This window comes from Nerophis lumbriciformis, linkage group LG20 (assembly GCF_033978685.3).
Source record: "Nerophis lumbriciformis linkage group LG20, RoL_Nlum_v2.1, whole genome shotgun sequence".
In the NCBI taxonomy this organism is placed as follows: domain Eukaryota; kingdom Metazoa; phylum Chordata; class Actinopteri; order Syngnathiformes; family Syngnathidae; genus Nerophis; species Nerophis lumbriciformis.
In genome coordinates, this window is record NC_084567.2 from 3,324,659 (window position 1) to 3,396,747 (window position 72,089).

The 72,089-nt window shown below is 40.2% G+C and overlaps 3 protein-coding genes across 3 annotated transcripts; all 3 read right to left on the reverse strand.

The window, feature by feature from the left end:
* Window positions 1–5,188: 5,188 nt before the first annotated feature.
* Window positions 5,189–16,616, reverse strand: LOC140676642 (uncharacterized). Its single transcript, XM_072915326.1, has 2 exons — window positions 16,449–16,616; window positions 5,189–6,585 (listed from the first exon to the last, which is right to left on the reverse strand). The coding sequence occupies exon 2, from the start codon at window positions 6,143–6,145 to the stop codon at window positions 5,537–5,539; it is 609 nt and encodes a 202-aa protein (XP_072771427.1). The 5' UTR covers window positions 6,146–6,585; window positions 16,449–16,616; the 3' UTR covers window positions 5,189–5,536.
* Window positions 15,449–35,323, reverse strand: LOC133619175 (uncharacterized). Its single transcript, XM_061980098.2, has 4 exons — window positions 35,271–35,323; window positions 35,064–35,191; window positions 24,018–24,308; window positions 15,449–16,721 (listed from the first exon to the last, which is right to left on the reverse strand). The coding sequence occupies exons 2-4, from the start codon at window positions 35,170–35,172 to the stop codon at window positions 15,631–15,633; spliced, it is 1,491 nt and encodes a 496-aa protein (XP_061836082.2). The 5' UTR covers window positions 35,173–35,191; window positions 35,271–35,323; the 3' UTR covers window positions 15,449–15,630.
* Window positions 35,324–43,160: 7,837 nt separating this feature from the next.
* LOC133619184 (uncharacterized) lies at window positions 43,161–50,001 on the reverse strand. Its single transcript, XM_061980109.2, has 2 exons — window positions 49,710–50,001; window positions 43,161–44,916 (listed from the first exon to the last, which is right to left on the reverse strand). The coding sequence occupies exons 1-2, from the start codon at window positions 49,819–49,821 to the stop codon at window positions 43,712–43,714; spliced, it is 1,317 nt and encodes a 438-aa protein (XP_061836093.2). The 5' UTR covers window positions 49,822–50,001; the 3' UTR covers window positions 43,161–43,711.
* Window positions 50,002–72,089: the final 22,088 nt, after the last annotated feature.

The following is a 72,089-nucleotide window of genomic DNA, read 5'->3' on the forward strand; positions in this document are numbered from 1 at the left end:
TTTCACTCCAAATAAGAATAAATAACGACACGTCAAAAATAATTCACACATTCTACTTTTGAAACTCACTTCATCCAAATTTCTCCAGGATGTTTCTCAGAATTCTCCTTTTGTCATCTTCAAACATGATCGATTTAGCATTTATTTTGTTTCCTACTTATTATACACGTTTTTTTTTTATTGTAAAGAGGTTATGTTTCGTTTTTACAATGTTTTTTTAATTTTTATAAAGACTTGGAGAACATTGTTATGTCTACTAGGAAAATTCTATATTCACAAACCCAGAGTGCAAACCAAATGTTTTGTTTTATTTTGGGGTAAAAAAAACCAAAACAAAACAATAAACAGACTGGGAAAACATCCCACATTCTAAAAGACATTCTAAATGCTCTCTCCTTCTATGTCTCTCTCTCTCTTTACCCCACTGGTCGAGACAGACGGCCACCCGCCAGAGTCTAGGTTCTGTCCAAGGTTTCTTCCCACAGGGGAGTTTCTCCTCTGTTGCCAAGTTCTTGTTCATGTGGGGTTCAGCTGGCTCCTTCCTTCTTTCTCTCCATGGAACGCTGTTTACGGCACAGGCAAGCACTGCTTCTTTTCCTCTTCTTGTGGACGCTTGATGACCTGAGCACTAATGTGTGCTGGTGAAGTTTTTTTAACATGTTCCACATGAAATTGCTTGATGTTGTTCTCAACCAATCAAAATTGTGTCGCTGCTGGTCTTAGCATCACTCCAACTCATGAAGGAATCTGCTATCACACACACACACGTCTACTGCAGGTCCCACTTTGGACTGGACTCTCACACTATTATGTTAGATCCACTATGGACTGGACTCTCACTGTTATGTTAGATCCACTATGGACTGGACTCTCACACTATTATGTTAGATCCACTATGGACTGGACTCTCACTATTATGTTAGATCCACTATGGACTGGACTCTCACACTATTATGTTAGATCCACTATGGACTGGACTCTCACTATTATGTTAGATCCACTATGGACTGGACTCTCACTATTATGTTAGATCCACTATGGACTGGACTCTCACACTATTATGTTAGATCCACTATGGACTGGACTCTCACTATTATGTTAGATCCACTATGGACTGGACTCTCACTATTATGTTAGATCCACTATGGACTGGACTCTCACTATTATGTTAGATCCACTATGGACTGGACTCTCACTATTATGTTAAATCCACAATGGACTGGACTCTCACACTATTATGTTAGATCCACTATGGACTGGACTCTAACTATAATGTTAGATCCACTATAGACTGGACTCTCACACTATTATGTTAGATCCACTATAGACTGGACTCTCAGACTATTATGTTAGATCCACTATGGACTGGACTCTCACTATTATGTTAGATCCACTATGGACTGGACTCTCACTATTATGTTAGATCCACTATGGACTGGACTCTCACTATTATGTTAGATCCACTATGGACTGGACTCTCACTATTATGTTAGATCCACTATGGACTGGACTCTCACTATTATGTTAGACCCACTATGAACTGGACTCTCACACTATTATGTTAGATCCACTATGGACTGGACTCTCACTATTATGTTAGATCCACTATGGACTGGACTCTCACTATTATGTTAGATCCACTATGGACTGGTCTCTCACACTATTATGTTAGATCCACTATGGACTGGGCTCTCACTATTATGTTAGATCCACTATGGACTGGACTCTCACTATTATGTTAGATCCACTATGGACTGGACTCTCACTATTATGTTAGATCCACTATGGACTGGACTCTCACTATTATGTTAGATCCACTATGGACTGAACTCTCACTATTATGTTAGATCCACTATGGACTGGACTCTCACTATTATGTTAGATCCACTATGGACTGGACTCTCACACTATTATGTTAGATCCACTATGGACTGGACTCTCACACTATTATGTTAGATCCACTATGGACTGGACTCTCACACTATTATGTTAGATCCACTATGGACTGGACTCTCACTATTATGTTAGATCCACTATGGACTGGACTCTCACTATTATGTTAAATCCACTATGGACTGGACTCTCACACTATTATGTTAGATCCACTATGGACTGGACTCTCACACTATTATGTTAGATCCACTATGGACTGGACTCTCACTATTATGTTAGATCCACTATGGACTGGACTCTCACACTATTATGTTAGATCCACTATGGACTGGACTCTCACACTATTATGTTAGATCCACTATGGACTGGTCTCTCTCACTATTATGTTAGATCCACTATGGACTGGACTCTCACACTATTATGTTAGATCCACTATGGACTGGACTCTCACTATTATATTAGATCCCCTATGGACTGGACTCTCACACTATTATGTTAGATCCACTATGGACTGGACTCTCACTATTATGCTAGATCCACTATGGACTGGACTCTCACACTATTATGTTAGATCCACTATGGACTGGACTCTCACACTATTATGTTAGATCCACTATGGACTGGACTCTCACACTCTTATGTTAGATCCACTATGGACTGGACTCTCACAATATTATGTTAGATCCACTATGGACTGGACTCTCACTATAATGTTAGATCCACTATGGACTGGACTCTCACTATTATGTTAGATCCACTATGGACTAGACTCTCACACTATTATGTTAGATCCACTATGGACTGGACTCACTATTATGTTAAATCCACAATGGACTGGACTCTCACACTATTATGTTAGAACCACTATGGACTGGACTCTCACACTATTATGTTAGATCCACTATGGACTGGACTCTCACTATTATGTTAGATCCACTATGGACTGGACTCTCACACTATTATGTTAGATCCACTATGGACTGGACTCTCACACTACTATGTTAGATCCACTATGGACTGGACTCTCACACTATTATGTTAGAGCCACTATGGACTGGACTCTCACTATTATGTTAGATCCACTATGGACTGGACTCTCACTATTATGTTAGATCCACTATGGACTGGACTCTCACTATTATGTTAGATCCACTATGGACTGGACTCTCACTATTATGTTAGATCCATTATGGACTGGACTCTCACTATTATGTTAGATCCACTATGGACTGGACTCTCACACTATTATGTTAGATCCACTATGGACTGTACTCTCACTATTATGTTAGATCCACTATGGACCGAACTCTCACAATATTATGCTAGATCTAAACTGAGCACCTAAAGGGTTTTTCTCCTGTGTGCGTTCTATTGAGACATTCCATCGATCCCTACCAAACTGCATTGTGATACTTTTCAAAATAAAGGGGACCACAAAATAATATCATTATTGGCTTCATTTTAATGGACAATCTTACGATACATTAGAGATGTCTTCATGCATTTAAATTTGATAAGATTAAAATACAAATTCAATCAATAAATCAATCAAAGTTTACTTACCTGTATATAACCCTGGATCACAAATGTCTCAAAGGGCTGCACAAGCCAAATTAAAAGGCATTAAACACACTGGCCTTTCCTTATTGCACTCAAAGAACAATTCACAATTGCATGTGTTACATATAGTGCGACACAATCCAGGATTAGGTTTAAATAGAAAGTTTTATTGACAATATTTTAAATGCTTCAGGACTTATGGTTGCCACTCTTGGTCCGTGCTTTAGGACAAACAAAATCGTTAGTAAATACTAAAGACAATTCCATGGCTAAATGTACACAGAATCAAGCAAGTAGCAGGTGACACACACATTGTTTCAGATAAAACACCAAACTGTAGGAATGTGTCACAAAATTCGGTCATTTCACTTGCATTAGTTTACGCTAATAATTGTCAACAAGGCAACCAGCTGTGTGCGTGTCTACGTATCTAAATGTGCACACACCACCTGTCACTCTTTGCTCTTGAGCAGGTCCGACTGTTTCTTTTTTAAATGTTTACCTACCGTATTTTCCGCACCATAAGGCGCCCTGGGTTATAAGCCGCGCCTTCAATGAACGGCATATTTCAAAACTTTGTCCACCTATAAGCCGCCCCGTGTTGTAAGCCGCATCTAACTGCGCTAAAGGAATGTCAAAAAAACAGTCAAATAGGTCAGTCAAACTTTAATAATATATTAAAACCAGCGTGATGTGGGCGCGCATGGAGTCGTATATCAACATGGACGGAGCTGCGTGAAAAAAGCCACCCGGCCTCTTCGCGTAAACTTAAACTTACCTTAACCACTCGCTCATCTTTTCTTCATCCATCCCTTCGAGTTAGCTTTTATGATGACGCCGGCTGGAAAGGTCTCTTTTGGCAAGGTCTTCCTTTTGAATATCACCATGGGTGGAAGTTTCTGGCCATTAGCATGGCAAGCTAGAACCACAGTGAAGGATGACTTCTCATTCCCTGTGGTGCGAATATTCACCGTACGTGCTCCCGTTGTATCCACAGTGCGGTTCACAGGAATATCAAAAGTCAGTGGAACCTCGTCCATGTTGATAATGTTCTCTGGCCGGATCTTTTTTTCAGCTATCTTGTTTTTACAATATGCACGGAAAGTAGCCAGCTTTTCTTGAAAGTCTTTAGGCAGTTGCTGTGAAATAGTAATCCGTGTGCGGATGGAGAGATTGCGTCTTTTCATGAACCGGAAACCTGTCGCTTAGTAGGAGCCATTTTGTGGTCTTTACAGATGTAAACACACAAAGGAAATGAAACGTACGGTAATATCCGCGCGCTTTTTCTTCTTCTACGCGGGCGGGTGGTTGCTTACAGTAGAAGAAGAAGCGCTTCCTGTTCTATGGGGGCGGGTGCTTACCTTGGCGGTTGCTTGCGTAGAAGAAGAAGCACTTCCTCTTCTACGGGGAAAAAAGATGGCGGCTGTTTACCATAGTTGCGAGACCGAAACTTTATGAAAATGAATCTTAATATTAATCCATATATAAAGCGCACCGGGTTAAAAGCCGCACTGTCAGCTTTTGAGTAAATTTGTGGTTTTTAGGTGCGGCTAATAGTGCGGAAAATACGGTAAGTTTGGAGTTAAGGTGGCAATATTGTGTTGCCTCCTTTGGCGAGGGAGGTCTTAAAGCAGCAGCTTCCGTGTTTAAAGCGTCAGCTTTATCCTTCAATTTGAAGCACCAATACCTCTATTCGCACTTCACGTATCCTCTAATACCCAGTAGAATTTACGGGTTTTTTTTGGCATTCTTCCTCTCCACACAGTTTCTGCTTGTATGCGCTTTGTGTGTGCATTTTTGACACAGTCAACAACATGCACCTTGTCTCTGGACTTCACAGCCGCACGGCAGCATTCAGGTGGGAAAAAAAAAAGGTACCGGTAATTTTCAAAGACTGTATGGTACCGTTGTTGGTTCATTAGTACCCTGGTACTTTATTCGTACTTGTCACGTACTTTATCAAGCCTTTCAGAGAGAAACTTTAGCTGCAAACTGACCAACTGGAAGGTTTTTTCTGTTTCATTATGTGGTGAGTCAAATTTTCTTTTTTTATCACAAACTGAAAAATTGTTTTTTCATCTTTTCATCCTGCGTGTGTCCTAATGTGTTTGGTCAGATTGCTTTTTTGAGAAAAGCTTTTGCCACACACTGAACAATTAAATGGTTTTACTCTTGTATGTGTTGTCATGTGTTCAATCATATGGCGCTTGAGTAAAAATGTTTTATCGCAAACCGAACAATTAAAAGGTTTTACTCCTGTGTGTACTTTCATGTGTTCAGTCAAATTGCTCTTTTGCGAAAAGCTTTTACCGCAATCAAAACAATTGAATGGTTTTTCTCCTGTGTGTACTTTCATGTGTTTAGTCAAATTGCTCTTTTGCGAAAAGCTTTTACCGCAATCAAAACAATTGAACGGCTTTTCTCCTGTGTGTGTTCTGTTGTGTTGGGTCAAATTGCTCCTTTGAGAGAAACTTTTATTACAAACTAAACACTTGAAAGGTTTTTCTCCCGTGTGCGTTTTTATGTGTTCAGTCAAACCTCTCTTATTAGAAAATCTTTTACCACAAACTGAACAATGAAATATTTTTTCTCCAGTGTGTGTTGTCATGTGTTCAGGTAAATGGCTCTTTTGAGAAAAGCGTTTACCGCAAATTGAACAACTAAATGGTTTTTCCCCTTTGTGCGTTCTCATGTGTTGAGTAAAATTGCTCCTACGAGAAAAGCTTTTAGCACAAACTGAGCAGCTAAAACGTGTTTTACCTCTTACCTTTTTAGAGCTTTGAGCATGTTTGTTGTCAGTGTGAGTCCTCACGTCACCTTCACAGTCTGTATCGCTGCTCAAAGTTACTTCAACCTCGTCTTCAGCCTCACTATCTGATGGTGGAGATAAGAGGTTGTCTACTTGTGGTTTCTCTACATCATCTTCAGTCTTCACAGAGACAACAGTCAGTGGCAACTTGGTGAGATCAGCTTCATCCGGCCCGAGAAGACACTCTCCCTCCTGAGTGATGCAGAGTTCCCCCTCTTCCTCTTTAATGTGTGTGGAGCGTGGATCCTCCTGCTTCAAAGGGGAGCTGCCACTCTGCGGCTGAAGGGGAATTCCTTCTGGATGACCAATCAGCTGCTGGACGTCTGCGGGACACAAACACACTTGAGCTCTGACACGAATAAAGGGGAACATTATCACCAGACCTATGTAAGCGTCAATATATACCGTATTTTCCGCACTATTAGCCGCACCTAAAAACCACAAATTTACTCAAAAGCTGACAGTGCGGCTTTTAACCCGGTGCGCTTTATATATGGATTAATATTACGATTCATTTTCATAAAGTTTCGATCTCGCAACTTCGGTAAACAGCCGCCATCTTTTTTCCCGGTAGAACAGGAAGCGCTTCTTCTTCTACGCAAGCAACCGCCAAGGTAAGCACCCGCCCCCATAGAACAGGAAGCGCTTCTTCTTCTACTGTAAGCAACCACCCGCCCGCGTAGAAGAAGAAAAAGCGCGCGGATATCACCGTACGTTTCATTTCCTTTGTGTGTTTACATCTGTAAAGACCACAAAATGGCTCCTACTAAGCGACCGGGATCCAGTTCATGAAAAGACGCAATCTCTCCATCCGCACACGGATTATTATTTCACAGCAACTGATATTCCTGTGAACCGCACTGTGGATACAACGGGAGCACGTACGGTGAATATTCGCACCACAGGGAATGAGAAGTCATCCTTCACTGTGGTTCTAGCTTGCCATGCTAATGGCCAGAAACTTCCACCCATGGTGATATTCAAAAGGAAGACCTTGCCAAAAGAGACCTTTCCAGCCTTTCCAGCCGGCGTCATCATAAAAGCTAACTCGAAGGGATGGATGAAGAAAAGATGAGCGAGTGGTTAAGGTAAGTTTAAGTTTACGCGAAGAGGCCGGGTGGCTTTTTTCACGCAGCTCTGTCCATGTTGATATACGTATGTTTGTGATTGCACATTTGCGTACATTTTGGGAGTGAACAGAGTTGTTAGAACGCTGGTTTTTAATATATTATTAAAGTTTGACTGACCTATCTGACTGTTTTTTTGACATTCCTTTAGCGCAGTTAGATGCGGCTTATAACACGGGGCGGCTTATAGGTGGACAAAGTTTTGAAATATGCCGTTCATTGAAGGCGCGGCTTATAACCCAGGGCGCCTTATGGTGCGGAAAATACGGTACCTTGATGTTGCAGAAAAAAGACCATATATTTTTTTAACCGATTTCCGAACTCTAAATGGGTGAATTTTGGCAAATTAAACGCCTTTCTAGTATTCGCTCTCGGAGCGATGACGTCACAACGTGACGTCACATCGGGAAGCAATCCGCCATTTTCTCAAACACCGAGTCAAATCAGCTCTATTTTCCGTTTTTTCGACTGTTTTCCGTACCTTGGAGACATCATGCCTCGTCGGTGTGTTGTCGGAGGGTGTAACAACACCAACAGGGACGGATTCAAGTTGCACCAGTGGCCCAAAGATGCCAAAGTGGCAAGAAATTGGACGTTTGTTCCGCACACTTTACCGACGAAAGCTATGCTACGACAGAGATGGCAAGAATGTGTGGATATCCTGCGACACTCAAAGCAGATGCATTTCCAACCATAAAGTCAAAGAAATCTGCCGCCAGACCCCCATTGAATCTGCCGGAGTGTGTGCGCAATTCAGGGACAAAGGACCTCGGTAGCACGGCAAGCAATGGCGGCAGTTTGTTCCCGCAGACGAGCGAGCTAAACCCCCTGGATGTCTTGGCTCACACCGTCCCTTATGCCACCGAAGATGATCAAGAGAAGAATATCGACCCTAGCTTCCCTGGCCTGCTGACATCAACTCCAAAACTGGACAGATCAGCTTTCAGGAAAAGAGCGCAGATGAGGGTATGTCTACAGAAAATTGGGCTGTCTGCACTCTCAAAGTGCATGTTGTTGCCAAATGTATTTCATATGCTGTAAACCTAGTTCATAGTTGTTAGTTTCCTTTAATGCTAAACAAACACATACCAATCGTTGGTTAGAAGGCGATCGCCGAATTCGTCCTCGCTTTCTCCCGTGTCGCTGGCTGTCGTGTCGTTTTCCTCGGTTTCGCTTGCATACGGTTCAAACCGATATGGCTCAATAGCTTCAGTTTCTTCTTCAATTTGGTTTTCGCTACCTGCCTCCACACTACAACCATCCGTTTCAATACATGCGTAATCTGTTGAATCGCTTAAGCCGCTGAAATCCGAGTCTGAATCCGAGCTAATGTCGCTATAGCTTGCTGTTCTTTCCGCCATGTTTGTTTGTGTTGGCTTCACTATGTGACGTCACAGGAAAATGGACGGGTGTATATAACGATGGTTAAAATCAGGCACTTTGAAGCTTTTTTTAGGGATATTGCGTGATGGGTAAAATTTTGAAAAAAACTTCGAAAAATAAAATAAGCCACTGGGAACTGATTTTTAATGGTTTTAACCATTCTGAAATTGTGATAATGTTCCCCTTTAAGGTTGTTTCAAATTGGACAAAGTCCGGTTTTGATTCCAATTCCTCGTTTTGCTTACAGTTTCCAACAAGTCTCGACTCTTTTAAGTGGAGGAGTCAAAAATTATTTATTCAATTATATGAACTTTACAATTTTACATGGGGCTAGTTTCAACCAGAATAAAAAATATCAAACCTTTGCACTTCAACCCCTGTCAACAAAACATTATGGACACGCCAAACTTGGGAGAATGTTTACAATCTGGAATCACCCTGTACATTTTCAGTTCTAAAGCTTACACCTGCATCAGATCTCTTCATTAGTCTGTCGTTAAGAAAGGAGTGTTCACACCTTTGAGACTGTTGCACCTAGGGCTGGGCGATTTATGGAATATAGTCGATATATCGCGGGTTTGTCTCTGTGCGATATACAGGTAAAAGCCAGTAAATTAGAATATTTTGAAAAACTTGATTTATTTCAGTAATTGCATTCAAAAGGTGTAACTTGTACATTATATTTATTCATTGCACACAGACTGATGCATTCAAATGTTTATTTCATTTAATTTTGATGATTTGAAGTGGCAACAAATGAAAATCCAAAATTCCGTGTGTCACAAAATTAGAATATTACTTAAGGCTAATACAAAAAAGGGATTTTTAGAAATGTTGGCCAACTGAAAAGTATGAAAATGAAAAATATGAGCATGTACAATACTCAATACTTGGTTGGAGCTCCTTTTGCCTCAATTACTGCGTTAATGCGGCGTGGCATGGAGTCGATGAGTTTCTGGCACTGCTCAGGTGTTATGAGAGCCCAGGTTGCTCTGATAGTGGCCTTCAACTCTTCTGCGTTTTTGGGTCTGGCATTCTGCATCTTCCTTTTCACAATACCCCACAGATTTTCTATGGGGCTAAGGTCAGGGGAGTTGGCGGGCCAATTTAGAACAGAAATACCATGGTCCGTAAACCAGGCACGGGTAGATTTTGCGCTGTGTGCAGGCGCCAAGTCCTGTTGGAACTTGAAATCTCCATCTCCATAGAGCAGGTCAGCAGCAGGAAGCATGAAGTGCTCTAAAACTTGCTGGTAGACGGCTGCGTTGACCCTGGATCTCAGGAAACAGAGTGGACCGACACCAGCAGATGACATGGCACCCCAAACCATCACCCAACCATGCAAATTTTGCATTTCCTTTGGAAATCGAGGTCCCAGAGTCTGGAGGAAGACAGGAGAGGCACAGGATCCACGTTGCCTGAAGTCTAGTGTAAAGTTTCCACCATCAGTGATGGTTTGGGGTGCCATGTCATCTGCTGGTGTCGGTTCACTCTGTTTCCTGAGATCCAGGGTCAACGCAGCCGTCTACCAGCAAGTTTTAAAGCACTTCATGCTTCCTGCTGCTGACCTGCTCTATGGAGATGGAGATTTAAAGTTCCAACAGGACTTGGCGCCTGCACACAGCGCAAAATCTACCCGTGCCTGGTTTACGGACCATGGTATTTCTGTTCTAAATTGGCCTGCCAACTCCCCTGACCTTAGCCCCATAAAAAATCTGTGGGGTATTGTGAAAAGGAAGATGCAGAATGCCAGACCCAAAAACGCAGAAGAGTTGAAGGCCACTATCAGAGCAACCTGGGCTCTCATAACACCTGAGCAGTGCCAGAAACGCATCGACTCCATGCCACGCCGCATTAACGCAGTAATTGAGGCAAAAGGAGCTCCAACCAAGTACTGAGTATTGTACATGCTCATATTTTTCATTTTCATACTTTTCAGTTGGCCAACATTTCTAAAAATCCCTTTTTTGTATTAGCCTTAAGTAATATTCTAATTTTGTGACACACGGAATTTTGGATTTTCATTTGTTGCCACTTCAAATCATCAAAATTAAATGAAATAAACATTTGAATGCATCAGTCTGTGTGCAATGAATAAATATAATGTACAAGTTACACCTTTTGAATGCAATTACTGAAATAAATCAAGTTTTTCAAAATATTCTAATTTACTGGCTTTTACCTGTAGAAAATGACTATATGGTGATATTGGAGTATACGTTCTCACGCAGTTGCTTTTAGCTGCGGACATTACACTACAGGCTCTCCTCACTCTTACTTACATACGTCACATACGTATACGCCCTCGCTGAGCAGAGAGGTAGCAGCATGGCTAACGTTAGCTGTGGTGCGAATGGTAATACGATAGAAAGAAGGTGTGAATCTGGTAACAAATGAAGGAAGAAGAATTAATTCCCAAGAAAAACAGCAGGGGGTCCATTGTCTGGCGGTGGTTTGGCTTCAAGCGGGAAGATGTCGAACAGACAACCGTAATATGTCAAGTGTGGGGCAAAAGCGTTGCTACAAAAAGTAGCATTACTGCTAATATGTAGCATCATTTGAAAAGTCACCCACTAGAGCAGTGGTTCTCAAATGGGGGTACGCGTACCCCTGGGGGTACTTGAAGGTATGCCAAGGGGTACGTGAGATTTTTTTTTAAATATTCTAAAAATAGCAACAATTCAAAAATCCTTTATAAATATATTTATTGAATAATACTTCAACAAAATAAGAATGTAAGTTCATAAACTCAGTGAAGCACAAGCTCAGGTTTCTCACTAAAATGTCTGTCAAAAAGAACTGTGAAAAGAAATGCAATATTCAGTGTTGACAGCTAGATTTTTTTGTGGACATGTTCCATAAATATTGATGTTAAAGATTTATTTTTTTGTGAAGAAATGTTTAGAATTAAGTTCATGAATCCAGATGGATCTCTATTACAATCCCCAAAGAGGGCACTTTAAGTTGATGATTACTTCTATGTGTAGAAATCTTTGCCGTATTTTCCGCACTATTAGCCGCACCTAAAAACCACAAATTTACTCAAAAGCTGACAGTGCGGCTTATAACCCGGTGCGCTTTATATATGGATTAATATTAAGATTCATTTTCATAAAGTTTCGGTCTCGCAACTACGGTAAACAGCCGCCATCTTTTTTCCCCGTAGAAGAGGAAGTGCTTCTTCTTCTACGCAAGCAACCGCCAAGGTAAGCACCCGCCCCCATAGAACAGGAAGCGCTTCTTCTTCTACTGTAAGCAACCACCCGCCCGCGTAGAAGAAGAAGAAGCGCGCGGATATTACGTTTCATTTCCTTTGTGTGTTTACATCTGTAAAGACCACAAAATGGCTCCTACTAAGCGACAGGGATCCGGTTCATGAAAAGACGCAATCTCTCCATCCGCACACGGATTACTATTTCACAGCAACTGCCTAAAGACTTTCAAGAAAAGCTGGCTACTTTCCGTGCATATTGTAAAAACAAGATAGCTGAAAAAAAGATCCGGCCAGAGAACATTATCAACATGGACGAGGTTCCACTGACTTTTGATGTTCCTGTGAACCGCACTGTGGATACAACGGGAGCACGTACGGTGAATATTCGCACCACAGGGAATGAGAAGTCATCCTTCACTGTGGTTCTAGCTTGCCATGCTAATGGCCAGAAACTTCCACCCATGGTGATATTCAAAAGGAAGACCTTGCCAAAAGAGACCTTTCCAGCCGGCGTCATCATAAAAGCTAACTCGAAGGGATGGATGGATGAAGAAAAGATGAGCGAGTGGTTAAGGTAAGTTTACGCGAAGAGGCCGGGTGACTTTTTTCACGCAGCTCCGTCCATGTTGATATACGACTCCATGCGCGCCCACATCACGCTGGTTTTTAATATATTATTAAAGTTTGACTGACCTATCTGACTGTTTTTTTGACATTCCTTTAGCGCAGTTAGATGCGGCTTATAACACGGGGCGGCTTATAGGTGGACAAAGTTTTGAAATATGCCGTTCATTGAAGGCGCGGCTTATAACCCAGGGAGGCTTATGGTGCGGAAAATACGGTAGAAGAAAAGTTTTGTCATTTTATTTCATCTGAGCAACAACTTGAGGCAGTTTAATGTTGATTAACGTGGACCCCGACTTAAACAAGTTGAACAACTTATTGGGGTGTTACCATTTAGTGGTCAATTCTACGGGATATTTACTGTACTGTGCAATCTACTAATAAAAGTCTCAATCAATCAATCAAAAAAAAGCACTTTATATGTAGAAAGGTTTTGTTAAGAAACCATTCTGAGCCTTAACTTATTTAGTTTTTATTTGATATATGTTGACCACATTAACCCTGGCAATGGACCCTGTGTGTATATGTATGTTATTGTTATGCTTAGCATTCATGACTGCCTGCTGTTGCACTGATCAGCCTAGTGGTGACTCACATCCATCACACACACAGCTATTGTATTTTTCGGATTATAAATCACTCCGGAGTATAAATCGCACCGGCCGAAAATGCATAATAAAGAAGGAAAAAAACATACAGTATATAAGTCGCACTGGAGTATAAGTCGCATTTTTGGGGGAAATGTATTTGATAAAAGCCAACAGCAAGAATAGACATTTGAAAGGCAATTTAAAATAAATCAAGAATAGTGAACAACAGGCTGAATACCGTATTTTCCGCACTATAAGGCGCACCTAAAAACCACAAATTTTCTCAAAAGCTGACAGTGCGCCTTATAACCCGGTGCGCTTTATATATGGATTAATATTAAGATTAATTTTCATAAAGTTTCGGTCTCGTAACTACGGTAAACAGCCGCCATCTTTTTTCCCGGTAGAACAGGAAGCGCTTCTTCTTCTACGCAAGCAACCGCCAAGGTAAGCACCCGCCCCCATAGAACAGGAAGCGCTTCTTCTTCTACTGTAAGCAACCACCCGCCCCGGAAGAAGAAGAAGCGCGCGGATATTTCGTTTAATTTCCTTTGTGTGTTTACATCTGTAAAGACCAGACCACAAAATGGCTCCTACTAAGCGACACGCGTATAACGCAGAATTTAAACTTAAGGCAAGAAGTCATGCCGAAGAACACGGAAATAGAGCAGCAGCAAGAGAATATAACATAAATGAATCAATGGTGCGTAGGTGAAGGAAGCAAGAAGATGACCTGCGCCAGGTAAAGAAGACAAAACAGAGTTTCTGAGGGAACAAAGCAAGATGGCTACTGTTGGAGGACAAACTCGAACAGTGGGTTGTTGAGCAGAGAGCAGCAAGCAGAAGTGTCAGCACCATCACTATTCGAATGAAGGCAACAGCGCTAACAAGCGAACTTCACCTGGATGATTTTAAAGGTGGTGCTTCTTGGTGTTTCCGGTTCATGAAAAGACGCAATCTCTCCATCCGCACACGGACCACTATTTCACAGCAACTGCCTAAAGACTTTCAAGAAAAGCTGGCTACTTTCCGTGCATATTGTAAAAACAAGATAGCTGAAAAAAAGATCCGGCCAGAGAACATTATCAACATGGACGAGGTTCCACTGACTTTTGATATTCCTGTGAACTGCACTGTGGATACAACGGGAGCACGTACGGTGAATATTCGCACCACAGTGAATGAGAAGTCATCCTTCACTGTGGTTCTAGCTTGCCATGCTAATGGCCAGAAACTTCCACCCATGGTGATATTCAAAAGGAAGACCTTGCCAAAAGAGACCTTTCCAGCCGGCGTCATCATAAAAGCTAACTCGAAGGGATGGATGGATGAAGAAAAGATGAGCGAGTGGTTAAGGGAAGTTTACGCGAAGAGGCCGGGTGGCTTTTTTCACGCAGCTCCGTCCATGTTGATATACGACTCCATGCGCGCCCACATCACGCTGGTTTTTAATATATTATTAAAGTTTGACTGACCTATCTGACTGTTTTTTTGACATTCCCTTTAGCGCAGTTAGATGCGGCTTATAACACGGGGCGGCTTATAGGTGGACAAAGTTTTGAAATATGCCGTTCATTGAAGGCGCGGCTTATAACCCACGGCGGCTTATGGTGCGGAAAATACGGTATAATCCAAAAAATACAGTATTTCTATTTTTGGGCAGAATTATTAAACTGTTCCCAATGTTAAAAGGATAAAGCCATTGTTTACAAATTTTGTAAATAAATAACCAGAAAATTTATATTTTGTTGCTTTCTTACTGTACCGAAAATGAACCGAACCGTGACCTCTAAACCGAGGTACGTACCGAACCGAAATTGTTGTGTACCAGTGCACCCTTAATATCGATAGATAAAACACCTACATCGTGATGCAGGTATGAGCCATATTGCTCAGCCCTACGTTCAAGTGAGGTTCGAGCCGACTGCGTGACAAAAACATGCACATTTCCATCGTGGATGATATCGGGCCGTATGTAAACTGAGCAACTGCAACCTATTTTTTATGTGCATGTTAATGCACTCAAAAGTTGCCTTACGAGTAAAAATGTTGCCAAAAATTAAGCAACTAAAGGTTTTTTTTTGGTGTGTGTGCAATTTCATGTGTCTTCTCAGAATCAGCTTTATTGTCATTACGCAAGGTAACGAGATTGAGGAAAAAGGTGGTGCACAAAAGGAAAAAAAACATGAAGAAAAGAAGGAAGAAAGAGCACTGAAATGGAGAGCCGTAAGCCGCTGCGTCTGTTCATCTTTTCAAATAAACTGAGCAGCTAAAAAGGTTTTTACATGTGTGTGTTCTCATGGGACACTTAATCGTGCTTATCGCTAAGAAACTTCAGCTGCAAACTGAACAACTGAAAAGATTTTCTGTTTCATTATGTGTTTAACTAAAGTTAGTTTTATCACAAAATGAATAATTACATGTTTTTGTTTATCCTGTGTGTGTTCTGGTGTGTCTAGTCAAACTGCTTTTTTGAGAAAAGTTTTTATTGCAAAGCGAACATTTAAAAGGTTTGTCGCCCGTGTGTGTTCTCAAGTGGATGGTCGCGACTCTCTTTTGCGAGAATTTTTTATCACAAACTGAACAATTAAAAGTTTTTTCCCCAGTGTGTATCGTCATGTGCTCGAGCATATTTTTCTTTTTCGAAAAGCTTTTGCTGCATATTGAACAATTAAATGGTTTTTCCCCAGTGTGTCTCCTCCTGTGGTCAGTCAAATTGCTCTTTTGCGAAAAACCTTTGCCGCAATCTGAACAACTGAACGGTTTTTCTCCTGTGTGCGTTCTCATGTGTTGGGTCAAATTGCATTTTAGAGAAAAACTTTTATCACAAACTGAACATTTGAAAGGTTTGTCTTCTGTGTGTGTTCTTCTGTGTTCAGTCAAAATGCTCTTATTAGAAAATCCTTCACCACAAACTGAACAATTAAACAGTTTTTCTCTTGTATGTGTACTTATGTGTTCAGTCAATACTCTCTTGTGAGAAAAGCTTTTATCACAAACTGAACATTTAAAGGGTTTTTCTCCAGTGTGTGTTCTCATGTGTTGAGGTAAATAGCTCTTTTGAGAAAAGCTTTTATCGCAAATTGAACAATTAAATGGTTTTTCTCCTGTGTGCGTTCTCGTGTGTACAGTCAAATTGCACTTTTTGGAAAAGCTTTTAGCACAAACCGTGCAGCTAAAACGTTTTGTACCTCTTATCTTTTTAGAGATTTTGGAGTGTTTGTTGTCAGTGTGAGTCCTCATATCACCTTCATAGTCCGTATCGCTGCTCAAAGTCACTTCAACCCCGTTGTGTGGTTGTGGTTTCTCTTCATCATCTTCAGTCTTTACAGTGACAACAGTCTGCGGGATCTTGGTAATATCAGTTTCCTTCGGCCCTAGAAGACAGTCTCCCTCTTGAATGACCCCAAGTTCTTCCTCTTTAAATTGTGGGGGTTGCAGATCCTCCTGCTTTAAAGTGCAGCTCCCTCCCTGCGGCTGAAGGGGAGGTGCTTCTGGATGACCAATCAGCTGCTTGATGTCTGCAGGATTCAACACAAACACACTTTAGCGCTGACACGATTAGGGTGAGCATAACTTCCGATTTCTCATTTAGATTCCGGTTCCCAACGATTCTCGATCCTTTTAAGGCAGGGCCAAAAAGGATGTTTTTATTTATATGAACTTCACAGTTAATTTCACATGGGGCTTTTTTTCCAATCAATATAAAATTATCAAACCTAAAAAAGGAGTGTTCGCACCTGGAGAGCTGTTGCACTAGGTCAGGGGTGCTCACACTTTTTCTGCAGGCGAGCTACTTTTCAATTGATCAAGTCGTGGCGATCTACCTCATTCATATATATAATTTATATTTACTTATTTATGAAATATATGTTTTTGTTAATAAGTTAAAGGTGTTTAATGATAATGCAAGCATGTTTAACACATATAGTTAATATTGTTAATAAATTAAAGGTGTTTAATGATAATGCAATCATGTTTAACACATAGTTAATATTGTTAATAAATTAAAGGTGTTTAATGATAATACAAGAATGTTTAATACATATAGTTAATATTGTTAATAAATTAAAGGTGTTTAATGATAATACAAGAATGTTTAATACATATAGTTAATATTGTTAATAAATTAAAGGTGTTTAATGATAATACAAGTATGTTTAATACATATAGTTAATATTGTTAACAAGTTAAAGGTGTTTAATGATAATACAAGCATGTTTAATACATATAGTTAATATTATTAATACGTTAAAGGTGTTTAAAGATAATACAAGCATGTTTAACACATATAGTTAATATTGTTAACAAGTTAAGGTGTTTAAAGATAATACAGGCATGTTTAACACATATAGATTCCTTTCTTTCATGAAGACAAGAATATAAGTTGGTGTATTACCTGATTCTGATGACTTGCATTGATTGGAATCAGACAGTGGTGCTAAAAACGTCCGCATTTTCGAATGGAGAAAAAAGTCCTCCTTTCTGTCCAATACCACATGAAAGTGGTTGGTTTTTGGCATCTTATTTGTCCAGCTTCCGTACTCCTTTGTATACACTTTACAGGAAATACATTGTCGGCAAACTCCGTAGCTTGCTAGCTTGTGCACGCCAGCTTTCTGAGACTCTTTTTTTGGTAGCGCAGGCAGGATGAAGCAGAGCTTTTATTGTGCAACGGTGCAGTCAGTCTTTGGAGTTTTGACGACAGGTACAGCGCCAGAGTCTGTTGAAATAAAGTGTTTCTCGCCTTCCAGTCGGTAATTTTAATAAGCTAGCAGCAGCCAGCGTCATCTCAGAAGACCCTCGGGTGCCGTGAATGTCAATCAAGTGACAAAAGTGACGTCATAGTGAAGATTTATGATCGCTCATTTTTAGGACTATTTTTTTAATGCCTGGCTGGCGATCGACTGACACACCCTCAATGATCGACCGGTAGCTCGCGATCGACGTAATGAGCACCCCTGCACTAGGTGGATTGATATGAATCATGTCAATTGAAACAAAGGAGAGGATAACCAAACTTCTTCAAGATGTTGAAGTCACTCAATGTTGCAAAATATGTTAATTGTTCTCAGTCAGCTGTGTCTAAAATCTGGAGCAAGTAACAACAACATCGGAAGGTTGTAAAAGGCAAGCAAGCATACTGGTAGACCAAGGAAAACATAAAGCGTCAAGACAGAAAATGTCAAGCAATATGATCCCAGGGCGTTCAATCGATCGCAACTGGACTGTTTTGGTTAGTCTTAGAAGACGTTTCGCCTCTCATCAGTTCATGCTCATAGACTTTGCTTGGTCAGCTCTAGTCTAGCGGCTGGTGCCAAAACCCCAAATATTCATACTCCAAAACCAGAAGGGTGTGCCTGGGCAAAGGATGGTTTTGCCCTATCGTAGTGAGAAAAACAACAACATACACAACACAAATAAAATGAATATTGAATGAATATACTCAGGAGTAGGGATGTCCCGATCCAGGATTTTGCACTTCCGATCCGATACCGATATTGTTTTTGCACTTCCGATCCGATACCGATACTGACCGATACTGGCCTATCCGAGCATGTATTAAACTTTAAAGTTATTTAGCCTACTTAGTTGTCAGAATCATGTTGAAAAGGGTTTTAGTACTCTTGATAACAACTAGCCAGCTGAATTAGGGGAGTTTGAATAATACACAATGGTTGGTAACAAGAAACTGACCTGTTTATTCAAGGATAAACACAAAATAGACAAAATTATACATGACAAACAGAAATGGCATCATTGAACTAGGGCTGGGCGATATGGCCTTTTTTTAATATTGCGATATTTTAAGGCCATATTGCGATACACAATATATATCTCGATATTTTGCCTTAGCCTTGAACATACTTGCCAACCTTGAGACCTCCGATTTCGGGAGGTGGGGGGCGTGGGGGGCGTGGTCGGGGGTGGGACGGGGAGTGGTTGGGGGCGTGGTTAAGAGGGGAGGAGTATTATTGACAGCTAGAATTCACCAAGTCAAGTATTTCATATATATATATATATATATATATATATATATATATACACACACACATATATATATAGATATCTACATCCTGAAAATATGCAAAAAAAACTGTGTTTAGATAATTGATACTTAAAACTTGCATAAATAAATATTAAGGAATATAACATAACTTGGCTTCTGAGAGTTTTAAAATGTAATGAATAAAATGCTAAAGTTGTTGATAAACAAGCAATTGTTTTAATAATTAAATATGGTCATTTTAATTTAAAATCAATTGTTTCAAATATGTTTATTTTAATGTATAATTATATGGCTGCATGTAATAAGGAGTCAGGAAAAAATACAAATAAAAATACAATTAATTTTGATGTTTTTAGCAAAATATAGTAAACATGTATATATATATATTTTTTTTAAATTAACAAATATATTTATTTTTAGGTAAGATAAACACAATAATACAATTTATCTCTAGTCTGGATGATTTAGTTCTTGTCACCCTGTTGTCCTCCCGTCATGAAAAAAGGCTGTCCTCACTCAGGTCCGCATGGAGCTGGAGGGGGCGTGGCTTCCAGGTCCGGCTGAAAATCGGGAGATTTTCGGGAGAATATTTGTCCCGGGAGGTTTTCGGGAGAGGCGCTGAAATTCGGGAGTCTCCCGGAAAATTCGGGAGGGTTGGCAAGTATGGCCTTGAATGAACACTTGATGCATATAATCACAGCAGTATGATGATTCTATGTGTCTACATTAAAAACATTCTTCTTCATACTGCATTAATATATGCTACTTTTAAACTTTCATGCAGAGAAGGAAATCACAACTAAAAAAAATCACTATTTTTTTCATACGGTGTTGATCTGGAAATGTTTGCCTCGGCATTTTGATGGTGTGGACGTGTGGCACCGAACGGAGATAAGCGTCTCGACAGACGTTACAATATTTGAACAATGATGACGAAAACCGGTTTCTCTGTCGTGTCCGTGTGTCGAAAATTGTTATGCGCTTATTTTTTTATTTGATTTTGTGCGTGGCATAGATTTGCCGTGCGCAGAGGACGCTTGAGCAGTGCGCAATTGCACAGGCGCGCACCTTAGCGGCTGCGCTAGCATCACAGCTAACGTTAGCCATGCTGCTACCTCTCTGCTCGGGGAGGACGTATACGTATGTGACGTATGACGTGACAGTATGTGACGTATGACGTGACAGTATGTGACGTATGACGTGACAGTATGTGACGTATGACGTGACAGTATGTGACGTGTGTAAGAAGGTGCGCTTGCTGTCTGTGAGAGGGAGACACAGGAAAGAGTGAGAAGAGCCTGTCGTGTAATGCCAGCAGCTAAAAGCAACTGCGTGAGAATCCACAGACCTGTGGATGTGTTGAAGGTGTGCTGGAAAATGCGGAACGGAACTTAGGGAGCAGCAGAAAAGTGGAATGCATTATTTAAATCGGTGCGCTGGAAAACACGGACCGGAGTTTATTTTTAAAACTGGATCTGGATTGGCATTTTCCCATGCCTTGCCGATACGCATTTTTTGGCAAATATCGGCGGCCGACCCGATCCAAATATCGGATCGGGACATCCCTACTCAGGAACGACTTATGTGTGAAATTATTAACACATTAGCGTAAAATATCAAATATTATTTATCTCATTCACGTAAGAGACTAGACGTATAAGATTTCACGGGATTTAGCGATTAGGAGTGACAGATTGTTTGGTAAACGTATAGCATGTTCTATATGTTATAGTTATTTGAATGACTCTTACCATAATATGTTACGTTAACATACCAGTTGGTTATTTATGCCTCATATAACGTACACTTATTCAGCCTGTTGTTCACTATTCTTCATTTATTTTAAATTGCCTTTCAAATGTCTATTCTTGGTGTTGGGTTTATACTCCAGTGCGACTTATATATGTTTTTTTCCTTCTTTATTATGCATTTTCGGCCGGTGCGGCTTATACTCCAGAGCGACTTATAGTCCGAAAAATACGGTTGTATGTTTATTTACTTAAGTTATTTAAAAAATATGGTTAAAAGATGTGTGTGTGTAAATACTTTTTGAGCATAGTCAACAAAACTGTGATAATAATGGTAACTGTGATCATTTTGGTCACAATAACTTTATTTGGCCTATTTTATTTATTGTTTTGGTCGTGTATATTTAAGGGTCCCCCACTCCCTCCTTAACAAAAAAATAACCCATTTTATTGCTTTCGGTTGTGATTTTTATTAAAGTGCCAAATGTTGACTCTTTTTTTAATTTTTTATTATTTGTTTGTTTTATTTAAATTGGAAATTTTAAAGTTTACCTTCCAATTACAATGTTAAACTATATGAGGAATACAAGGTTATTGCATTTGAAATGGGTACACTTGCATTACATCAGTCGTTAATTTGGTCTCAAAATAATCTTGACAAAAAAATTGTTTGTCGACAATAATTTTAAGGTCAATATATCCATCCATCCATCTTCTGTTTATCCGAGGTCGGGTCGCGGGGGCAGCAGCCTAAGCAGGGAAGCCCAGACTTCCTTCTCCCCGGCTACTTCGTCCAGCTCTTCCCGGGGGATCCCGAAGCGTTCCCAGGCCAGCTGGGAAACAAAGTCTTCCCAACGTGTCCTGGGTCTTCCCCGTGGCCTCCTACCGGTCGGACGTGCCCTAAACACCTCCCAAGGGAGGCGTTCGGGTGGCATCCTGACCAGATGCCCGAACCACCTCATCTGGCTCCTCTCCATGTGGAGGAGCAGCGGCTTTACTTTGAGCTCCTCCCGGATGACAGAGCTTCTCACCCTATCTCTAAGGGAGAGACCCGCCACCCGGCGGAGGAAACTCATTTCGGCCGCTTGTACCCGTGATCGTGTCCTTTCGGTCATAACCCAAAGCTCATGATCATAGGTGAGGATGGGAACGTAGATCGACCGGTAAATTGAGAGCTTTGCCTTCCGGCTCAGCTCCTTCTTCACCACAACGGATCGATACAGCGTCCGCATTACTGAAGACGCCGCACCGATCCGCCTGTCGATCTCACCATCCACTCTTCCCTCACTCGTGAACAAGACTCCTAGGTACTTGAACTCCTCCACTTGGGGCAACATCTCCTCCCCAAGCTGAAGATGGCACTCCACCCTTTTCCGGGCGAGAACCATGGACTCGGACTTAAAGGGGAACATTATCACAATTTCAGAATTGTTAAAACCATTATAAATCAGTTCCCAGTGGCTTATTTTATTTTTCGAAGTTTTTTTCAAAATTTTACCCATCACGCAATATCCCTAAAAAAAGCTTCAAAGTGCCTGATTTTAACCATCGTTATAAACACCCGTCCATTTTCCTGTGACGTCACATAGTGATGCCAACACAAACAAACATGGCGCATAGAACAGCAAGCTATAGCGACATTAGCTCGGATTCAGACTCGGATTTCAGCGGTTTAAGCGATTCAACAGATTACACATGTATTGAAACGGATGGTTGTAGTGTGGAGGCAGGTAGCGAAAACGAAATTGAAGAAGAAACTGAAGCTATTGAGCCATATCGGTTTGAACCGTATGCAAGCGAAACCGAGGAAAACGACACGACAGCCAGCGACACGGGAGAAAGCGAGGACGAATCCGGCGATCGCCTTCTAACCAACGATTGGTATGTGTTTGTTTGGCATTAAAGGAAACTAACAACTATGAACTAGGTTTACAGCATATGAAATACATTTGGCAACAACATGCACTTTGAGAGTGCAGACAGCCCAATTTTCATCAAAATTAATATATTCTGTAGACATACCCTCATCCGCGCTCTTTTCCTGAAAGCTGATATGTCCAGTTTTGGAGTTGATGTCAGCAGGCCAGGGAAGCTAGGGTCGATAGGGGGTTTAGCTCGCTCGTCTGCGGGAACAAACTGCCGCCATTGCTTGCCGTGCTACCGAGGCCCTTTGTCCCTGAATTGCTCAGATTCAATGGGGGTCTGGCGGCAGATTTCTTTTGACTTTATCGTTGTAAATGCATCTGCTTTGAGTGTCGCAGGATATCCACACATTCTTGCCATCTCTGTCGTAGCATAGCTTTCGTCGGTAAAGTGTGCGGAACAAACGTCCAATTTCTTGCCACTTTGGCATCTTTGGGCCACTGGTGCAACTTGAATCCGTCCCTGTTGGTGTTGTTACACCCTCCGACAACACACCGACGAGGCATGATGTCTCCAAGGTACGGAAAACAGTCGAAAAAACGGAAAATAACAGAGCTGATTTGACTCGGTGTTTGAGAAAATGGCGGATTGCCCGATGTGACGCCACGTTGTGACGTCATCGCTCCGAGAGCGAATAATAGAAAGGCGTTTAATTCGCCAAAATTCACCCATTTAGAGTTCGGAAATCGGTTAAAAAAATATATGGTCTTTTTTCTGCAACATCAAGGTATATATTGACGCTTACATAGGTCTGGTGATAATGTTCCCCTTTAAAGGTGCTGATTCTCATCCCAGTCGCTTCACACTTGGCTGCGAATATATCAATATATCGTCCAGCAAAATGTGTTATCGGCCCAGGCCGAATATCACCCCTGGTATCAAAACTATTGATGTGAAAATGAGAATCATGTTTAAAAATGTGGAAGATTCCGGGAGAATCGGAATGTAGGACCTGGCTCCCAACGATGCCCAAACCCATTCATGAGCATATTTATAAGCACTGTATTGTTTGTTTTGACATACTGGGAGGTTCTAGAACACTGAATGCGTGGTTACCTCCTGGCAGCTCATACTGCCATTTCAAAAGTTGTTGAAGCACAGTGATCTTAAATACATTTAAAGTGTTGTTACATCACCTTCACAGTCTGTATCGCTGCTCCAAGGATCTTCAACCTTGTCTTCAGCCTCTCTGTCTGATAGTGGAGCTTTTAGGTTGTCTGGTTGTGGTTTCTCTTCACCATCTTCAGTCTTCACAGAGACAACAGTCAGTGGCAACTTGGTGAGATCAGTCTCCTGCGTCCCTAGAAGACACTCTAGTTCCTCCTCTTCCTCTTTAATGTGGGGGGGCTGTGGATTCTGCTTCAAAGTGGAGCTCCCCCCTGACTTAGGGGGAGGTTCTTCTGGATGACCAACCAGCTGCTGGACGTCTGCAGAACACAAACACACTTTAGTTCAGACATGATCCATGAGATGTTTCTCCTTGAACTTGCTACACACTTTCTTCTATGTACTTTCTTCACATCTCCTCCAAGAGGGCTGGTGCGTGACTTGCAATTCTCTTCTAAAACACCAAGGGGCAGTGTATGAAGGAGCAACCGCAGCCATGTGGACTAGATATTTACCAGTATGAGCAATGACAATCCCAACATCGACATCTTTGTCATACTTGCCAACCCTCCCGGATTTTCCGAGAGACTCCCGAAATTCAGCGCCTCTCCCGAAAACCTCCCGGGACAAATTTTCTCCGAAAAATCTCCCGAAATTCAGGCCGAGCTGGAGGCCACGCCCCCTCCAGCTCCATGCGGACCTGAGTGACGTCTTGACAGCCTGTTCACACGTCCGCTTTCCCACAATATAAACAGCTAATGATCGAGGGCGAGTTCTTGGTTTCTTATGTGGGTTTATTGTTAGGCAGTTTCATTAACGTCCTCCCAGCGCGGCAACAACACACAACAACAGCAGTCAAGTTTTCGTCTACCGTAAAGCAATTGGTCTGCCGTAAACAGCAATGTTGTGACACTTTTAAACAGGACAATACTGCCATCTACTGTACATGCATATGTGACCCACCCATAATGTGTCACATTTTTGTGTTGATTTATTTATTTTATTTTGTGGTTTGAATTCGTTTTTGGAGCGGTCATTACACATTTATCAGTATTCACATTGGTCAGTAGGGGGCAGTAGGGCGTTTCTTCCCAATTGAATGCTATCACCTGCAGACCGGAAGTGTCTTGTCATTCTGATGAGAGCGACCAGTCTGAGAACAATTGAAACGTCCTGTGTGCTTTTTCCTCCTGTATAACAGGTTAGTTTTGGTGAATCAACTCACTGAATAATATCCATGTGATCTTTATAAGTTTAAGTACACATTCTGATGGTGGAGCCTAACTCTAAAGTTGTAGTTTGTATTTGTGAATTAATCCAGTGCACAGCTGCAGTAATCAATACAAAAAGGCAACGTGAGTGCGCAATGTTTATATAGGAACTTCTGATCCTAATTTAGACTCCCAAATTAGAGCTCCCGTTTTCTTATTGATTTTATAATGTATATTTGTATAATGTGTGTGTTCTGAAATAATGACAGAGAATAGAACAAGGATGGACAATTCAACCCTTAACTCAACAATGAGTAGATGAGTGTTATGTGTGTGTATATGTGTAAATAAATGAACACTGAAATTCAAGTATTTCTTTTATTTATATATATATATATATATGTAATTAAAAAATAAAATAAAATATATATATATAGCTAGAATTCACTGAAAGTCAAGTATTTCTTATATATATATATATATATATACATATATATATATATATATATATCTCTTAACCACGTCCCCAACCACGCCCCCCGCCCCACCCCCGACCACGCCCCCCACCCCCCACCCCCGAAATCGGAGGTCTCAAGGTTGGCAAGTATGATCTTTGTTGGCACTGGAACTAATCATTCAGAAACATCAGTTTACTTTTAATGGACGTTATACTCATAAACCAGAGGAAAAGACGTTTGTGAGGGTGAACTGTGCAAAGCCCTAAACCAGTTGCGGCAGAGGGCGGAAGAACTTGAGAAGATGCGACCTCAGTAGAAGCATTTAAGTCCCATCTTAAAACTCATTTGTATACTCTAGCCTTTAAATGGACCCCCCTTTTAGACCAGTTGATCTGCCGTTTCTTTTCTGCTCTGCCCCCCTCTCCTTCGTGGAGGGGGGGCACAGGTTCGGTGGCCACGGATGAAGCGCTGGCTGTCCAAAGACGGGACCCGGGCTGGACCGCTCATCTGTGCATCGGTTGGGGACGTCTCTGCGCTGCTGACCCGTCTCCGCTCAGGATGGTCTCCTGCTGGCCCCACTATGGACTGGACTCTCACTATTCTGTTAGATCCACTATGGACTGGACTCTCACACTATTATGTTAGATCCACTATGGACTGGACTCTTACTATTATGTTAGATCCACTATGGACTGGACTCTCACACTATTATGTTAGATCCACTATGGACTGGACTCTCACTATTATGTTAGCTCCACTATGGACTGGACTCTCACACTTTTATGTTAGATCCACTATGGACTGGACTCTCACTATTATGTTAGATCCACTATGGACTGGACTCTCACTATTCTGTATGACCCACTATGGACTGGACTCTCACACAATTATGTTAGATCCACTATGGACTGGACTCTCACACTATTATGGTAGATCCACTATGGACTGGACTCTCACACTATTATGTTAGATCCACTATGGACTGGACTCTCACTATTATGTTAGATCCACTATGGACTGGACTCTCACTATTATGTTAGATCCACTATGGACTGGACTCTCACACTATTATGTTAGATCCACTATGGACTGGGCTCTCACTATTATGTTAGATCCACTATGGACTGGACTCTCACACTATTATGTTAGATCCACTATGGACTGGACTCTCACACTATTATGTTAGATCCACTATGGACTGGACCCTCACACTATTATGTTAGATCCACTATGGACTGGACTTTCACACTATTATGTTAGATCCACTATGGACTGGACTCTCACTATTATGTTACATCCACTATGGACTGGACTCTCACTATTATGTTAGATCCACTATGGACTGGACTCTCACACTATTATGTTAGATCCACTATGGACTGGGCTCTCACTATTATGTTAGATCCACTATGGACTGGACTCTCACACTATTATGTTAGATCCACTATGGACTGGACTCTCACACTATTATGTTAGATCCACTATGGACTGGACTCTCACACTATTATGTTAGATCCACTATGGACTGGACTTTCACACTATTATGTTAGATCCGCTATGGACTGGACTCTCACTATTATGTTACATCCAATATAAATCTGCCGCCAGACCCCCATTGAATCTGCCGGAGTGTGTGAGCAATTCAGGGACAAAGGACCTCGGTAGAACGGCAAGCAATGGCGGCAGTTTGTTCCCGCAGACGAGCGAGCTAAACCCCCTGGATGTCTTGGCTCACACCGTCCCTTATGCCCCCGAAGATGATCAAGAGAAGAATATCGACCCTAGCTTCCCTGGCCTGCTGACATCAACTCCAAAACTGGACAGATCAGCTTTCAGGAAAAGAGAGCGGATGAGGGTATGTCTACAGAATATATTAATTGATGAAAACTGGGCTGTCTGCACTCTCAAAGTGCATGTTGTTGCCAAATGTATTTCATATGCTGTAAACCTAGTTCATAGTTGTTAGTTTCCTTTAATGCCAAACAAACACATACCAATCGTTGGTTAGAAGGCGATCGCCGAATTCGTCCTCGCTTTCTCCCGTGTCGTTTTCGTCGGTTTCGCTTGCATACGGTTCAAACCGATATGGCTCAATAGCTTCAGTTTCTTCTTCAATTTGGTTTTCGCTACCTGCCTCCACACTACAACCATCCGTTTCAATACATGCGTAATCTGTTGAATCGCTTAAGCCGCTGAAATCCGAGTCTGAATCCTATGTGACGTCACAGGAAAATGGACGGGTGTTTATAACGATGGTTAAAATCAGGCACTTTGAAGCTTTTTTTAGGGATATTGCGTGATGGGTAAAATTTTGAAAAAAACTTCGAAAAATAAAATAAGCCACTGGGAACTGATTTTTAATGGTTTTAACCCTTCTGAAATTGTGATAATGTTCCCCTTTAGTGATGACTTATTAGCCAAATTATGCTCACTAGTCCGTTACATTGCGCTCATGAAGATTACATACACAGCAAGGTTTCTGCGGGAGTGAGACCAGCGCTGTAACATTGACCTGTGACCTGTTTGAATAAACGTTGTTAAATCATTTAAAAAAGAGCTGGCCTCTGACTGTTCAAATCGGAGAAGGCAGGAAGATTAAAACACTGGAAAGCAAGCGAAGATTGTGCTAATAAACTCTGGTCAAAGATCAGTTGGAGTTGAAGATTGTGCTAATAAACTCTGGTCAAAGATCAGTTGGAGTTGAAGATTGTGCTAATAAACTCTGGTCAAAGATCAGTTGGAGTTGAAGATGGTGCTAATAAACTCTGGTCAAAGATCAGTTGGAGTTGAAGATTGTGCTAATAAACTCTGGTCAAAGATCAGTTGGAGTTGAAGATGGTGCTAATAAACTCTGGTCAAAGATCAGTTGGAGTTGAAGATGGTGCTAATAAACTCTGGTCAAAGATCAGTTGGAGTTGAAGATGGTGCTAATAAACTCTGGTCAAAGATCAGTTGGAGTTGAAGATTGTGCTAATAAACTCTGGTCAAAGATCAGTTGGAGTTGAAGATGGTGCTAATAAACTCTGGTCAAAGATCAGTTGGAGTTGAAGATTGTGCTAATAAACTCTGGTCAAAGATCAGTTGGAGTTGAAGATGGTGCTAATAAACTCTGGTCAAAGATCAGTTGGAGTTGAAGATGGTGCTAATAAACTGGTCAAAGATCAGTTGGAGTTGAAGATGGTGCTAATAAACTCTGGTCAAAGATCAGTTGGAGTTGAAGATGGTGCTAATAAACTCTGGTCAAAGATCAGTTGGAGTTGAAGATGGTGCTAATAAACTCTGGTCAAAGATCAGTTGGAGTTGAAGATTGTGCTAATAAACTCTGGTCAAAGATCAGTTGGAGTTGAAGATGGTGCTAATAAACTCTGGTCAAAGATCAGTTGGAGTTGAAGATTGTGCTAACAAACTCTGGTCAAAGATCAGTTGGAGTCTGTCTAACCAGGAGAACGAACATCTTAAGAGCAGTTACACTCTTACTCTTCCCGGAAACTGGTCTTTCAAATCAATATTTTCTTGATATAACCGGTTCTTTTGTTTATCCAGTTTCTTAAATGATCATACTTGCCAACACTCCCGAATTTTCCGGGAGACTCCCGAATTTCAGTGCCTCTCCCGAAAATCTCCCGGGACAACCATTCTCCCGAAAATATCCCGATTTCCAGCCGGACAACTGTATTGGGGGCGTGCCTTAAAGGCACTGCCTTTAGCGTCGTCTCTCACCTGAAAAGGAGACTATTATATATGTCTCTGTTATCTATAGGTTTATCTATAAGCCATAAAGTAGGCAGGCACGGAGCTATTTCTCAGCGTGTGTTTATTCCAGCCGGCACGTTAATACTCTAGCGGCTGGCTGCGGGGTGTTAGCCAATGACTGTGGCTGGGGGGGCGGGACTTCCGGGAGAGATAGGGAAGTGACGTTGTTAATAGGAAGTGGGTGTTCGAGTTTTGCCGTTTTGGAGCTGTTGTGTGGTTGAATTACATCTTGTGCAATAAAGACAAGACAAACAAAGAAGTCGTATGAGCCTACATTCCTGGGATTATTACAATACACTGACACACAACATCCGGATTCCCATCATGCATTGCTTCAAAACTACAGCAAGTAGTAATGTCCAAAATTTCCAGCCGGACAAACAAAATTGGGGGTGTGCCTTAAAGGCACTGCCTTTAGCGTCCTCTCACCTGCAAAGGAGACTATTATATATGTCTCCGTTATCCATAGGTTTATCTATAAGCCATAACACGGTGGCCGATTGGATATAGTCACTCATGAACGGTCAGAGAAGCACAAGGCGGCGGCAACGCAGTATTATGGGCCACCTTGCTAAATGGAGACCCGAGGGTGTAACTTATGCCGAGACAAAGATGGCTATGCTGATAGCTGCAAGCTACATCCCCTTCTCATTTGCGGATGTTTTCAACAAATCCGTGAAGGGTATGTTCCCGGATTCAGAGATCGCTCGCTAGTACTCAAATGGCAGAACAAAGGCTACTCAAATAGTGAAAGGTAAGTGTTATTTTTTTTTTTTAGGTAAGCAGCAAGTACAGTACAGTTAGTAGAACAACTGTGTTTTCATTACTGTTTACTGTACTATATATATATATATATATATATATATATATATATATATATATATATTTAAAAAAAATATATATATTTTTCAGGAAACCAACCAAAAAAGAACAGAAAACGCAGGAAACCAACCAAAAAAGAACAGAAAACGCAGGAAACCAACCAAAAAAGAACAGAAAACGAAACAACATCATCTGGTACAACCCCCCATACAGCAAAAACGTCTCAAGTAACATTGGCCACAAATTCCTCAGTCTGATTGACAAACACTTCCCCAAAGGCAACACCCTAAGAAAAGCATTCAACAAGAACAACATTAAATTGAGCTACAGCTGTATGAACAATATACGACAAATTATCTCAAACCACAACAAAACAATTGCAAATGAGCCGTCGGCCCCCGGACAGAGCGACCCCAAAACCAACAAAGGCTGCAACTGCCGCAAGAAACCTGATTGCCCTCTCAACGGGGGGTGCTTACAAACATCAGTTGTTTACCAATCTAAGGTAACACGCAAGGACATTAACACATCCGACACATATGTAGGATTAACCGAGGGAGAGTTTAAAACCAGATGGAACAATCACAAGGCTTCTTTCAGGAACCAAAACCTGCGGAATACCACAGAACTCAGCAAACACATTTGGGACCTCAAAGACAATAATGTTGAATATTCAATAACATGGCAAATTCTTGCATCCAGCACACCTTACAATAGTGGTAATAAAAGATGCAACCTATGCTTGAAAGAGAAACTGTTTATTATTTACCGTCCAGACCTGTCATCCCTCAACAAGCGCAGCGAAATTGTATCAGCATGCCGCCACAGACGGAAACACCTCCTAGGTAACACATGAGCCAATCACCACGCCCCTACGCCAGCCTGTACCCACCCACTCTGTGCCCTATATAAACCATGGTATGTGAATGCTCCCATTAAAATCTCCTGATGATTGAGGGAACCCCTCATGAAACAGGCCTGTAGAGATGAAATAGTCTTGTGATTTTTTTTCCCACACATACATATATTGCGCTCTACTACGGTATTGAGCACTATTTTTTGGATAACCTTATTAAGACATATATATATATATATATATATATATATATATATATATATATATATATATATATATATATATATATTGTTGCGTTTGGACCAGTTGTTCCTCCCAGGGAATTCAAGTCGCAGGTCGCTCCCAAGCTCTTTACGACACTTAAAGCTGAGTAGAAAAACCACCAGAGACAGAATAGGTATTTTGTAATATATTTGCAAAGCTTTGTAAATACATTGAGACCAGTCCAGCATAGAACATTCAATCGCCCCGCCAAGATGGTCTGCTCCCCCTTGAAAAACCCTCTCCCCTCTTAAGTCTCTCTCCCTCCCACCCTCGCAGTCATGTCCCTCCAGCCCAAAACACATGCCCATTGTCCTCCGCACCTGGACATAAGGCTAGATAAGAGAAAGGAGTATCTCTCTTTCTTACATTCCTCACTCAAGGTTAAGCACACAGTATTTGCAGACAACCAAAAGACCACAATTGGAAGAAAAACACTAGCTGTTTTGTAATATGATTATGAAATTAAAGAAGTAACACTTAAATATGTAAATATCTGCCTCCGACAATATATATATATATATATATATATACTGTATAAGAAATACTTTAATTTCAGTGAATTCTAGCTATAAATATACTCCTCCCCCTCAACCCTGCCCCCCCACACCCCAATCTCCCGAATTCGGAGGTCTCAAGGTTGGCAAGTATGTAAATGATATTCTGCTTCACATCTCCTCTGATGTAAACTCTCCTGCCTTCTTTGATTGATTGATTGAGACTTTTATTAGTAGATTGCACAGTACAGTACATATTCCGTACAATTGACCACTAAATGGTAACACCTGTTATGTCTGTATTATCATGTTTTGCTTTAAGTCATGTTTTGTTTAGTTTCTGTCTTTTCACTCCCTTGTCTGGTCACCATAGCAACCATTAGTTTTCACCTGTCACGTCACGCACCTGTTTCACGTTTTGAGTCACGCACCTGCTTTCACTAATCATGTCCATAGTATTTAAGTTCATTCATTTTCTGTTGTTCGGCCTGACGACCTCACAACACATTTATGCTCTGTTCATGCCTCTAACTCCTTTTCATGTCCATCGTTCACGCTGCTCCTTTTTTGTCCATGCCAAGTAAGTTTTCTTTATTCAAGCCATAGTTTGCAAGTTTTGTTTAATTGTTCATAGTTTCTGCCAATGTGCAAGTTTTGTGTTTATAGTCTAGTTTATTCTCCGCCACTGTGCGCGCTTTTTGTTTGATCCTTTGTTTTTGTATTTATAGTCTTTAAATAAATCATGTACCTTCATTCCCGTCTCGCCCGTGCCAACTTTCCGTTGCATCCCGGAAAAGCTAACCCCCAGGACCAAGTCTTGACAACACCCCAATAAGTTTTTCAACTTGTTTAAGTCGGTGTCCACTTAAATAGATTCATGATACAGATATATACTATCAGATATATACTATCATCATAATACAGTCATCACACAAGATAATCATCAGAGTATATACATTGAATTATTTACAATCCGGGTGTGGGGGGGGTTGGATTTGGTTATTATCATCAGTCATCAACAATTGAGAACAGAGAAATGGATATTGAAACAGTGTAGGTCTGACTTGGTAGGATATGTACAGCAAGTAGTGGAGAGAGAGAGAGAGAGAGAGAGAGAGAGAGAGAGAGAGAGCGAGAGCGAGAGACCAGAAGGCATAAGAAAAAGTATCTATATTTGATTGTTTACATTTGATTATTAACAATCCGGGGAGGGTGTTAGTTTAGGGTTGAAGTTGCCTCGAGGTGTACTTTTATTGCGGTTTTGAAGGAGGATAGAGATGCCCTTTCTTTTACACCTCTTGGGAGTGCATTCCACATTGATGTGGCATAGAAAGAGAATGAGTTAAGACCTTTGTTAGATCGGAATCTGGGTTTAACGTGGTTAGTGGAGCTCCCCCTGGTGCTGTGGTTATGGCGGTCATTTACGTTAAGGAAGTAGTTTGACATGTACTTCGGTGTAGCGGATTTTATAGACCAGGCTCAGTGCAAGTTGTTTTACTCTGTCCTCCACCCTGAGCCAGCCCACTTTGGAGAAGTGGGTAGGAGTGAGGTGTGATCTGGGGTGGAGGTCTAGAAGTAATCTGACTAGCTTGTTCTGGGATGTTTGGAGTCTAGATTTGAGGGTTTTGGAGGTGCTAGGGTACCAGGAGGTGCATGCGTAATCGAAAAAAGGGTTGAATGAGAGTTCCCGCTAGAATCTTCATGGTGCTTTTGTTGACCAGAGAGGAGATTCTGTCGAGAAATCTCGTTCGTCTGTTGACTTTTTTGATGACATTGGTTGCCATTTTATCACAGGAAAGATTCGCCTCTAGAATGGAACCTAGGTAGGTGACCTCATCTTTCCCGGTGATAACAATGTCACCCACTTTTATAGTGAAGTCACTGACTTTCTTAAGGTTGATGTGGGACCCAAAGAGGATGGATTCTGTTTTCCCCAAGTGTAAACTAACAACAATGGCGGTTCAAAGTCTGCTAATTTATCATCAACGCTCTTTTCAGGCCTTACAAATTACGTTATTAGAAACTTTAGGTCAATTAAAGCTGCAAGCAGCATTGGTCGGGCCCGCGTATTTGGCAGGTGCTAGTCCTAAGTGTCCCAATACTTTTGTTCAGTTTTCGTCATAAGTGTCCCAATACTTTTGTCTACTTTTAGTCCGAATTCTCCCAATACTTTTGTTTAGTGTACCTACCTTGTCTGCATTGTGTGGGCACGCTGGTGCTTCCTGCTTTTAAGCAGCCTTCTTGAAAAAACAGCAGCATCAGCGCAGCGGCTCTTTGAAGGGTCATAAAATCAAAACCGGAGCCGGTATTAAAAGTCTTTCGATAACTTTCAATCAAAAGGGTTCAATCTCTCTCCTGTGTTAGTTTGAAGCCGAAACAACAAACACGCTCAGAGGAGATAATGTTTGAAGAAAGGTGACCGGTTTTTACAAAAATGTTGTGTTGAAGGGGGAATAGCAAGCTTCTTGTAGATTTTTGCTCGGGGTTGTCAATTTATGAAATGTAGGTCTAAGTGAGACCTACGGAGAGGATTTTGTTTCATGTCTCTCCGACCTTCCCAGTGGGAGTTACAGGCAGTTTTGTCATTTTTTTCTTCCGAGGAGCAGTTTTTTCTCCGTTTTATTCAAAAATTGCTCTAGAGCGCAATTTTTAAATTTGGGGTTAGGTTTTTTTATTAGATCACAATTTTTGCCAGTCCTGATGTGTGTGTTCAGTTTGGTGAGTTTTGAAGCGTGTTAAGGGGGTCAAATTACAGCTCAAAGAGGCAAAAGTGACTGTTTTTAGTACTTTTTTGTCTTGAAGGGGGAATTGCCAACTTCCTGTTGATTTCTGCCTGATGATATACAATTATGAAAACTAGGTCTAAGTCAGACCTACATAGAGGTTTTTGTTTCATGTTTCTCCGATATTCCTAGTGGGAGATATAGGCAGTCTAGTTGTTTTTTTTTCCTAGGGGGCGCTAGAGCGCAATTTTGAGTTTTGGGGTTCGGTTTTTTTATTAAAAGACAATTTTCGCAGGTCCTGATGGGTGGGTCAAATTTGGTGAGTTTTGAAGCATGTTAAGTGGGTCAAATTAGTGCTCAAAGAGGCGGCGGAAGAATAATAATAATAAGAAAGAAAGAATAAAACCTTACAAATTCAATAGGTCCTTATGTCCCATTGCATAAGGACTCCCTGTGGGAGTCCTTATGCAATGGGCCATGCGGGCCCTAATTACCTTTATCTGCAGTTTTTGTCTTTATGTCCGTTGGTGATTTGCTGGAAGATTCTCTTTCATGTTCTCTTTTAGCGGACGTCGCCATCTTAGCATAGCAGTAGTCGTCCATCTTCTATCACGTCTTCAATCTTCACGCCAGTGTTTTAGAAAAGACAAAATAGGTATTTGTTACTATATTTGCTTTTAGAAAGTACATTTAAGACTTACCCGGAAAGCCACAGCCGCTCAGTCCGCCATCTTGGTCCGCTCCAAAGTCTTGTTTGCGCTGCGCGACCTCTTTGCGCATGCGCGAAAAGTCAACTACTTCCGTTTTTTTGTTTTTTTTCTCTTCAAAATAATGGCACGTCAACAAAGTCGAGTCGTCAATCTTCTCTTCAGATAACACTCTTTTCTTACTTAGATGCAGAGGTGGGTAGAGTAGCCAGAAATCGTAGTCAAGTAAGAGTACTGTTACTTTAGAGATTTATTACTCAAGTAAAAGTAAGGAGTAGTCACCCAAATATTTACTTGAGTAAAAGTAAAAAGTATGTTGTGAAAAAACTACTCAAGTACTGAGTAACTGATGAGTAACATACACACTCATATCATATATATATATATATATATATATATATATATATATATATATATATATATATATATATATATATATATATATATATATATATATATATACATACATTGATATATACAGTATATGATTTATATTTATTTATTTTGTTGTTTTTGTTTACATGTTAACGGTGTTTTAATGAATATACATGCATGTTTAACACATATAGATTCCTTTCTTTCATGAAGACAAGAAAATAAGTTGGTGTATTACCTGATTCTGATGACTTGCATTGATTGGAATCAGACAGTAGTGATGATAACGTCCACATTTTCGAATGGAAGAGAAAAAAGTCTTCCTTTCTGTCTAATACCACATGAAAGTGGTTGGTTTTTGGCATCTTATTTGTCCAGCTTCCATATTTGTTTTTATACACTTTACAAGAAATACATTGGCGGCAAACTCCATAGCTTACTAGCTTGTTTGCGCTGGCTTTCGGAGACTCTTATTTTGAAAGCGCAGGAGCGATGTAGCGGCACTTTTATTGTGTAGACAGGAACTGTGCAGTCAGTCTTTAGGCTTTTGACGGGAAGTACGGTTGAAAAAAAAAAAAAGGGTATTTTTTCCTTCACATTTTTGATTGATTGATTGGAACTTTTATTAGTAGATTGCACAGTACAGTACATATTCCGTACAATTGACCACTAAATGGTAACACCCGAATACGTTTTTCAACTTGTTTAAGTCAGGTCATGTGACCGCCTGGCTCTGTTTGATTGGTCCAACGTCACCAGTGACTGCATCTGATTGGTGGAACGGAGTGAACGTCACCAGTGACTGTATTTGTTGAAACGCAGGCACTATGAAGGTCTGTCTGACAAACCAAAACAAACAAAGCGTGCATTAACGGATCGATAAAAATTAGTAGCGAGTAGCGAGCTGAATGTAGATAAAAGTAGCGGAGTAAAAGTAGCGTTTCTTCTCTATAAATATACTCAAGTAAAAGTAAAAGTATGTTGCATTAAAACTACTCTTAGAAGTACAATTTATCCCAAAAGTTACTCAAGTAGATGTAACGGAGTAAATGTAGCGCGTTACTACCCACCTCTGTATATATATATATATATATATATATATATATATATATAGATAGATAGATAGATATCTACATCCTGAAAATATGCAAACAAAACTGTGTTTAGATAATTGATACTTCAAACTTGCATAAATAAATATTAAGGAATATAACATAACTTGGCTTCTGAGAGTTTTAAAATGTAATGAATAAAATGCTAAAGTTGTTGATAAACAAGCAATTGCTTTAATAATTAAATATGGTCATTTTTAATTTAAAATCAATTGTTTCAAATATGTTTATTTTAATGTATAATTCTATGGCTGGATGTAATAAGGAGTCAGGAAAAAATACAAATAAAAATACAATTAATTTTGATGTTTTTAGCAAAATATAGTAAAAATGTATTTATTTAATTAACAAATATATTTATTTTTAGGTAAGATAAACATAATAATACAATTTATCTCTAGTCTGGATGATTTAGTTCTTGTCACCCTGTTGTCCTGCCGTCATGAAAAAAGGCTGTCCTCACTCAGGTCCGCATGGAGCTGGAGGGGGCGTGGCTTCCAGGTCCGGCTGAAAATCGGGAGATTTTCGGGAGAATATTTGTCCCGGGAGGTTTTCGGGAGAGGCGCTGAAATTCGGGAGTCTCCCGGACAATTCGGGAGGGTTGGCAAGTATGGTTGAATGCACTACAAAGACAACATATTTGATGTTCAAACTCATGTACTTTATTTTTTTTTTGCAAATAATAATTTCAATGTGAGTGTGAATGTTGTCTGTCTATCTGTGTTGGCCCTGCGATGAGGTGGCGACTTGTCCAGGGTGTACCCCGCCTTCCGCCCGATTGTAGCTGAACATATACATATATATACATATATATATAAACACACATATATATATATATATATATATATATATATATATATATATATATACATATGTATATATATATGCACACATATACATATATATATAGATATACATAAATGTATATATAGATATTAGAGATGCGCGGTTTGCAGACACAACCGCGGAGTCCGCGGATTATCCGCGGGTCGGGCGGTTGAAATTAAAAAAAATTTGATTTTATCCGCGTGTCGGGTCGGGCGGTTGAAATTTAAAAAAATTAGATTTTAAATAGATTCAGGCGGGTGGCAGTTAAACCAATTGGGAAATATATATACATAGTTAAATGTTGTTACCCACATACGAAAAACAAGCAGGCACCTGCAGCATATGCCACAACAGAAGAAGAAAAAAAAAGAGATGGCAACGCCGGCAGCAAACGTGGTACGCGACAAACTAAAAAAGGGAATACTAAAGACCAGGGGAAAAAAAGGCCAGAAAAGTTCAGCGTGGACTCGTTTTTATGAGGTTGTAAATCAGGATGATAGTAATGCTGGCTACGTGATTTGCAAGAGCTGCGACGCTGTTTATGTCTACGACAGTCACAAAACCGGGATATCTAACATGGTGCATCACATTTGTGCAAAACCCCGAACCTCCACAAACACCCTGAGCATGAGCAGTTTCGTCCGCCGTGATCCCAGAAGAGTGCCACAGGATGTTAAAACAAGGCTCACAGATGCATGTGTGAACGCAGCTGCCTGCAGCAGTTTGAGTAGCGCGAGCGCGCTTGGAGGTGCGCTCAGCGCGGCTCCCAGATGATTGCGCACTGGTGTGCGTCTGGGCCGTGACAGCGTGGCACGCATTGAATGTCTCTGCTGCATTGGATCAGTCTCCTTTCTTTAACAGGCAAAAGCTTTATAACCTCACTAATGCCTTGCATCGTCTATATTAGATATATAACAACGGGCGGGTGGCGGATGGCGGGCGGGTGCGGTTTTGATTAAATGTTAGTTCGGGTGGATGGCGGATGGTTGACGACTTTTGTGATGCGGTTGCGGATGAAATAATTGCCTATCCGCGCATCTCTAATAGATATACATAAATGTATTTATATATATATACATACATATATATATATATATACACATATACATATGTATATTTATATATACACACATACATACATATATACATACATACATACATGCATATATATACACATACATATACATATATATACACATATTCATATGTATATATGCATATACATACACATACATATATATATAGATATATACACATATACATACATACAGGGCCGGCCCGTGGCATAGGCCGTATAGGCAAATGCTAAGGGCGCCGTCCATCAGGGGGCGCCACGCCAGTTCCACAAATGTTGGAGAAAAAAAAAAAAAAAAGTTGATACTATTATTTCTAAATACAAAAAATAATCCCACGTTAATTAAAATGCAAAGTAAAGCCTATTTAATAGAAATATTATTTGTAACAACATTACGCAGCTCCCCCACCCCGCCCCCCCCCCTCCCCCCGCACGGTGCGCCCCCTCCCTTCCCGTATCATGACTCTTTTTGGACGTCACCACATCAAACAATCAACACAAAATGTCAAAACGGCCAAAACTGTCAGGTGCCCAGGGAAGAAAAATGAGAAAAGAGGAGGAGAAACGAGAAAAGACAGAGGTAGCAGGTAGGTAACGTTAGCCTACATGAAATTATTTGTCTGTTACAGAATGTGATAGTAACCTGGCTTTTTAGCATTAAGCTAATGTTACATGATTCGGCAATTGCTAATCAATAAATAGCTAGTTCTGTTTTAACGTCGGGTTGATATTGTGGAGGGGGCTAAATTGTTATGGCAAATAATAATGTAACGTTAGGTAATGACAGTACTCCCACCTTACATTCCTCAGGGACATTTGTATTAGATATTTTAAGCAGGTGTTTTTTGTTTACATTGTTATTGCCTTCTGGTTAGCTAATGTTTGCCCTGCAGGTAATAGTCACTTTTCCACCCCTTTATATATTAGGTATAGTTGTAAGTAAAAAAAAAAAAGGTCAAAGACAAAGCTATTCGGTTTCTTGTGAGTATATACACTTCACTGCCGATGTGGGGGGGCGCCACCTAAAATCTTGCCTAGGGCGCCAGATTGGTTAGGGCCGGGCCTGCATACATACATACATACATACATATATACATACCGGGTCCGGCCCGAGGGCCGTAGTTTGGGGACCCTGATATAGTCTATCATGGTGCATTGAATTTTTTCTTTTTCATTTTTTTTTTTTTTTTAATTTAAATGCGGCCATAAATTTGTTCCGGTTGATTGCTCGCGGGCCTTTTTATTTCCTTGGTGGCTCTCTAATTTACGCTAACTTTCCGTGTATAAGGCGCACTTCTTTTTTTTTTTTGCTGTCGGGAAATATTAAAAGTGGAAGGTGCGCCGTAGACTTGCGGTAAAAGTTGCGATTGTACCCATGATTTTATACTGTCAAACAGAAGCAACGCACACGACACGTGAGTTGATAAAAAGTTAATACACGGGGAGAAAATGCACGCTTTTTACAGCGCGAGGTCTTTCAAACTAAGACGTCTTACCTTTCGCTTTAAGTCTCGAGTCACAACTCAAATGTCATGTATGACACTAATCTTATTATCTTTTTTTTTCCAAGTTCCAAAGTCGGGGGTGCGCTTTATACACGTAACTTTACGGTAACTGGTGTGAAATTCAGGCTGCTAATTTACAGGGCAGGGGCAAGCTGGTGGGGTCTTGTCTCGCCCGAAATGACGCACATCGGTAAGACGTGTTTCTCAGCAAGTGTCTTTTAATGTTGAAACAGCTGATTCATTTTCCACAGTGTGAAAATAAATCTATATTGGATATAAATGAAGTACAAATCTGAAGTCCATACAGTAAGTCATTTAAGTTGAAGTAAATGTCTAAAAATGTCTAAGTGTGGGGAGAGGTCAGAAAATAATTTAAGTCCAAATGAGGAACTGTATGCAGGTCAGGTATGAATACAACTGTCAGGTTCAAACACCGAACTATCTATTAAACAGGACAAGAAGCAAGGAATCAAAAAGAGACAGGATTCAATTTAACTCATGAGGAGAGCGCGTGGAACTGCACCCTCGTACAGTGTCACCCCACGCTCTGAGGAATAAGTTCCAACACCTCCCCATTTATTTGGGCTGAAGCTGCTTCTAAGGGGAGGCGTCACATTATGCAGCAGCCCAGCACTGGTTCATTAACAGTTCAAACAAAATGTGCTTGGAGCGGTGTCGGGTTCACCCCCTCTCTTCTAGTCCGCCTTTTCTTCTTGGAGACTTCGGGTCCTGTGTTTCCTGGTGTTTTGTGGACTTGGAGAAGGCATTCGACCGTGTCCCTCGGGAAGTCCTGTGGGGAGTGCTCAGAGAGTACGGGGTATCGGACTGTCTGATTGTGGCAGTCCGCTCCCTGTATGATCAGTGCCAGAGCTTGGTCCGCATTGCCGGTAGTAAGTCGGACACGTTTCCAGTGAGGGTTGGACTCCGCCAAGGCTGCCCTTTGTCACCCATTCTGTTCATAACTTTTATGGACAGAATTTCTAGGCGCAGTCATGGCGTTGAGGGGATCTTGTTTGGTGGCTGCAGGATTAGGTCTCTGCTTTTTGCAGATGATGTGGTCCTGATGGCTTCATCTGTCCAGGATCTTCAGCTCTCACTGGATCGGTTCGCAGCCGAGTGTGAAGCGACTGGGATGAGAATCAGCACCTCCAAGTCCGAGTCCATGGTTCTCGCCCGGAAAAGGGTGGAGTGCCATCTCCGGGTTGGGGAGGAGATCTTGCCCCAAGTGGAGGAGTTCAAGTACCTCGGAGTCTTGTTCACGAGTGAGGGAAGAGTGGATGGTGAGATCGACAGGCGGATCGGTGCGGCGTCTTCAGTAATGCGGACGCTGTATCGATCCGTTGTGGTGAAGAAGGAGCTGAGCCGGAAGGCAAAGCTCTCGATTTACCGGTCGATCTACGTTCCCATCCTCACCTATGGTCATGAGCTTTGGGTTATGACCGAAAGGACAAGATCACGGGTACAAGCGGCCCAAATGAGTTTCCTCCGCCGGGTGGCGGGTCTCTCCCTTAGAGATAGGGTGAGAAGCTCTGCCATCCGGGAGGAGCTCAAAGTAAAGCCGCTGCTCCTCCACATCGAGAGGAGCCAGATGAGGTGGTTCGGGCATCTGGTCAGGATGCCACCCGAACGCCTCCCTAGGGAGGTGTTTAGGGCACGTCCGACCGGTAGGAGGCCGCGGGGAAGACCCAGGACACGTTGGGAAGACTATGTCTCCCGGCTGGCCTGGGAACGCCTCGGGGTCCCACAGGAAGAGCTGGACGAAGTGGCTGGGGAGAGGGAAGTCTGGGCTTCCCCGCTTAGGCTGCTGCCCCCGCGACCCGACCTCGGATAAGCGGAAGAAGATGGATGGATGGATGGACTTCGGGTCCTGATACGGCCCTCCCGTGGCTGTCCAGATCTAAAAAAACGACACTTCTACAGCGAGGCGCATTCCATTGCACACAGGGGAGATTTACAAGCTGTCCGCCTTTGCTTGATAAGAACAAGGACAGCTTTGTGAGCACAAGTGGATAGTAACCAGGGCAACCTGAACTGCAAGCAAACGAGTTGTGTGATAACTTATATACAATTATTCTGACAACAACAGTTTTTATTCCACGGAAACAGAGGTTTCTTCGAGTTAAACAATATTTTTTCTACCATTCAAATGCATGCAGCCACCAAAATAATGGCCTGAGACTATTATAAGGGAAAGTGAGGAGAACTCCACCATCCATTTTGTGGTGTATCTGTTGTTCTTAGTGTCATTCTAACTCTGAATGAGTGATTTTGGTTCAAGTTATTTCAAAGTTCCCCAATAAAGTGCATACAAAAACTTAAATTAATGATAAAGCAATCAAAAACCAGAGAAAGGTTGCTGCTGTGTTTGATGACTTGCCTTGTATTTTTGCCGCTAAACCTTTAATATACGCTCGCACCACTTCAGTGTTTCATTATGTCTAACTTTGTAAAGACACTGTACTCAAAAACTGAGCTACTAATCGTTTTATTCTCTCAAAAAATATGTTCCTTCGAGTACCGTATTTTCCGCACCATAAGGCGCCCTGGGCTATAAGCCGCGCCTTCAATGAACGGCATATTTCAAAACTTTGTCCACCTATAAGCCGCCCCGTGTTGTAAGCCGCATCTAACTGCGCTAAAGGAATGTCAAAAAAACAGTCAAATAGGTCAGTCAAACTTTAATAATATATTAAAACCAGCGTGATGTGGGCGCGCATGGAGTCGTATATCAACATGGACGAAGCTGCGTGAAAAAAGCCACCCGGCCTCTTCGCGTAAACTTAAACTTACCTTAACCACTCGCTCATCTTTTCTTCATCCATCCCTTCGAGTTAGCTTTTATGATGACGCCGGCTGGAAAGGTCTCTTTTGGCAAGGTCTTCCTTTTGAATATCACCATGGGTGGAAGTTTCTGGCCATTAGCATGGCAAGCTAGAACCACAGTGAAGGATGACTTCTCATTCCCTGTGGTGCGAATATTCACCGTACGTGCTCCCGTTGTATCCACAGTGTGGTTCACAGGAATATCAGTTGCTGTGAAATAGTAATCCGTGTGCGGATGGAGAGATTGCGTCTTTTCATGAACCGGATCCCTGTCGCTTAGTAGGAGCCATTTTGTGGTCTTTACAGATGTAAACACACAAAGGAAATGAAACGTACGGTAATATCCGCGCGCTTTTTCTTCTTCTACGCGGGCGGGTGGTTGCTTACAGTAGAAGAAGAAGCGCTTCCTGTTCTATGGGGGCGGGTGCTTACCTTGGCGGTTGCTTGCGTAGAAGAAGAAGCGCTTCCTGTTCTACCGGGAAAAAAGATGGCGGCTGTTTATCGTAGTTACGAGACTGAAACTTTATGAAAATGAATCTTAATATTAATCCATATATAAAGCGCACCGGGTTATAAGGCGCACTGTCAGCTTTTGAGAAAATTTGTGGTTTTTAGGTGCGCCTTATAGTGCGGAAAATACGGTATATTTTTGTTTTTTCTCCCCTATGTGTTCTTTTGAGTCTCACTGTGTCTCCATTATGAAGAAATATTTTACCGCTAACTGAACAACTGACAGATGTTTCTCCTGTGAGTTCTCATATGATCAGACAGATTGCTTCTCTGAGTATAGCTTTTACCGCAAACTGAACAGCTGAATGGTTTCTCCCCAGTGTGCTTTCTCATGTGTTCAGTCAAATGGCTGTTGGTAATGAAGCTTTTACCGCATATTGGACAATAAATTAGTTTTTCTCCAGTGTGCTTTTTCATGTGTTGAGTCAAACTGCCCTTTCGAAAAAAGCTTTTGCTACAAACAGAACAATCAAATGGCTTTTCACCGGTGTGTGTTCTCATGTGTACAGTCAAACTGCCCTTCATAGAAAAGTTTTTACCGCAAACTGAACAATTAAATGGTTTTTCTCCCGTGTGCATTCTCATATGTTGAGTCAAATTGCACTTTAGAGAAAAGCTTTTACCACAAACTGAGCAATTAAATGTTTTTTCTCCTGTGTGTGTTTTCGTATGTTGACTCAAATTTCCTTTCTGAGTGAAGCTTTTACCACAAACTGAACAATTAAATGTTTTTTCTCCTGTGTGTATTCTCATGTGTTGAATCAAATTACTCTTTTTCATAAAGCTTTTAGCACACACTGAGCAGCTCAAATGTTTTTTAGTTGTGTTCTCTATAGAACATTCAGAGTTTGTGTTGTCAGTGTGAGTCCTCATATCACCTTCAAAGTCTGTATCGCTGCTCCAAGGTTTTTCAACCTCGTCTTCAGCCTCACTATCTGATAGTGGAGCTAAGAGGTTGTCCGGTTGAGGTTTCTCCTCATCATCTTCAGTCTTCACAGAGACAACAATCAGTTGTAACTTGGTGAGATCAGCTTCCTCTGGCCCTAGAAGACACTCTCCCTCCTCTTCCTCTTTAAGGTGGGGTGGCTGTGAAGCCTCCTGCTTCCAAGTGAAGTCCCCACCCTGCTGACGAGGAGGGAGTTCTTCTGGATGACCAATCAGCTGCTGGACGTTGGCAGAGAACGACCAAGGAAAGGTCTCAGGTGGTTTCTCTTCATCATCTTCAGTCTTCACAGAGACAACAGTCAGTGGCAACCTGGCGAGATCAGCTTCCTCCGCTCCGAGAGTGATGCAAAGGTCCTCCTCTTCCTCTTTAATGTGAGGGGAATGTGGATCCTCTTCCTTCAAAGTGGAACTTTCTCCTTGCGGCTGAGGGGTAAGTTCTTCTGGATGACCAATCAGCTGTTCCACATCTGCGAGACACAAACACACTTTAGATCAGACATGATCCATGAGATGTTTCTCCTTAAACTCGCTACACACTTTCTTCTATCGGAGTCTGTCGCTCTTTTTACTAGCTTCGACGAATACATGTTGCTTTTGTAGCTGTTTCAGCAGATTTGAATTGCTGTTTTGGGCAGTAGATAGGATCTTTGATCCAAGACACAACTTACATTTAACTAAAATGTTCTTTTCTTTGTGCTCGACAAAAGAAAAGTAGTGAGAATATCTCCAACTTAAGAAACTCGACTTCGGCTCCGCCATGATGTCTTGTTAGTAAACACATACATACACATATGTATATATATATATATATATATATATATATATATATATATATATATATATATATATATATATATATATATATATATATATATATATATATATGCAAGTGTATGTATGTATGTATATAAACATATATATATATATATATATATATATATATATATATATACACACATATATATATATATACATATATATACACAGTATATTTATACATATATATACCGTATTTTCCGCACCATTAGCCGCACCTAAAAACCACAAATTTACTCAAAAGCTGACAGTGCGGCTTTTAACCCGGTGCGCTTTATATATGGATAAATATTAAGATTCATTTTCATAAAGTTTCGTTCTCGCAACTTCGGTAAACAGCCGCCATCTTTTTTCCCGGTAGAGCAGGAAGCGCTTCTTCTTCTACGCAAGCAACCGCCAAGGTAAGCACCCGCCCCCATAGAACAGGAAGCGCTTCTTCTTGTACTGTAAGCAACCACCCGCCCCCGGAAGAAGAAGAAGCGCGCGGTGCATGCTGGGATATGTGACGTTTCATTTCCATTTGTGTGTTTATGTAAAGACCCCAAAATGGCTCCTATTAAGTGTGTTGTCTGTCTAATTATAAATAATGCAGACGAGGCGTGTTAACTGAGTTCTCAACGTTTACTCACAGCGTGCTCATAACCACATTCTAACTGCCAGCATACAACAACGCTTCTCAGGGCTACCGCGCATGCTCGTCACTATCGTTGCATGCTGGGTAGTGTAGCTGTTATATTTGCTAGCTCAAAACATCACATTGAGAGACACGCTTACGCGCTTAATTCAATACTCGCCGTCATTCCGGGTGGATTGACAAAAGACCTCCAGCCGCTAGATATTGGTGTCAACAGGGCATTCGAAGCTAGACTGCTAACTGCGTGGGAACAATGGATGACAGAAGGCGAACACACCTTCACTAAGACAGGGAGGCAGCGCCAGACGACGCCAACATCTGCCAGTGGATCGTAAATGCCTGGGCAGATATTTCGGTCACAACTGTGGTCCGAGCTTTCCGGAAGGCAGGATTCACAGAACTGCTGGACAACAGTGACACTGACTCCGATGACTTCGACGAGACGGAACCGTCCATTTTGGATCTCACATTTGCCCAACTTTTCACTTCGGACACCGAAGACGAAGGATTTACGAATGAAGAATAACTTCAGAAAGTGAGCGCTATGTTTATTTTGTGTGTTGTGACATTAACGTTCGAGCAACATTATGTTGCTATTGCTCTGCACTATTTTGAATTTTACTATGTTTGTGATTGCACATTTGCGTACATTTTGGGACAGAGTTGTTAGAACGCTGGTTTTCAATATATTATTAAAGTTTGACTGACCTATCTGACTGTTTTTTTGACATTCCCTTTAGCGCAGCGTAGGCGCGGCTTATAGTCCGGGGCGGCTTATTGGTGGACAAAGTTATGAAATATGCCATTCATTGAAGGTGCGGCTAATAATCCGGTGCGCCTTATAGTGCGGAAAATACGGTATATGTGTATGTATATATATATATATATGTACCGTATATTACCAAATAGTAGCCCGGGCGTTTATTTCACAAAATGGGGTCAGACCCCGGGCGGCTATTAGGACATGGGCGGTTATTTGCACAAGGCTTTTATTTATTTTTGCACCAGCCTGCACCAGGCCATTATTTGGTTACAATGGTTAATGTCCAGTATTTTTTTTCGTACTAAAAACTTTAAATGTAAAAGCTAATGTAAGCATACAAACAAAAAAACAAGACTATCAAAAGACAAGAGATCAACAAGGCCACAACATGACAGTAGTGCAACAATTGTCAAATAGAATACAAATATTAAAAATAAATAAACTTTTTAAATAAAGCAGCCTACCGGGAAAAATAAAATGATGGTACCAAGTACTCAAGTATAAAACCCACCATCAAAACAGAACAATAATACTGTCACTGTCCTTTGCCTTAATGCGGATCATTTTGCGGGACACACGGTGGTTCAGTCCACAAACGTGATGTATCCACTGACACAAATTAGCATCAAGCTCGTCGCTCACTTTCTTCCTACCTCCACCAGATAAGCGAGCCCGTTTTCCATCGATTGCCGACTGAGATTGTAGTTCTCCCTTTTTTTGTTTCCATTCTCGTACACGTTTTGGGTCAACGTTAAACTGCCTGGCCGCTGCCAAACCAGAATTCTGCTCCGCATACTTCACAGCCGCTAGCTTGAACTTTAAGTCAAACTTTCTGTTCTTCCCCCTTAAAGTATTCCCGTCCATCAGTTGTGGTGTACCGGTATCCTGTTCATTCAACTCACTGCTGCTGTTGCTTGCCATGTTGAAACTTTTCCTCGTGGGTTTGTTGTTGTCGTTGAGTGTGTGTTACGCTATATGCGGTCACCCATTGCAATATGTTGATTACCCAGAATCCCCACGTAACGTCTGCTGTTACCGTAATGACCAGAATTATTACACTTTTGCTTTTCCTTTTAGCTTATAAATTGGGTTTAATGAAGTCAATATGATTTTAATCTAAATTATGCAAATAACAGCCCATGGGCGGCTATTTGGACATAGGCGTTTATTAGGAAGAGGCGTTTATTTCACAAAATGGGGTCAGACCCCGGGCGGCTATTAGGACATGGGCGGTTATTTGCACAAGGGCATTTATTTGGTAATATACGGTATATATATATATTTATATACATACATACTAGAGATGCGCGGATAGGCAATTATTTCATCCGCAACCGCATCAGAAAGTCGTCAACCATCCGCAATCCACCCGATCTAACATTTGATCAGAACCGCATCCGCCCGCACCCGCCCGTTGTTATATATCTAATATAGACGATGCAAGGCATTAGTGAGGTTATAAAGCTTTTGCCTGTTAAAGAAAGGAGACTGATCCAATGCAGCACAGACATTCTCGTGCCACGCTGTCACGACCCAGACGCACACCAGTGCGCAATCATATGGGAGCCGCGCTGAGCGCACCTCCAAGCGCGTCTCGCTGCCGGCGACGGCCGGGTATATGGGCCCGACGCTCCAGCGCCATCCATTTTCAGGGCTAGTTGATTCGGCAGGTGGGTTGTTACACACTCCTTAGCGGGTTCCAACTTCCATGGCCACCGTCCTAGCTGCTGTCTATATCAACCAGGGTGAGCCCCACCCCTTTCGTGAGCGCACTGCGCGCGGAGTGACCCCTGTTACGCGCCCCCGGCAACGGGGGTGGCGGGCAGGTAAGCTGCGCGGGCGGAGCGCGCGGAGTGACCCCTGTTACGAGCCCCCGGCCACGGGGGTGGCGGGCAGGTAAGCTGCTTACCTGCTGCGCGTGACGCCGGCCGCGGCGAAGGCGGACGAGGCAGGGTGTCGGTGCGGTGGGCGCGGTGGTGACCCTGGACGTGCGTCGGGCCCTTCTCGCGGATCGCCTCAGCTACGGCTCCCGGTGGGGCCCTCTCGGGGGAAGGGGCCTCGGTCCCGGACCCCGGCGAGGCGTCGGGGGCCTTCTCCGCTCCGTAAAAGTGTCCATCTCTTTTTCTTTTTTTTCTTCTGTTGTGGCATATGCTGCAGGTGCCTGCTCGTTTTTCGTATGTGGGTAACAACATTTAACTATGTATATATATTTCCCAATTGGTTTAACTGCCACCCGCCTGAATCTATTTAAAATCTAATTTTTTTTTATTTCAACCGCCCGACCCGACCTGACCCGACCCGCGGATAAAATCTAATTTTTTAAAAATTTCATCCGCCCGATCCGCGGATAATCCGCGGACTCCGCGGTTGTGCCTGCAAACCGTGCATCTCTAATATATATATATATATATATATATCTATATATATATATCTATATATATATATATATATATATATATATATATCTCCATCCATCCATTTTCTACCGCTTATCCCTTTCGGGGTCGCGGGGGGTGCTGGAGCCTATCTCAGCTGCATTCGGGCGGAAGGCGGGGTACACCCTGGACAAGTCGCCACCTCATCACAGGGCCAACACAGATAGACAGACAACATTCACACTCGCATTCACACACTAGGGACCATTTAGTGTCGCCAATCAACCTATCCCCAGGTGCATGTCTTTGGAGGTGGGAGGGGCCTATCCCCAGGTGCATGTCTTTTATTGTTTTCTTGTTCTTTATTACCTCCAATCCTCTGCACGTTGATGTAGACATGTGGTCCAGTCTTCTCTTCACATCTCTTACTCTTCCCCAACATCTCTTCTTTCACGTCATTCTTTTCTTTACACATGCGCTTGTTTTGCTCTTCCACTTTCTTCATTTGACTTTTGCATTCTTTCATCTCCTCTGATGTGAACTCCACTGCCTTCTTCAAGCTAACAATCATGGCGGTCCTTTGTTTACATTCTTCAACAAGGTCGGCTCATTTCTCATCAACGCTCTTTACAGTTCCCAAAATGACGTGGTTGGAAAATTCAACTCACTCACCTTTATCTGCACTTTTCGTCTTTATCTCCGTTGGTGATTTGCTGGAAGTTGATTCTCTTTCACTTTCTCTTTTACATGACGTCGCCATCTTAGCATAGCAGTAGTCGTCCATCTTCTATCACGTCTTCAATCTTCACTTCACATAACACTACATCGCTCCAAAGTCGACTTCCATTCCGTGTGCTTTAGAAAAGACGAATATTTGAGCTATTTATTGATATACTTTCTGTAAATCCATATCCCTGTTTAGGCCTAAATTAGACATTTTCGGCTCGCCATCTTGCTCTGTCGTTATAAGGTCTGTCCACGCATGCGCAAGAACTACGTCACTCCCTGACATTTTTTACGGCACTTAGTTCGTGCGCAATGTCATTAAAAAAAATTGGTTTTGTTAACAATGCAATATAAAACTATACATACAAAACAACATTAAATATTGAACATACAATATTTCTAAACCGCGGTGACAAAAATGGACTGTCCTCTACCATTTGTTTTGGTGATGACACACGAGCGCACCCCCCGCCGCGACCCCATAAGGGACAAGCAGGCCCGGTCCTAACCAATCTGGCGCCCTAGGCAAGATTTTAGGTGGCGCCCCCCCACATCGGCACTGAAGTGTATATACTCACAAGAAACTGAATAGCTTTGTCTTTGACCTTTTTTTTTTTTACTTACAACTATACCTAATATATAAAGGGGTGGAAAAGTGACTATTACCTGCAGGGCAAACATTAGCTAACCAGAAGGCAATAACAATGTAAACAAAAAACACCTGCTTAAAAGATCTAATACAAATGTCCCTGAGGAATGTAAGGTGGGAGTACTGTAATTACCTAACGTTACATTATTATTTTCCATAACAATTTAGCCCCCTCCACAATATTAACCCGACGTTAAAACAGAACTAGCTATTTATTGATTAGCAATTGCCGAATCATGTTACATTAGCTTAATGCTAAAAAGCCAGCTACTATCACATTCTGTGACAGACAAATAATTTAATGTAGGCTAACGTTACCTACCTGCTACCTCTGTCTTTTCTCATTTCTCCTCCTCTTCTTTTCTCTTTTTTCTTCCCTGGGCACCTGACAGTTTTGGCCGTTTTGACAACTTGTGTTGATTTTTTGATGTGGTGACGTCCAAAAAGAGTCATGATACGGGAAGGGAGGGGGCGCATCGTGCGGGGGGGGGGGGGGGTAATGTTGTAACAAATAATATTTGTATTAAATAGGCTTTACTTTGCATTTTAATTAACGTGAGATTATTTTTTGTATTTAGAAATAATAGTACCAACTTTTGTGGCACTGGCGTGGCGCCCCCTGATGGACGGCGCCCTTAGCATTTGCCTATACGGCCTATGCCACGGGCCGGCCCTGCTAAAGAGTACTTAAGACTTGTGGACGCGCAAATTTCAAACAGTTCACTTGAAATTTGCATGTCCTTACTTTTTTTTTTTTTAAGCTTTGAGACTTGCTAAATACTGATTATCTCCACCTCTACTTCTTCATGTAACAAGCGGAAGTTAAGGCAAGACAGCAGTGGAAACAGGAAGCCCTCAACACAAAGTGAAAAGAGGGACACACACAGTGACCCCTATTGGCATAATTAAGACACTGCAACACAACAGATAGAAACAATTTGAAAGGGACAAGCGGTTGAAAAGGGATGGATGGATGGATTTAGACCTGTCATTCTCAAACTCTGGTGAGGTACACGGGCACCACCTAGTAGTACTCTGGTGAGGTACACAGGCATCAAGTAGTACTCTGGTGAGGTACACGGGCACCAAGAAGTACTCTGGTGAGGTACACGGCCCCAAGTAGTACTCTGGTGAGGTACACGGGCACCACCTAGTAGTACTCTAATGAGGTACACGGGCACCAAGTAGTACTCTGGTGAGGTACACGGGCACCAAGTAGTACTCTGATTAAGTACACGGGCACCAAGTAGTACTCTGGTGAGGTACACGGGCACCAAGTAGTACTCTGGTGAGGTACATGTGCACCAAGTAGTACTCTGGTGAGGTACACGGGCACCAAGTAGTACTCTGGTGAGGTACACGTGCACCAAGTAGTACTCTGGTGAGGTACGCAGGCACCAAGTAGTACTCTGGTGAGGTACACGGGCACCAAGTAGTACTCTGGTGAGGTACACGGGCACCAAGTAGTACTCTGGTGAGGTACATGTGCACCAAGTAGTACTCTGGTGAGGTACACGGGCACCAAGTAGTACTCTGGTGAGGTACATGTACACCAAGTAGTACTCTGGTGAGGTACATGGGCACCAAGTAGTACTCTGGTGAGGTACACGGGCACCACCTAGTAGTACTCTGGTGAGGTACACGGGCACCGAGTAGCAGAGGTGTGGACTCGAGTCACATGACTTGGACTCGAGTCAGACTCGAGTCATGAATTTGATGACTTTAGACTCGACTTGACAAAATGTAAAAAGACTTGCAACTCGACTTAGACTTTAACATCAATGACTTGTGACTTCACTTGGACTTGAGCCTTTTGAATTGACATGACTTGACATGACTTGCTACTTTCCCCAAAACCCAAAGATGAAAAAGTTATTCGGGAGCGCTCCGTATTTTTCATTGTGTACTTGTCTATCAGCGTTGCGTGTGTCAGCTGGTGTGGTCTCAGTACAACAGCCAATCAAATTACATCTACTTTGTTTTCATCACACAGCATTCATCCAATCAAATTGCAGGACAACCAACAAAGAAGACATGTCCAAACCACACGCCAGTGAACAAAAAATGATACCTAAAATAATTTCGTTTGGGTATAAAAATGACGAGGTGGTCAACACAAAACAGTTTGCAGTATGCAACACATGCGGTTCCAAAATGACTGATGGAGAGGCAACAACTTCCAACTTCGTCCGGCATTTGAAGTTGCACAAAGAACGGTAAGTTTTGAATGTAAGATAACGTTTATTGGCTAAGTAACGTGACTTTTATTTGCTGTGTAGTTAAATCAGTGAGGCTGTAAACTCACTGCTAACGTTATAACGTTATTGCAAACACGGGAATCTGTTGCAGTTCACTACCTTATTCATACTTTTTGTTCAGTGATTTTTTTTAAGCAGGGTTACGTTAGTCAATATATCACACGTAACGTTAGACGGCGGTCAGCAGCACCGCGTATTTTAGCCACCTAAAAAAAAGACAAAAATAGTAAAATAAAGGTCAGTTAAAATGTATACTATATTATGAATATGTGTACCGTTTTAGCTAGCTTTCTGACATACTGTTGGTTGTTTACCTCAGTGGTCCCCAACCACCGGGCCGCGGCCCGGTACTGGTCCGTGGATCGATTGGTATCGGGCCGCACAAGAAATACTTTTTTTCTTTTTTTAATTAAATCAACATAAAAAACACAAGATACACTTACAAGTAGTGCACCAACCCAAAACAACTCTCTCCCCCCTTTTGTTCTGGGCATTGAACATGAAGACTCTTCCTTCACTGTTCCGAGTGGCCATGAGAGTCTTGGCAGTGCCTGCCTCCAGTGCTCCAGTGGAGCGAGTTTTCAGCCATGGTGGCATCATACTACGCCCCCATCGTGCACAAATGACTGACAGACTCTTGGCTAATTTGGTCTTTTGCAAATGCAATGCAGCATAGGGCCCTGACATATAAAAAGTACAACTTTTTTGTTATGTTCACGTATATGTCATGTTTTTTCAATGTTAACACTTTTGTACAAATAAGTACATTTGCACTTTATTTTTCAATGTGTTTGTTCTGTAAAGGAATGAGTTAATGTTTAAAATGACTGGTTAATAGTGCTATTATAAAGTGCAATGTCAGCACAATTTTCTTTCCTGCAATTTAAAATGCACTTGTTTTAATAAATAAATACAGCGTTTGAAAAGCATACACAATCTGTGTTAATATATTAGTCTGTGGTTAAAAGGACTTGAAAGGACTCGAAACTCAAAATGCAGGACTTAGGACTTGACTTGAGACTTTCCAGTCTTGACTTTGGACTTGACTCGGGGCTTGCCTGTCTTGACTCGGGACTTGACTCGGACTTGAGGGCAAAGACTTGAGACTTACTTGTGACTTACAAAACAATGACTTGGTCCCACCTCTGCCAAGTAGTACTCTGGTGAGGTACATGTACACCAAGTAGTACTCTGGTGAGGTACACGGGCACCACCTAGTAGTACTCTGGTGAGGTACACGGGCACCAAGTAGTACTCTTGTGAGGTACACGGGCTGAAGGTAGAAAAGCGCTATACAAGTATAACCCATTGACCATTGTATAGCGCGTTTCTACCTTCAAGGTACTCAAAGCGCTTTGACACTATTTCCACATTTACCCATTCACACACACATTCACACACTGATGGCGGGAGCTGCCATGCAAGGCCCTAACCACGACCCATCAGGAGCAAGGGTGAAGTGCCTTGCACAAGGACACAACGGACGTGACAAGGTTGGTAGAAAGTGGGGATTGAACCAGGAACCCTCAGGTTGCTGGCACTGCCACTCTCCCAACTGCACCACGCCGTTCCCCAATAATAATAACGTTGTTTACATTTTTGTGTAATTTTCGACAGTATAAGGTTATCAGCAGATACTTAAAAAAAAAAGTAATACAATGCCTTTATTTTGAAGAAAAAAAATAAACTGTCGTAAAGTAGGAAACGGAAGTGGGTGACTTTTGGCGCATGCGCAAACAGACCGGTCAGCTCAAAGATGGATGGAGATGGAGGACTGAGCGGCCGTAGTTTCTTTCAAAAGTTTGACATTTACGATCTAACAGCTGTATAGAGTCTCAAAAATCGTCTTTTCTGATGCCCACGAAACGGAAGTTGAGTTTGGATCGATGGAGTGTTATGTGAAGTGAAGATTGAAGACGTGATAGAAGATGGACGACTACTGCTATGCTAAGATGGCGACGTCATGTAAAACACCAACGGAGATAAAGACGAAAGATGAAGGTGAGTGAGTTGAAGTTTAGTCATTTTTAAGCCATTTAAAGTCCAGAAAAGGGCGTTGATGAGAAATTGTCCGACGTTGTTGAAGAACGTAAAGAAAGAGCCGCCATGATTGTTAGCTTGAAGAAGGCAGTGGAGTTCACATCAGAGGAGATGAAAGAATGCAAAAGTCGAATGAAAAAAAATGGAAGATAATGATTTGAAAGAAGAGATTTTGGGAAAGGGATGAACAAAGTAAATAACCAAATCAAATTTAAATCATTTGCCTTTAGTTTCATCTGCATGAAAAGGGACAAGCGGTAGAAAATGGATGGATGGATTATGGATCGTTGAACGTTCGCGTCGTAAAATGTTGATCTGAGACACTGCGATCAGTGGTTGATCACTTTCAACGCACCGTCGTGATGGCCAACTCACCGTGTGGTTGACATTACCAACCAGTGGTTCTCAAACTTTGTTCACCAAGTACTACTTTTAGAAAAAAACGTAACTCTCCACGCACCACCATAATCACCAACATTAAAATACGTTGTAGGCGTAGGTATTTATTAAAAACAAGACGTGCGTTTAAAAAAAAATATTGGCCACTGTAGCATTACACAGTTTGAACAGTAACACTGTGTTTAAAAATAGCAAATAAAACACTGTACTTTAATCAAGTGTTTATGTGGCGTACCACAGTTTTAGAATTTCAGTTATAAAGAAATATTTACGATTTGATCATTTAATATTGAAACCTAAATATCACTCATTATTGTGTTCATTTTGAAAAAATAGTTATTTGCATACGTAAGTAGAACTGTTGATAGTTCATGTTCACAGCACCTAATGAGTTAATAGTAGGGCTGCCAAATGTTTCAGTTGTTTTAATTACATGGAATGTGGATAAGTCATGATTAACTTGATTGCATAATAAAAAGTATCTTTTTATAATATATATGTATGTGTATATATATATATATATATAAATAAAAATATATATATTCTGTCTGATTCGTGTTCTTATGTATATATATAAATGTATGTAAGTACATACGTATATATATATATATATATATATATATACATACATACATATTAATCGATTAAAATCGATTATAAAAATAGTTGGCGATTAATTTAATCATCGATTCGTTGGATCTATGCTATGCACATGCGCAGAGGCTACTTCAAAAAAATATACCGTATTTTCCGCACTATTAGCCGCACCTCAAAACCACAAATTTACTCAAAAGCTGACAGTGCGGCTTATAACCCGGTGCGCTTTATATATGGATTAATATTAAGATTCATTTTCATAAAGTTTCGGTCTCGCAACTACGGTAAACAGCCGCCATCTTTTTTCCCCGTAGAAGAGGAAGTGCTTCTTCTTCTACGCAAGCAACCGCCAAGGTAAGCACCCGCCCCCATAGAACAGGAAGCGCTTCTTCTTCTACTGTAAGCAACCACCCGCCCGCGTAGAAGAAGAAAAAGCGCGCGGATATTACGTTTCATTTCCTTTGTGTGTTTACATCTGTAAAGACCACAAAATGGCTCCTACTAAGCGACAGGGATCCGGTTCATGAAAAGACGCAATCTCTCCATCCGCACACGGACTACTATTTCACAGCAACTGCCTAAAGACTTTCAAGAAAAGCTGGCTACTTTCCGTGCATATTGTAAAAACAAGATAGCTGAAAAAAAGATCCGGCCAGAGAACATTATCAACATGGACGAGGTTCCACTGACTTTTGATATTCCTGTGAACCGCACTGTGGATACAACGGGAGCACGTACGGTGAATATTCGCACCACAGGGAATGAGAAGTCATCCTTCACTGTGGTTCTAGCTTGCCATGCTAATGGCCAGAAACTTCCACCCATGGTGATATTCAAAAGGAAGACCTTGCCAAAAGAGACCTTTCCAGCCGGCGTCATCATAAAAGCTAACTCGAAGGGATGGATGGATGAAGAAAAGATGAGCGAGTGGTTAAGGTAAGTTTATGCGAAGAGGCCGGGTGGCTTTTTTCACGCAGCTCCGTCCATGTTGATATACGACTCCATGCGCGCCCACATCACGCTGGTTTTTAATATATTATTAAAGTTTGACTGACCTATCTGACTGTTTTTTTGACATTCCTTTAGCGCAGTTAGATGCGGCTTATAACACGGGGCGGCTTATAGGTGGACAAAGTTTTGAAATATGCCGTTCATTGAAGGCGCGGCTTATAACCCAGGGCGCCTTATGGTGCGGAAAATACGGTATATATATTTTTTTTATAAACCTTTATTTATAAACTGCAACATTTACAAACAGCTGAGAAACAATAATCAAAATAAGTATGGTGCCAGTATGCTGTTTTTTTCCAATAACGTACTGGAAAGAATAGAAATGTAGTTTGTCTCTTTTATCCGATTATTAATTGATTAATCGGAGTAATAATCGACAGATTCATCGATTATCAAATTAGTTGTTAGTTGCAGCCCTAATATATATATATATATATATATATATATATATATATATATATATATATATATATATATATATATATATATATATATATATATATATATATATATATATATATATATATATGTATGTATGCATATATATATATATATGTGTGTGTATATGTATATATATATATATATATATATATATATATATATATATATATATATATGTATATATGTATGTATATATATATATATATATATATATATATATATATATATATATATATATATATATATATATATATCTCCGGGTTGGGGAGGAGATCTTGCCCCAAGTGGAGGAGTTCAAGTACCTAGGAGTCTTGTTCACAAGTGAGGGAAGAGTGGATGGTGAGATGGACAGGCGGATCGGTGCGGCGTCTTCAGTAATGCGGACGCTGTATCGATCCATTGTGGTGAAGAAGGAGCTGAGCCGGAAGGCAAAGCTCTCAATTTACCGGTCGATCTACGTTCCCATCCTCAACTATGGTCATGAGCTTTGGGTCATGACCGAAAGGACAAGATCACGGGTACAAGCGGCCCAAATGAGTTTCCTCCGCCGGGTGGCGGATCTCTCCCTTAGAGATAGGGTGAGAAGCTCTGTCATCCGGGAGGAGCTCAAAGTAAAGCCGCTGCTCCTCCACATGGAGAGGAGCCAGATGAGGTGGTTCGGGCATCTGGTCAGAATGCCACCCAAACGCCTCCCTAGGGAGGTGTTTAGGGCACGTCCAACCGGTAGGAGGCCACGGGGAAGACCCAGGACACGTTGGGAAGACTATATATCCCGGCTGGCCTGGGAACGCCTCGGGATCCCCCGGGAGGAGCTGGACGAAGTGGCTGGGGAGAGGGAAGTCTGGGCTTCCCTGCTTAGGCTGCTGCCCCCGCGACCCAACCTCGGATAAGCGGAAGAAGATGGATGGATGGATGGATATATATATATATATATATACATTGTATGTATGTATGTATATATATATATATATATATATATATATATATATATATATATATATATATATATACACATACATACATTTATGTATATACTGTGTATATACATCCATACATTTATGTATATATAAATACATACATACATTTATATATATATATATATATATATATATATATATATATATATATATATATATATATATATACACACACACACATACAGACACATATACATACATACATATATATATACATGTACATATATACATATATATATATAAATATATATATATATATATATATATATATATATATATATATATATACACACATATATACATATATATACATACATATGTATACACATTTATATACATATGTATATACATATATATACACATATATATACATATACATGGCATATTGAAGAAGACAGCACTTCTGTAATGTTTTCAGATCAACTTGGCTACGCAATTGAATGTGTTATTCTAGGCTGGTCTCTCCAAAGCTTTGGAAATAAATTACAAAATACTTATTCTGTTCTGGTGATCATTCAAACTCAGCTTATATGTCATCAAAAGAACTTGGGATTGACCAGTAACTTAAATACCCTTGGAGGAACATCTGGTCCAGCGCAACAGGTGCCAGCCCATGTAAAGCTTTAAAAGCAAACAGCAAGGTTTTAAAATCAATTCTAAAAGTGCAAAGTCTGAAGAATTGGGGTTACATGCTGGCGTTTCCTGGCCCCGGTTAAAAGTCCTGCTGCCGCGTTCTGGACTAACTGCAACCGGGAGAGAGAAAGTGCATTGCAGTAGTCCAGGCCACTTGAAATAAAAGCATGCACGACTTGTTCAAAAAGGTTAAAATATAAAAATGGTTTTACCTTTGCTAAAAGACGAAGATGATAAAAACACCATTTTAAAACGCCATTGACTTGTTTGCCAAGTTTAAAATGGCTGTCTATAGTGACGCCAAGGCTGGTGACTTTGGGACGCACATCATTTTGCAATGGTCCCAAGTCAGTGAGGGCTGGACCAAAAATTAAAATTTCAGTTTTTCCCTCATTCATTATTAAATAATTCTGGGCTAACCAAGCCTTGGCGTGGCATAGACAGTTGAGAAGGGCCGTCAGGGGGCCGTGGCCTTTTGAAATCGGCATATAAAATTGGCAGTCATCTGCATAAAAGTGATAAGACAATCCATGCCTCTTAAAAATCTCTCCAAGAGGGAGGAGATATAGAGCGAACAGGATGGGGCCTAGAATAGATCCCTGGGGGACACCACAGTAAAGCAGAGCAGAAGAAGAGGTGCCTGTCAGAGAAGGACCTTCTGACAGGTAGGATCTGAACCACTCTAATGCAGTCCCCCTGACACCCACAGTCTCTCAGGCGCCCTAAAAGAATTGTGTGGTGGACTGCGTCAAAGGCAGCTGTGAGATCTAAACGCACTAAAATGGCAGAGCTGCCAGAATCAGACATTAAAAGCAAGTCATTAAAGGGGAACATTATCACCAGACCTATGTAAGCGTCAATATATACCTTGATGTTGCAGAAAAAAGACCATATATTTTTTTAACCGATTTCCGAACTCTAAATGGGTGAATTTTGGCGAATTAAACGCCTTTCTAGTATTCGCTCTCGGAGCGATGACGTCACAACGTCACATCGGGAAGCAATCCGCCATTTTCTCAAACACCGAGTCAAATCAGCTCTGTTATTTTCCGTTTTTTTCGACTGTTTTCCGTACCTTGGAGACATCATGCCTCGTCGGTGTGTTGTCGGAGGGTGTAACAACACCAACAGGGACGGATTCAAGTTGCACCAGTGGCCCAAAGATGCCAAAGTGGCAAAAAAATTGGACGTTTGTTCCGCACACTTTACCGACGAAAGCTATGCTACGACAGAGATGGCAAGAATGTGTGGATATCCTGCGACACTCAAAGCAGATGCATTTCCAACCATAAAGTCAAAGAAATCTGCCGCCAGACCCCCATTGAATCTGCCGGAGTGTGTGAGCAATTCAGGGACAAAGGACTTCGGTAGCACGGCAAGCAATGGCGGCAGTTTGTTCCCGCAGACGAGCGAGCTAAACCCCCTGGATGTCTTGGCTCACACCGTCCCAAGATGATCAAGAGAAGAATATCGACCCTAGCTTCCCTGGCCTGCTGACATCAACTCCAAAACTGGACAGATCAGCTTTCAGGAAAAGAGCGCGGATGAGGGTATGTCTACAGAATATATTAATTGATGAAAACTGGGCTGTCTGCACTCTCAAAGTGCATGTTGTTGCCAAATGTATTTCATATGCTGTAAACCTAGTTCATAGTTGTTAGTTTCCTTTAATGCCAAACAAACACATACCAATCGTTGGTTAGAAGGCGATCGCCGAATTCGTCCTCGCTTTCTCCCGTGTCGCTGGCTGTCGTGTCGTTTTCGTGGGTTTCGCTTGCATACGGTTCAAACCGATATGGCTCAATAGCTTCAGTTTCTTCTTCAATTTCGTTTCCGCTACCTGCCTCCACACTACAACCATCCGTTTCAATACATGCGTAATCTGTTGAATCGCTTAAGCCGCTGAAATCCGAGTCTGAATCCGAGCTAATGTCGCTATAGCTTGCTGTTCTTTCCGCCATGTTTGTTTGTGTTGGCTTCACTATGTGATGTCACAGGAAAATGGACGGGTGTATATAACGATGGTTAAAATCAAGCACTTTGAAGCTTTTTTTTAGGGATATTGCGTGATGGGTAAAATTTTGAAAAAAACTTCGAAAAATATAATAAGCCACTGGGAACTGATTTTTAATGGTTTTAACCATTCTGAAATTGTGATAATGTTCCCCTTTAAAAGTGCAGATTCAGTACTGTGCAAAGCCATGACATGATGTTTCACAGATGAGCTTGTATGTTTGGGATCATGAGCAGATCCTTTCTTTCTCCAAACGTTCGCCTTTCCATCACTTTGGAAGAAGTTCATCTTGGTCTCATCAATCCATAAAACTTTTTCACAGAATTTTTGAGGCTCATCTCTGTACCTTTTGACAAATTCCATCCTGGCCTTCATATTCTTCATACTCATGAGTGGTTTGCATCTTCTGGTGTAGCCTCTGTACGTCTGTTCATGAAGTCTTCTGTGATACCTTCACTACTGCCCTCTGGAGGTTGTTGCTGATGTCACTAACAGTTGTTCTTTATAGCTCTCACAATGTTTCTGTCATCAACTGCTGATGTTTTCCTCGGTCTACCTGTTCCACGTCTGTTGCTTAGTACACCAGTGGTTTCTTTCTTCTTTAGGACATTCCAAATGTTTGTACTGGCTATGGCCAATGTTTGTGCAATGGCATACCTGCCAACTACTCCGGTTTTCCCGTAATTAGTACGGTTTTCATCAACCTATTCCGGGTTACGGTTGCAGTGATAAAAAATACGGTTTTTCATTAATTAAAAAAAAAAAAGGGTGAAAACTACGCGAATTGCACCAAGATTTTTCGATCAGACACGGAGGAATTAGCGATGTAAAAGACCACGTTGGGACAAAAAAACACAAGTCTAATGCCGTTGCTAGCGATACAAGTGGAAAACTTTCAACGTTTTTCGTCGCCCAAACAGATTCTTTGGATGTGATAAATGCCGAAGTTTTATTTACGGAGGCAATAATTGAGCATGGACTTCCAATCGCACTGGCTGATCACATGGGACAGTTAAATGTTTGTAATGCAACCTTTAAAAATCATTACGCGGTGATCGCGGTCCCAAAAATAAACTTTTCTTGCATGATAATGTCCAGAAAAACTCACTTTATATTACTATAGAGTCCTTTTAACGAATGAGTTTGATGGTTTATCACAAACCTTAAATGAAAGAAGTCCTTTGTTCTCCTGCACCATGCATGCGCTTTGGCCTTGCTTCGTGTTTGGTGCGCAATCCTGTCGGCTGTATTTCACAGCACGTCTTTGACAGCTTGAAGTGGCATAAAACATTTAAAACAAAGGGGTTATAGGAACAATCACTTTCAGTGTTTTATGCCACTTCAAGTTGTCAAAGACGGTATGCTGGTGCCCGACTGCCACAAGTGGAACAAACATTTGAAACAAAGGGGTTATAGGAACAATCACTTTCAGTGTTTTATGCCACTTCAAGTAAACTTATCATAAAGTTACCATATCATTTTTGCAGTATGATCAATCTGATAGAATAAATTTGGATTTTAGCCACAAAAAGGTAATGACACCAATGTTATCTATTGGAATTGTTTAGTACTGTTATACTGTTAAAAGTGTTTATACTATTTATGCTTTCAAGTCCAAGTTGAAGAAATCTTGTTAAATGTTGACAGCATAACTACCAAAATACAGAAGTATGTCCTTAATATTTTTGCAGTGCTATTTCTGTTGAAAAGTTCAAATGATTACATTAGAGATGTGATGTGCCACTTTTCAAGTGTCTGATGGCTTAAATTCATTTTCATTAATTTTTCATATTTTGAATTCTTTTGAAAGGCTTACAAAAAAACTACATTTGAATTGTAATTCCATGCTATTGACAGGACTATTAATTTTAATGAAGTTAGCTTACCATGTTTACAGTATGATAATTGTGATAGAAATGTGAATTTTAGGCACAGAATATTTTTTACAATTGAACAAGGCAGTAGATTATACAAGCTTGGGCAGAAAGTTAATAATGACACCAATTTTTTTTTAATGGAATTGTTTAGTACTGTTTTACCATTTGTTTACTGTAAAAAGTGTTTATACTGTTTATACTTTCAATGAACAAATTGAAGTCTTGTGAAAGGTTGACAGGATAACTGGCATTAACTGTCAAAATAATTTCAAACTATTGAAGTTAGTTTACAGAATAAACATGTCAATCAACCCATATGATTTTTGCTGTAATATTTTTGTTTTGAAAAGTCACTGTGACTGATAGAAAAGTGATGGTTTTAGCAACATTTTAACCTGTCTGAATGCTAATAATCATTTTGCGTTGGTGGGCAAAGCCTGAACCCCCCACCAGGACTTTGTCCTGGACCTACCGGGGCCTGCGGCCCCTGGACCCTGGATACTAGGTTTTTCTGATTTCAAAAGTTGGCAGGTATGCAATGGCTCTGATTGATTGTCCATCTTCTCTCAGATTCACAATCGCTTCTTTTTCACCCATAGACAGCTCTCTGGTTTTCATGTTGGTTCTACCTCTAACTGCAGTCTGCACAGGCAAAACCTATCCTACCCAATCTGACACTGAGCTCAGACAAAAACAGTGATCCATCATTCTCACAAGGCCCTAAATGAATGGCCATGAAACACTGGACACATAAATACAGTGCATAGAAGAAAATGTGAAGCAAGTTGAAGGAGAAACATCTCATGGATCATGTCTGAGCTAAAGTGTGTTTGTGTGGTTTGTGTGCCGCAGACGTCCAGCAGCTGATTGGGCATCCAGAAGAAATGTCCCCTCCATCAGGGGGGAGCTCCACCTTTAAGCAGGAGATATCACAACCCCCGCACTTTAAAGAAGAAGAGGAAGAACACTGGACCACCCAGGAAGGAGAGTTCCTTCTAAGGCCGGAGGAAGCTGATTTCACCAAGTTACCTCTGACTATTGTCGCTGTAAAGACTGAAGATGACGAAGAAAAACTACAAGCAGACGACCTCTTAGCTCCACTATCAGATAGTGAGGCTGAAGACAAAGTTGAAGTGCCTTTAAGCAGCGATACAGACTGTGATGGTGATATCAGGATTCACATGGACAACAAACACTCACAATGCTCTAAAAACTATTTGAGCTGCTCGGTTTGTCCTAAAAGCTTTACCAAAAAGAGCAATTTGACGAGACACATGACAACACACACCGGAGAAAAACCATTTATTTGTTCAGTTTGTGGTAAAAGCTTTTCTCTGAAGAGCGGTTTGACTAGACACAGCAAGACACATACAGAAGAAAAACCATGTAGGTGTTCAGTTTGCGGCAAAAGCTTTTCTGTGAAGAGCAGTTTGACTCAACACATGAGAATACACACGGGGGAAAAACCATTTAATTGCTCAGTTTGCGGTCAAAGCTTCAATCAAAAGGGCAGTTTGACTCAACACACGAGGACACACACAGGAGAAAAGCCATTTGTTTGCTCAGTTTGTGGTAAAAGCTTCTTTTCGAGACCAGGTTTGACTCAACACATAATGAAACACACTGGACAGAAATCATTTCTTTGCTCAATTTGTGGCACAGGTTTTTCTCTAAAGGGCCATTTGACTCAGCACATGAGAAAGCACACGGGAGAAAAACCGTTTAGTTGTTTAGTTTGTGGTAAAAGCTTTTCTCAAAAGTTCAACTTGACCGAACACAGCAGAACGCACACTAGAGTCAAATCCCGTTGTTCGGTTTGTGGGAAAAGCTTTCTTTCGAGACCTGGTTTGATTCGACACGCGACGACACACACTGGAGGAAAGGCATTTAGTTGTTCAGTTTGCGGTAAAAGATTCACGCACAACTCGGCCATGGCAAGGCACTTAATAACACACACGGGAGAAAAAGCTTTCAGTTGTTCGGTTTGTGCGAAAAGCTATACTCAACGCAGCCATTTGTCTCATCACATGAGAACACACACGGGAGAAAAAACAGTCAGCTGTTAAGTTTGTATGCATTTACTGTAGTAATGGGTCATCAGATTGTATAATAGTGTACAGAGTGTAAATTGCTTATTCCACCAAAAATAATAAATTCCATGAACTTTTTCATCGATTACGGCATTCAATCCCATTTTAGGACATTTTGGCGTCGTTTAGCCTCCAATTCTCTAAACTCATTTGATCTGTATTGGGTTTAAGAATTATTCAATAAGGCCCTGTTGTAATGAAGTTGGTAAATGACGTTTTGTAAAGCTCTTGCTTGTTCTCACTAATCAGGGCATTGTGATCTCAGGGCATTACCGTATTTTCCGCACCATAGGGCGCCCTGGGTTATAAGCCGCGCCTTCAATGAACGGCATATTTACAAACTTTGTCCACCTATAAGACGCCCCCGTGTTATAAGCCGCATCTAACTGCGCTAAAGGAATGTCAAAAAAACAGTCAGATAGGTCAGTCAAACTTTAATAATATATTAAAAACCAGCGTGATGTGGGCGCGCATGGAGTCGTATATCAACATGGACGGAGCTGCGTGAAAAAAGCCACCCGGCCTCTTCGCGTAAACTTACCTTAACCACTCGCTCATCTTTTCTTCATCCATCCCTTCGAGTTAGCTTTTATGATGACGCCGGCTGGAAAGGTCTCTTTTGGCAAGGTCTTCCTTTTGAATATCACCATGGGTGGAAGTTTCTGGCCATTAGCATGGCAAGCTAGAACCACAGTGAAGGATGACTTCTCATTCCCTGTGGTGCGAATATTCACCGTACGTGCTCCCGTTGTATCCACAGTGCGGTTCACAGGAATATCAAAAGTCAGTGGAACCTCGCCCATGTTGATAATGTTCTCTGGCCGGATCTTTTTTTCAGCTATCTTGTTTTTACAATATGCACGGAAAGTAGCCAGCTTTTCTTGAAAGTCTTTAGGCAGTTGCTGTGAAATAGTAGTCCGTGTGCGGATGGAGAGATTGCGTCTTTTCATGAACCGGATCCCTGTCGCTTAGTAGGAGCCATTTTGTGGTCTTTACAGATGTAAACACACGAAGGAAATGAAACGTAATATCCGCGCGCTTCTTCTTCTTCTACGCGGGCGGGTGGTTGCTTACAGTAGAAGAAGAAGCGCTTCCTGTTCTATGGGGGCGGGTGCTTACCTTGGCGGTTGCTTGCGTAGAAGAAGAAGCACTTCCTCTTCTACGGGGAAAAAAGATGGCGGCTGTTTGCCGTAGTTGCGAGACCGAAACTTTATGAAAATGAATCTTAATATTAATCCATATATAAAGCGCACCGGGTTATAAGGCGCACTGTCAGCTTTTGAGAAAATTTGTGGTTTTTAGGTGCGCCTTATAGTGCGGAAAATACGGTATTTGGATCTCAACTGAACTGTTCAGTTTGTCCCCAAAGATGTTTGACCTCTCACCCGAGCAGCTTCACTCACAGACTTTCTTTGGTCGGCTCGAGTCTGAGCACTTGATGCTAAAACCCCCCCAAAAATTGCCTCTGCTGGAGCTGTTTGCTCCACGGTAGGGCAAAACCCTTTTTGTCTGGGCAAGTCCCCCTCCTGTGGAGGATAAACTCAGCAGTCAATAATTATTTAATGCAAAGCATTTAATTAATACATCAAATGTAATAACAAAAATGTATATTCCATGATTAAATTGCTCATTTCACAGTTTAATTCCATGATTTAATTGATTTATTTTAATATTTCTTTCACCTATGTTTCAGCTTGTGACTTATTTTAAAGTATAGCATAGAATAGGATGGACTTTATTCATCCCACGACAGGGAAATTGTATATTATTTTATATTATAGTACTAATCTATTTCATGCGTAAGTAGACAAAACAATTTAAAAGAGTTCGTACCGGAAGTGTATCCTCTTGCCTTCCGCTCCAACTAATGTCAAATTTAAAACTAAACAAGCTTGTATTTCCCGCTAATAATTTTGTGTATTACGTGTGCCATTTTAGAAGAAAAAAAAGCTAAACAAATCATCTATGCATATGCTTTATGTATGTTTGTAAAACATGTTTACAACTCAAAAGGCGTAAACTCAGCAGTCAATAATTATTTAATGCAAAACAACATTTAATTAATACATTAAATGTAATAAATAAATAATATTTTGATTTTTATAGTGCATGATTAAATTGCGTATTTCACAATTTAATTCCATGATTTAATTGATTTATTTTAATATTTCTTTCACGTATGTGTCAGCTCATGACTTATTTTAAAGTATAGCATAGAATAGGATGGACTTTATTCATCCCACGACAGGGAAATTATATATTATTTTATATTATAATACTAATCTATTTTATACGTAAGTAGACATTAAAGGTAAAAAAAAGAGAGGAAAAAAAAACCGATTTAAAAGAGTTCGTACCGGAAGTGTATCCTCTTGCCTTCCGCTCCAACTAATGTCAAATTTAAAACGAAATAAGCTTGTATTTCCCGCTAATAATTTTGTGTATTACGTGTGCCATTTTAGAAAAAAAAATGCTATACAAATCATCTATGCATATGCTTTATGTATGTTTGTAAAAAATGTTTACAACTCAAAAGGCGTAAACTCAGCAGTCAATAATTATTTAATGCAAAACAACATTTAATTAATACATTAAATGTAATAAATAAATAATATTTTGATTTTTATAGTGCATGATTAAATTGCGTATTTCACAATTTAATTCCATGATTTAATTGATTTATTTTAATATTTCTTGCACCTATGTGTCAGCTCATGACTTATTTTAAAGTATAGCATAGAATAGGATAGACTTTATTCACCCCACGACGGAGAACTTATATATTATTTTATGTTATAATACTAATCTATTTCATACGTAAGTAGACATTAAAGGTAAAAAAAAGAGAGGAAAAAAAAAAACGATTTAAAAGAGTTGGTAACGGAAGTGTATCCTCTTGCCTTCCGCTCCAACTAATGTCAAATTTAAAACGAAACAAGCTTGTATTTCCCGCTAATAATTTTGTGTATTACGTGTGCCATTTTAGAAAAAAAAAAAGCTAAACAAATCATCTATGCATATGCTTTATGTATGTTTGTAAAAAAATGTTTACAACTCAAAAGGCGTAAACTCAGCAGTCAATAATTGTTTAATGCAAAACAACATTTAATTAAAACATTAAATGTAATAAATAAATAATATTTAGATTTTTATATTGCATGATTAAATTGCGTATTTCACAATTTAATTCCATGATTTAATTGATTTATTTTAATATTTCTTGCACCTATGTGTCAGCTCATGACTTATTTTAAAGTATAGCATAGAATAGGATGGACTTTATTCATCCCACGACGGGGAAATTATATATTATTTTATATTACAATACTAATCTATTTCATACGTAAGTAGACATTAAAGGTAAAAAAAGAGAGAGGAAAAAAAACTATTTAAAAGAGTTCGTACCGGAAGTGTATCCTCTTGCCTTCCTCTCCAACTAATGTCAAATTTAAAACGAAACAAGCTTGTATTTCCTGCTAATAATTTTGTGTATTACGTGTGCCATTTTAGAAAAAAAAAAGCTAAACAAATCATCTACGCATATGCTTTATGTATGTTTGTAAAAAATGTTTACAGCTCAAAAGGCGTAAACTCAGCAGTCAATAATTATTTAATGCAAAACAACATTTAATTAATACATTAAATGTAATAAATAAATAATATTTTCATTTTTATATTGCATGATTAAATTGCTTATTTCACAATTTAATTCCATGATTTAATTGATTTATTTTAATATTTATTTCACATATGTGTCAGCTCATGACTTATTTTAAAGTATAGCATAGAATAGATAGACTTTTTTCATCCCACGACAGGGAAATTATATATTATTTTATATTACAATACTAATCTATTTCATACGTAAGTAGACATTAAAGGTAAAAAAAAAAAAAAGAGGAAAAAAACTATTTAAAAGAGTTCGTACCGGAAGTGTATCCTCTTGCCTTCCGCTCCAACTAATGTCAAATTTAAAACTAAACAAGCTTGTATTTCCCGCTAATAATTTTGTGTATTACGTGTGCCATTTTAGAAGAAAAAAAATGCTAAACAAATCATCTATGCATATGCTTTATGTATGTTTGTAAAAAATGTTTACAACTCAAAAGGCGTAAACTCAGCAGTCAATAATTATTTAATGCAAAACAACATTTAATTAAAACATTAAATGTAATAAATAAATAATATTTTGATTTTTATATTGCATGATTAAATTGCTTATTTCACAATTTAATTCCATGATTTAATTGATTTATTTTAATATTTATTTCCCGTATGTGTCAGCTCATGACTTATTTTAAAGTATAGCATAGAATAGGATGGACTTTATTCATCCCACGACAGGGAAATTATATATTATTTTATATTATAATACTAATCTATTTCATACGTAAGTAGACATTAAAGGTAAAAAAAAAGAGAGAGGAAAAAAAACTATTTACAAGAGTTCGTACCGGAAGTGTATCCTCTTGCCTTCCTCTCCAACTAATGTCAAATTTAAAACTAAACAAGCTTGTATTTCCCGCTAATAATTTTGTGTATTACGTGTGCCATTTTAGAAAAAAAAATGCTAAACAAATCATCTATGCATATGCTTTATGTATGTTTGTAAAAAATGTTTACAACTCAAAAGGCGTAAACTCAGCAGTCAATAATTATTTAATGCAAAACAACATTTAATTAAAACATTAAATGTAATAAATAAATAATATTTTGATTTTTATAGTGCATGATTAAATTGCTTATTTCACAATTTAATTCCATGATGTAATTGATTTATTTTAATATTTCTTTCACCTATGTGTCAGCTCATGACTTATTTTAAAGTATAGCATAGAATAGGATGGACTTTATTCATCCCACGACAGAGAAATTATATATTATTTTATATTATAATACTAATCTATTTCATACGTAAGTAGACATTAAAGGTAAAAAGAGAGGGAAAAAAAACGATTTAAAAGAGTTCGTACCGGAAGTGTATCCTCTTGCCTTCCGCTCCAACTAATGTCAAATTTAAAACGAAATAAGCTTGTATTTCCCGCTAATAATTTTGTGTATTACGTGTGCCATTTTAGAAAAAAAATGCTATACAAATCATCTATGCATATGCTTTATGTATGTTTGTAAAAAATGTTTACAACTCAAAAGGCGTAAACTCAGCAGTCAATAATTGTTTAATGCAAAACAACATTTAATTAAAACATTAAATGTAATAAATAAATAATATTTAGATTTTTATATTGCATGATTAAATTGCTTATTTCACAATTTAATTCCATGATTTAATTGATTTATTCTAATATTTCTTGCACCTATGTGTCAGCTCATGACTTATTTTAAAGTATAGCATAGAATAGGATGGACTTTATTCATCCCACGACAGGGAAATTATATATTATTTTATATTATAATACTAATCTATTTCATACGGAAGTAGACATTAAAGGTAAAAAAAAGAGAGAGGAAAAAAAACTATTTACAAGAGTTCGTACCGGAAGTGTATCCTCTTGCCTTCCGCTCCAACTAATGTCAAATTTAAAACTAAACAAGCTTGTATTTCCCGCTAATAATTTTGTGTATTACGTGTGCCATTTTAGAAAAAAAAAAGCTAAACAAATCATCTATGCATATGCTTTATGTATGTTTGTAAAAAATGTTTACAACTCAAAAGGCGTAAACTCAGCAGTCAATAATTATTTAATGCAAAACAACATTTAATTAATACATTAAATGTAATAAATAAATAATATTTTCATTTTTATAGTGCATGATTAAATTGCTTATTTCACAATTTAATTCCATGATTTAATTGATTTATTTTAATATTTCTTTCACGTATGTGTCAGCTCATGACTTATTTTAAAGTATAGCATAGAATATGATGGACTTTATTCATCCCACGACAGGGAAATTATATATTATTTTATATTATAATACTAATCTATTTCATACGTAAGTAGACATTAAAGGTAAAAAAAAGAGAGAGGAAAAAAAACTATTTAAAAGAGTTCGTACCGGAAGTGTATCCTCTTGCCTTCCGCTCCAACTAATGTCAAATTTGAAACAAAATAAGCTTGTATTTCCCGCTAATAATTTTGTGTATTACGTGTGCCATTTTAGAAAATAAAATGCTATACAAATCATCTATGCATATGCTTTATGTATGTTTGTAAAAAATGTTTACAACTCAAAAGGCGTAAACTCAGCAGTCAATAATTGTTTAATGCAAAACAAAATTTAATTAATACATTAAATGTAATAAGTAAATAATATTTTGATTTTTATATTGCATGATTAAATTGCTTATTTCACAATTTAATTCCATGATTTAATTGATTTATTTTAATATTTCTTTCACGTATGTGTCAGCTCATGACTTATTTTAAAGTATAGCATAGAATAGGATGGACTTTATTCATCCCACGACGGGGAAATTATATATTATTTTATATTTACAATACTAATCTATTTCATACGTAAGTAGACATTAAAGGTAAAAAAAAAAGAGAGGAAAAAAACTATTTAAAAGAGTTCGTACCGGAAGTGTATCCTCTTGCCTTCCGCTCCAACTAATGTCAAATTTAAAACTAAACAAGCTTGTATTTCCCGCTAATAATTTTGTGTATTACGTGTGCCATTTTAGAAAAAAAAATGCTATACAAATCATCTACGCATATGCTTTATGTATGTTTGTAAAAAATGTTTACAACTCAAAAGGCGTAAACTCAGCAGTCAATAATTGTTTAATGCAAAACAACATTTAATTAATACATTAAATGTAATAAATAAATAATATTTTCATTTTTATATTGCATGATTAAATTGCTTATTTCACAATTTAATTCCATGATTTAATTGATTTATTTTAATATTTCTTTCACCTATGTTTCAGCTTGTGACTTATTTTAAAGTATAGCATAGAATAGGATAGACTTTATTCACCCCACGACGGAGAACTTATATATTATTTTATGTTATAATACTAATCTATTTCATACGGAAGTAGACATTAAAGGTAAAAAAAAAAAGAGAGAGGAAAAAAAAAACGATTTAAAAGAGTTCGTACCGGAAGTGTATCCTCTTGCCTTCCGCTCCAACTTATGTCAAATTTAAAACTAAACAAGCTTGTATTTCCCGCTAATAATTTTGTGTATTACGTGTGCCATTTTAGAAAAAAAAAAAGCTAAACAAATCATCTATGCATATGCTTTATGTATGTTTGTAAAAAATGTTTACAACTCAAAAGGCGTAAACTCAGCAGTCAATAATTATTTAATGCAAAACAACATTTAATTAAAACATTAAATGTAATAAATAAATAATATTTTGATTTTTAT

Bases quoted from the DNA above. Each gene is read 5' to 3' on its own strand.
- LOC133619184 (XM_061980109.2), bottom strand. From the start codon at position 49,821: ATGGACGACTACTGCTATGCTAAGATGGCGACGTCATGTAAAAGAGAA. The intron at 44,917-49,709 runs GTGAGTGAGTTG...TGTGTCTCGCAG, and splicing joins GACGAAAAGTGCAGATAAAG to ATGTGGAACAGCTGATTGGT.
- LOC140676642 (XM_072915326.1), bottom strand. From the start codon at position 6,145: ATGAGAACGCACAAAGGGGAAAAACCATTTAGTTGTTCAATTTGCGGT.
- LOC133619175 (XM_061980098.2), bottom strand. From the start codon at position 35,172: ATGGACGACTACTGCTATGCTAAGATGGCGACGTCCGCTAAAAGAGAA. The intron at 24,309-35,063 runs GTAATTAGGGCC...TGTGTTCTGCAG, and splicing joins GACAAAAACTGCAGATAAAG to ACGTCCAGCAGCTGGTTGGT. The intron at 16,722-24,017 runs GTGATGTAACAA...TGAATCCTGCAG, and splicing joins CAGCGATACAGACTGTGAAG to ACATCAAGCAGCTGATTGGT.